General features: G+C 39.8%; 1 protein-coding gene across 3 annotated transcripts; it reads right to left on the bottom strand.

Moving 5' to 3' along the window:
- Positions 1-11,987: 11,987 nt before the first annotated feature.
- On the bottom strand, positions 11,988-46,108 carry LOC120302772. Of its 3 annotated transcripts, XM_039331696.1 has the most exons (3): positions 41,355-46,108; positions 40,218-40,354; positions 11,988-12,099 (listed from the first exon to the last, which is right to left on the bottom strand). In XM_039331696.1, exon 1 carries the CDS (start codon positions 44,003-44,005, stop codon positions 42,467-42,469), a length of 1,539 nt encoding a protein of 512 aa, XP_039187630.1. In that variant the 5' UTR covers positions 44,006-46,108; the 3' UTR covers positions 11,988-12,099; positions 40,218-40,354; positions 41,355-42,466. The 3 variants fall into 3 exon arrangements, with proteins under 3 accessions (XP_039187630.1, XP_039187631.1, XP_039187629.1); XM_039331697.1 differs by lacking the exon at positions 40,218-40,354 and having other exon boundaries at positions 12,042-12,099; positions 41,733-46,108; XM_039331695.1 differs by lacking the exon at positions 11,988-12,099 and having other exon boundaries at positions 38,622-40,354.
- Between the last annotated feature and the right edge of the window lie 25,981 nt (positions 46,109-72,089).

The raw sequence follows: 72,089 nt of genomic DNA on the forward strand, positions 1-72,089 counted from the left end.
CAGATGACCCTCATTTCCAACGCAGTCTCAGTCTGTCATGGAACCCGAAGAAGGATGTTTTCATCTTTAGAACCCCGGAGAAGGACAAAGCCTTCACAAGAAGAGGAGTGTTGTCCACAGTGAACAGCCTGTTCAACCCTCTGGGTTTCGTTGCACCCATAACAGTCCAAAGAAAGCTTCTTCTGCCTTCACTCTCCCAATACACCACAGACTGGGACAAGCCGCTTCCTCCAGAACACAAACAAGAGTGGGAGATGTGGTGCAGATCTCTGAGTTGCCTCCAAAACGTTCAGATACAGTGCGCGTATGTTCCCCTTCCACTTGGTATCGCGATGAAAAGGGAGCTGCACGTATTCTCAGATGCCTCAACCAAGGCAATTGCAGCCATAGGATACATCAAAGTCTACAGCGGGGAGAGATGCAATGTTGGATTCGTCATGGGAAAGGCGAAACTAGCACCACTCCAAAGTCACACCATACCCAGGTTAGAACTCTGCGGTGCCGTTCTTGCCGTAGAGATAGCAGACCTGATAACAAAAGCGATGGACCTGGAGTTACAATCCATCACCTTCTACACAGACAGCAAGGTGGTGTTGGGCTACATTCACAACCAAAGTAGATGCTTTTACATCTATGTAAGTAACAGAGTGGAAAGGATCAGAAAATCCTCAGATCCTGACCAGTGGCGATATGTACCAACAGATCAGAATCCAGCAGATCAGGCCACTCGGTCCATTTCTGCATCACAGTTGGAGGACTCAATTTGGTTAAGGGGTCCCGTGCTTTTAATGTATCCAGACGACCAGAAGTCAGTAATACCAGAACACTATGAGCTGCTAGACCCAGAGCAGGACGATGATGTGAGACCTCCGGCTATCAAGAAACCATTCAGACAGGGCAAAGAGATAAGTGACCAGATTGTCTGCCTGTCTACAGACATCGAGGAAACAGAAAAATCACCTGATCATCATCTAGACCCCGCTCGCTTCACACGATTCTCCAGATGGAGACCCCTCGTAGCAGGTATAGCAGTGATTGTCCATTTCCTGCACCGGGAGATGAGCTTTCCAGACAGCTGTCTCCAAGCCACAAGAGGGATCCTTCGAAGTGTGCAACGACATTCATACCCATTGGAATTTGAATGCTTGGAAAATAAAAGGGCCATCCCTAAATCCAGTTCATTACTAAAATTGAACCCATTTCTGAATAGTTACAATGTGCTTCGAGTAGGAGGACGTTTAGATAGGGCTGAGTTGGTCTCAGACTTCAAACACCCTATCATTCTGCCAGCCCATCAACATATTACATGCTTGTTGGTTCAACATTACCATGAAACCATCCATCATCAAGGCAGACACTTCACGGAAAGTGCCATAAGAGCAGCCAGCTTCTGGATTGTGAGAGCCAAAGGATGCATTGCCTCGGTCCTGTACAAATGTCTACATTGCCGAAAACAACGAGGACCATCGCGATACCAGTTGATGACCGACCTACCACCCGAGCACCTCGCCCCAGGTCCACCATTTACCAACGTAGGTCTAGATGTATTCGGACCCTGGTCAGTAACTGCTTGTCGGACCCGAGGTGGTCAGGCCAATAGCAAACGTTGAGCCGTGCTTTTCACATGTCTCAGCATTAGAGTGGTCCACTTCAAAGTCATAGAATCTATGGACACTTCTTGTTTCATAAACGCTCTGAGAAGATTCCAAGCCTAGAGAGGCCCAGTTAAGGTGTTTAGGTCCGATCACGGCACTAACTTGGTTGGGGCCTGCAAGAAACTACAGATTGCTGAAGGCATTCATCACGATTCTGACTTTGACAAGTACCTAAAGACCCAAGATTGTGTGTGGATTTTCAATCCCCCCCATGCATCTCACATGGGTGGAGTGTGGGAACGCATGATTGGTGTAGCCCGCAAAATCCTGGACTCTATGATGACCAAGACACCCACACTAACGCATGAGGTCCTCACTACCCTTCTGGCGGAAGTAGCAGCCATCAACAACGCTCGACCATTGGTCCCAGTCTCTGCAGATCCTGAAAATCCGAGCATCCTCACTCCAGCCACATTACTAACTCAGAAGACAGGCGATTGGCCAGCACCATCGGGGACCTTTATTCCCGAAGACAGATATAAGCAGCGATGGAGACAAGTTCAACTAATGGCCAACACCTTCTGGAAACGTTGGAAGCAAGAATACTTGTCTACCCTTCAGGATCGCCATAAGTGGAAGACCAAAGAGCCCAACCTACAAGAAGGGGACCTTGTCTTGCTGAAAGACAAGGAAACACAAAGGAATTATTGGCCTATGGGAGTTGTGCATAGGGCCCTACCCAGTTCCGATGGACTAGTTCGCCAGGTCGAGATCCAGGTCGTAAAGCCACATGAATCAGCTCGTGATTCAAAGACTCTCGCGAAAAGACTTTATAACAGGCCAATCACTGATCTAGTCCTACTGTTGACGAAGAACAAACTAGAAGATTGATCCTTCCAGCGCCAGCTGTTCCTGTGTTTGTTTTTCCAGGTTCTTCAGTTCCTGAGTATCCTGTGAATCCAGTTCCCTTCATTCCTGAGAAACTTTCAGTTCCAGTTTTTCTGTTCCAGATTTGGTCCCAGTTCCCTCCACAGGAAGAAGACCTTGTCTCGTTGGGAGACAAGACTGCATATCAGAACTATTGGCCCATAGGACTTATGCACCGGGCCCGCCCATTTGATGAACTAGTTTGCCCAGCTGAGGTCCAGATCATGAAGCCACATGAGTCAGGGCATGATTCAAAGACACTTATACCAGGCTGATCACCGTGGTCCTGTCGCTGATGAAGACTCAACCAGAAGATCAAACCTCAGATTATGTGTTATCTCATGCATTGTTCGATGTAACACTTGCTTATTCCTTTTAGCATAATCGTGCATGTTTTGTAGTACTTTATAGTTATGCATGTTTAATACCAAGTTTTTTACCTATTTAGCCACAAGTTAGTTACCTTTGAGTATTGTATGCATTAATGCTATGTTCTTTGTTATTTCAGTTAGTTAGTAGTGGAAATGTAAATTTCCAAGCGGGGAGTGTTCTGGACTTAGCATAGACCTACGTAATTCTAACTAGGGAGCATGTGTTAGTATGTTAGAATATCTGGCAGTTATTGGGTTAAATGCTGGGTATGTTGATGGGTCAGTGGGAGGAGTAAAAAAAGGGTCATTGGGAGACTTCCTGGACACAAGCCAGATGCAAGCCTTTGTTCATCCAGCCAGATGTGTTTCACCAACATGTGATTCTCAGCAGAAGAAGAAGGGAAAATTCAATATTAAATTACCTATAGGAATGAACAAATATGGAAAACCAGATGCACCTACAGCATAGTAAGTCTCTGCTTAGAATTCCTGGACAATAAATATTCGGTTTAATTCATTTCTATCATCTGTCTGTTTAGATTGAATTCAGTGGTACGAGTTCCGTCTGGGCAGAACATATCGTAGTTTGGCGAATAGTGCAGTGTGTGATCTTAATCAAGATAACTGTAATTCAGTTATCACCTACTTCCAAGAAATAATGATAATGGTATTTGCATCCCATCAAGCTGGCATATGTAATGTTCCTGCCTCTTATTTTCCTTACAACAAGGTGAGCTGCGCTGAAGATAACAATTAGCTCAGAGTCACTGAGACAGCTTTTATACCTGAGAAAAGATCAGAACTCACAATCTCCTAAGTTTCTTAATTGTGGGACTTCTCGCAGGAAGTTCAGAATAAAGATAATGGAGCACATTTCCATCTATCTATAATCAAGCTTTCTTCAATCAGTTCAGCTTTAAACTCACCATCTCCAGTGCCTCCAATGATCTACAAACTCATGAATGAAAGCAAATATATTTGTCCCAGGATAATGATGCAAAGTTAAATCTGCATTGGTCACCAGTATCAGAGATTTACTCTTCCGTGATTTCAAATTCATGACAGAATCTGAACTTCTCTCTACTGGAATACATGCTTTGGGCTATTCTATGAATTGTGTTTATATGGTGTCTTCCTATTGGTTGATTGGTGTGATGATGGCTGGTGATTGGCTGTTGCTTCTTTGTGCTGCCAAGCCCTCAGCTCCTAAGTACTTGGTAAGCTGCTGGTAAATCCACATTCCTGTTAACCAAGAAGAGGCCCATTTCCCAGGCTTCAACCATTTCCGTGGCTATTTTTGTACCTGCATGACCAACGATCTTACAGCTGTAAAATTAAACGTGAACGTGTGCCCTTCTTCATTGCAATGTGAGGCTACCAATGACTTTCCTTATCCAACAACTCAATTGTGTTCTTGCTTCCTCCCCATTTATCCTACATAGTCACAGGGGCAATCCATGTAGGAGATCCGGTAGATTACATTGGAAGTATCTCCCACCTCCAAGTGATCTTTACAATGCATGACATGTCCTCATATGATAGCCTCTGGACAGTCTAAGATATCCACTTGCAGATCTCAGAAGCTGTGTTCTACTGTTTCCAAAATGTTTTTGATGTATGGAGGGTGTGTCATATAATTGGTCTTTTACCTTCTTTTTTGTTTTCTCTCTTTTGCGTTATGCACAGGAATCTTGTAATAGATTAATAATAGTAATATAACTTTTATACCACTTTGGGTACTTCACTCTAGCCTGCCTTACCCTCTTCATCCACATGTTGACTGGGTTTCAAATGAAGTTAAGCCATGACATTCCCTCTGGTATAAATCCCATAATAAGATAAGGTAAGGTAAGGTAAGGTAAGGTAAGGTAAGGTAAGGTAGGGTAGGGTAGGGTAGGGTAGGATAGGATAACCTTTATTATCACTTTTTTCTGTGAAAACATTGGAACAAATTAAAAAATGTCCAATGCCTAATCTCAAAAAAATAAATATATAACCATACACATACATGCACACCCATATACATATGTGTATATACATAGATTAATTCTATATATGATTAACATATATAATATGTTAATTAATCACAGTCCATTTTGAATACAAAGTGGGGGAAAGAGTCTTGAGAGTTAACAAGGTTGATACTATATGGTACAAATCTATTACAGAATCTAGTTGTTCTGCTTCAGATAGCACAAAACAAAGAAACAAAGAAAATGGTCATGGAGAGGATGTGTAGCATCCACGTCAGTACTTCGCATACTGGTCAAGCAGCCCTCATATGCCATGTCCTGAATAGAAGGAAGTGAACATCCAATAATCTGTGCTGCTGTCTTCACTGCTTTCTGCACAGCCTTTCTATCCAAAACAGTAATACTTCCAAACCACACTGCAGTAAGGTATCCCTAACAAGGGATATTTAATTATTGTACACCAAGATGCTTCCAATGATGGTGCCTGGCTGAAGTTCCCCCTCCTTCTTTCTCACTGTCTTCAAAGCCATGTATATCTGCAACTGTTTCATTTTCCATTACACAAGCTATATTCAGAAGGGAAAGCAAGAGTCCATACCTTTATCCATCCTAGGTTGTGTCTTTTTCTTTCCCTTTCCCTTAATTCCATTGCAGAAGTTTTGCATTCCGTAGACTAGTATTCTGTACTATGAGCACAGTTTTTGTTTTGCTTGCAACCCTGGCAGCTCCCTATGCTCAGGGGAAAAGAAGCACTTGGTCTCTCATATAGAGACAAAGTCTAGAACTGATCAGAAGCAGCTTGAAAAGTGGGAGACTGCTCCCCTCCCATCTGAAATTCAAGGTTGCATTATACCATTGTTCTGTGAGCTGCATTGCCTGCTGGTTTGCTTCTGGGAGCAATTCTAAGTGTTGGTAATCACCGTTAACACCCTTCATGGTATGGCTCCAGGTTACCTGAGAAACTGCCCATCACAATGGGATTGGTCTGCTCTGCTCGGGCCCACAGAGGAGCCATGCTATGGGCCCCATCAGCCAGGGAAGAGTTTTATGACAATGTGGCCCGCCTTCAATACAAAGAAAAATGCCGATACAAAATACTAATGGGTGATTTTAATGCAAGAATAGGAAGAATAATACCTGGAGAAAAAGCAATTGGCCCATATGGAAGTGATGAATGAGATAACAGAGGGACAGACTAATAGATTTTGCTGAACTCATTTTACAAGAAAAAAGCTAGCAGGAAATGGACAAGGAAGAATCCATCTGGCATACAAGTGAAATTGACTACATCATGTCAAGCAATAAAACCATATTCTGCAATTGTACCATCATCAATCATTTGAATGTTGAAAGTGAATGGTATGAGCTAAAGTGAAGAAAGTGAATGGTATGAGCTAAAGTGAAGAAAGACTGTTGAAAAGAGTCTATGAAAATGATAAAGACATCATGAAAAACAAAAACTAAGAGTGATAACCTTTTAGAGGAGAACAGTGATTTTGAGATTAATCTATCAAATCACTTTGTCTATTGAAGATTTGTGTTGTGATTCCGTGCCAGCCTGTGATTCCGGTAATTGAGTCTGGGGCATTAGAGGAGGAGGAGGAGGAGGAGGAGCAGGAGGAGGAGGAGGAGGAGCAGGAGGAGGAGGAGGAGGAGGAGGAAGGGCCTGGAGAGCCATCAGAGTCGGAGGGAGGCTCTGATAAGCTGCAGGACTTACAAACTAATGAAGAGGCTGGTCCTTCCCCTCTTGATCAAGTAGAGAGCCAGCTATGCTGGGAAGCTGAGTCGGACTCAGAAGAAGCAGAGCTGGAAGACCTCAGAGATCCTCATAAACGTAGACAGGTCACACGAGTAGGACAGAGGGAGGCAATGGGGCAACTCCAGTGGAGAAAGACAAAGCAGTGAAAAGCCACGCCTTGGGGCTCCCTAAAAAAAGGGAATGTGTGGGCAGGGTTGGTTGCTGGAGGCAACCATTTGCAAAGAACTTCAGTGTCAAGAGATCATGGTCTGTTTATTTTGCCTGTGAGTTATTTCCTGTTTGACTCATGCTCCGTTTTGCTTTTGGACAAGATCTCCATTGGAAAAGTGTTTGGTTGCTTTTGTTTTCTGGGATAATTATTAGGTCTGCAACTCAAATATAAAGGATTTATTTTCCAGTCTACTGTTAAAAGAGGGGTTATCTTTGTGAAGTAACGTAAGTAGGCTGGGACAGAACAGTTTGCCTCCAGCCTCCCACTCCCTACTATTATGGAGCAGCTATATATGGAGAATGCCCAGCTCTCCCAGCAGCTGGCTTTGTTATGAGCTCAAGTGACCCAACTGCAAGCACATGCCCCTGCTGCTCCACAACCCAGGAAAAATGCCCAGTTGTGATGCCGGACATATTTGATGGCAATCCAGATATGTTTCCTGCTTTCCTGGGACAATGCCAGCTATTTATCAGCCTGAAAATGGCTGATTTCCCCATTGACCAGGATAAAGTGGGGTTTATGATGAACCTTCTCTCTGGTGCTGCACCTCGTTGGGGCACACCCCTGCTAGCCCAGCCTGGTCCATTGTTGGACAACTTTTGTGGGGATTTGTGATTACAGGCGTTTGATGTCTGACAACCCCATTAAGATGCAGACGGCTATCCTACACCTGAAAGCTCTGAGGCCGATGCCCTCTACAGGCCTATACCAGCAATTTTTGGCTGCTTAGCCAGGATTTAGCTTAGAATGAGGCTGCACTCATGGACGCTTTCCAGGATGGCTTGTCAGAGAAGATGCTGGATGAGCTGGCCCATGTTGATGTTCCCCCGGACCTCAATAGATTGATCCGTCTCTGTCTGTGGATCAGTGCTCGGCTGCAGCAGTGTAGGAGTCGGCGTGCCACCCCGAGAGACCTGTGCAGCCCCCATTGTCCCAGTGGGAGGAGCCTATGGAGCTAGTAAAGCCAAGCATTCCAAAGGAGTATCGGGACCTGGCAGAAGCTTTTAGTGAGTGGGAGTCAGATGTGCTCCTTCCTTACCGCCCACAGACTCTGCTATTGAATTGCTACTGGGAGCAATGCTTCCTAAGCCAAAAATGTACTCCATGACCCCAGGAGAGATGGAGGAATTCTTAGCCTTTGTGGACAAGAACTTAGCCAGGGATTTCATCCAGCCAGCTAAATCCAAGATGGCTGCACCAGTGCTCTAAGGAGAAAAAAAATGGGTCACTGAGATTATATGTGGATTTTGAGGGGATTGGTTGTGTGTGCATGGAAAATATGTACCCCTCCCCCTCATGAAAGATGTTGGGGCACCTGGCCAAGGGGAAGGTATTTACCAAGTTGGACTTCAAGAGGTGTATTGTCGTGTGAGGATCAAGAAGGGAGATAAGTGGAAGACTGCTTTCAACTGCTCCTTGGAATGCTACCAGTTCAGGGTGATGCCTTAGGATTGCAGAGGGCACTAGCAGTGTTCATGCAGCTAATTAGCAAGGTGCTGCATGATCATCTATACAAGGGGATACTAGTCTACCTCAATGACATTCTCATTTACTCAGAAACAATGGAAGAACACAGAAGTTGTTTAAAGTCAAACTCTATGCCAAACTACCCAAGTGTGACTTCCACAAGAAAAGCTTGGACTTGCATGAGATTTCCCTGATGCAAAAGCCAATTACAACAAGCAAAAAAGCAACAGTTAGACTAAACATTTTCCTTTTCTTCCACTTTCAGAACCCTTCAGTCTGATGCAAAAACAACCCGTATTATTTTCTTACACTATATACTCTAATCTCAACAGAATTTATTGGGACATTTTTGATAGACTTCTTAGCTATCAGATTTAGCTATCAGATGCACAAATCATCCCTTGGGAAATGTATCTTTTCCTCTGGGACATCCTTTTCTCTCGGTGCATGAGAATTCTGCTCCTCCTGACTATTTAATGGAGGAGAGAAGGGGAAGACGCAAACTGCAATTTGGACTGTCATCGGAATGTTATGCATGCCACATTCTAAAGCAGAGATCTTTAGACACACCTTTAAAGAAGAAAACAGCGGATTGGCAAATAAAAAATTATTCTTACATTCAAACATAATCTATAGAGTTGAGAGTTAATTTCGAAAAATTACGAAGTTGACAATAAACCCTGAGAACAGATTAGCATATTACATTTGATGATCTTTTGTTTAAAAGAAACAAACTATATCAGTAGTGCACACACAATTAAGACTTAATCAGACCTTCAACCACTGTTAACAAAAAACTTTTAAAAGCTTGCTCAAATTATTTAAATAAAAAACCTGAACCCTGTTTAAGACATTGCAGTTTTGTGTTCCTAAACTGTGCTGCTATCTCAGCTATTATTCCATGCCGTTCACTTTGTACTCACACCTGTTGGAAAGAATTCTAAGCCCAACATTTATCTATTGATACTATTATTTTTAAAGAAGTCAGTCAGAGACCCTTACCTAGTTGTTAATGTCTGAGGGTTAATACAGGTCCTAACTTTCACTGCTGGCATCTTTAAGAAAGATATGCAAAGAAGAGAGGAAATTGCTAAAGATGGCTGACTGTGCAATGATTAATAATAATAATAATAATAATAATAATAATAATAATAATAATAATAATAAAGTTGGAAGTGACCTTGGAGGTCATCTAGTCGAACCCCCTGCTCAGGCAAGAAACTCTATACCATTTGAGACAAATAGCTGTCCAGTCTCTCCTTAAAAACTTCCAGTGTTGGAGCATTCACCACTTCTGGAGGCAGGTTGTTCCACTGGTTAATTGTTCTAACTGTCAGGAAATTTCTCCCTAGTTCTAGGCTGCTTCTCTCCTTGATTAGTTTCCATCCATTGCTTCTTGTCCTGCCTTTAGGCACCTTGGAAAATAGCTTGACTTCCTCTTCTTTGTGGCAGCCCCTGAGATATTGGAACACTTCTATCATGTCTCCCCTCGTCCTTCTCTTCATTAAACTAGATATACCCAATTCCAGCAGCCTTTCCTTATATACTTTAGCCTCCAGTCCCCTAATCATCTTTGTTGCTCTTCTCTGTACTCTTTCTAGAGTCTCAACTTCTTTTTTACATCGTGGTGACCGAAACTGGATGCAGTATTCCAAGTGTGGCTTTACCAAGGCATTGTAAAGTGGTATTAATACTTCATGTGATCTTGATTCTATCCCTCTGTTAATGCAGCCCAGCACTGTGTTGGCCTTCTTGGCAGCTGCAGCACACTGCTGGCTCATATTTAAGTGATTGTCCACTAGGATTCTGAGGTCCCTCTCACAGTTACTACTATTGAGCCAGGTACCCCCTATACTATACCTATACATTTGGTTTTTCTTGCCTAAATGTAGAACCTTACTTTTTTCATTACTGAATTTCAATTTGTTAGATAGCACCCAGTGTTCATTTTGTTAGATAGCTCCCAGTGTTAGTTACACATCTGGAAACCTGATGCTGCTAACCAGATCCACCAGTGAATCATTAATATACAGAGGTGTGTGGCTATGCCTGCCTTTTCTGAAATCAACAATGATCTCTTTAGTTTTTTGTACATTTAAAATGAGGCTATTTTTGTTATACCAGTTCACCAAACCCTCCCTTACCCACTGCCATCTTGAATAAGATCCATGACTGTTGTATCATCCGCATACTTCACAATATGATGGCAGAAAACCTAGCACAACAGTCATGGATGAACAGGGTGACAACAGGACACAGCCCTGAGGAAAACCTGTGCTCAAGAAAATGGTGTTAGAAATATTAGTCCCAACTCGCAGATTCTGGGGCCTATAAATAAGAAAATAAAGAATCCAGTTGCACAAAGAAGTATTAAAACCTAAACAGCCCAGTTTATCTACTAGATTGTATGAAATGCCAAACTGAAGTTGACAAACAGTGTTCGCAGATAAGTGTTTCTTTCCTCTAAGTGCGCCAAGGTCAGATAGAGAAGAAATAGCATCCTCTGTAGACTGTAAGCAAATTGAAGCAAGTCAAATGCTGGAGGGAGGCTGGATACACTAATGTCCTTTATTAGCCTCTCAAAAACATTTCATAATGATGGATGTAAGGGCAACCAGACAGTTATCATTGAGACCCGTAATTGTAGACATTTTTTGGCACTAGCAAAATATTGGCCATCTTACAACATGATGGGGCCACTGCCTGCTGCAATGAAAGATTGAAAATAACTGTAAGAACACAAGCCTACTCATCTGCATATTCCCTAAGACATCCTACTACATCCTACATTCTACTAATAAAGAGTTGATTCGATATAATTCGGTACCTAGAATCATCAAAACTGATTCTGGAGCATTCTGTGGAACATATGAACTAACACGAAGCTAGGATGTCTTTTTACCAGAAAAGGAGATAATTCACACCTTATGAGAAAAGAAGAAAAAAAAAAACACCTTGCACATTGTGGTGAATTTTAAAAACAAGCAACAAGCCAAGTAAGCAGATGGGGTTCTGTTTTCGGTATCAAAGTGTGGTGTAAAGTACCTGAAGTCTGGTAAAAGAACTTTGCTTGTGTATTAAAATAAAAGATGCCAAAAGGATTTTGTGAAAAAGGTCGTTTGACAACTCACCGTGGCCAACTTGCTGCAGCCAACTCACCATGGGACAACTCGCCATGGGACAAGAGTTACACTAATATTGAAGAAATAGTTGAATAAAATCATTAAAGAAAGGATGCCAAAGGAGGGACAAAATAAAAGTTAAAATATATTTTTTATTATATTTTAAAAATAAATTAAATTGTTGAATTGTCCCGCAGCAAGTTGTCCCGTGGCAAGTTAGTTGCAGTGCGTTGTCCCATTCCGGCTACTCTTTGCTGCTCTGATCTCCCTTGTTAATCATATTCCTGGGTTGATTGTACAGCGTTCTATCTCCTTTTCTCTAAGCTTCCTCTTTGGCAAGACGTAGCTGCTTTAGCTTAGCTGTGAGCCATGGCTTATTGTTGTTATATATACACAAACTCTTGATAGGCACACACATTTCCTCACAAAAGCTAACATATGATGTCATGGTATCAATAAATTCATCAGTAAGTCTTTTGAAGCAGCTTCAAAAACACTCCAATCTGGGAGAACGGCTATTCTGAAATGTTTTTTAAGCTGCAGGATAAGGATAATAATAAAACGGTACAAGTCAAATAATGTGTTTAATAATATAATATTTAATAATAAACAGTGCTCTAGATAGGTAGTTTCAGTCTTCTTCGTCTACCTCCCCCTCTTTCTCTTCTGAATTTCTGTAGATATAAAAGGAATAAAATATTATATTACAATGTGCTTATATAATTGCATCTTCTAATCAGACTGTTTGACTTTTGTCAAGCTTTATTATTATAATAGATCCTTATTCTCAGATGCTTCAATCTAAAGCAGGCATGTCAAACTCGTGATGTCACGTAATGTTGCGTGATATATCACGACTTTTTCCCCATTGTTGGCAATGGGGTGGGCGCAGTTTCAGTGTGACAACATCCGGCCCGCAGGCCAGCAGTTTGATATGCCTGATCTAAAGTAATAAATGTATCTTGAGGTGCCATTATTTTTCTGAGAAGAGCAAGAGTTTTGTATTTCAGAACTGTTGAATTTCTGCCATGCTCAGTAGTTATCATGCAGAAAAGAGCAGAAGAGAGCAACTACATCAGGGATGTCAAACTGCTGGCCTGCGGGCCGGATACATCATAGCGAAACAGCGCCCACCCCATTGCTGGCAATGGCAAAAAAGTCGCAAAACGTCACGACATGTCACGTGACATTGAGAGTTTGACATCCCTGAACTACATATATAACACAGGATAAGAAGCAATTTCAACAACACTCTGGTAGCCAGCCGCTCTAAGAGAAGAGGGCTTGGAAACCAACCATTGAATCTTCTCACAACCGCTGCTTTCTATCTATGGTAGGGATAAGGAAGGAGAGAAGTGAAGCCCTAAGAAGAGCAGTAAAACAAACTTCCAGAGGCCTCGTTTGCCTTCCAACAAGAACTACAGTGCTCTGGCTTCTGAACTTTTTTGACATGCTTGAATGTAATTAATTGTTTATAGCATTAATAAATGTTGAAAGCTGCCTGGAATTACCTACATGGGTGGTTATATAAATTTGTTTAATAAATAAATGTAATGCATGACTATTTTTATGTCCCAGAAAACAAGTAGCTGTGCTAAATAAAAGTTATTGCAATAGGTAGGAGGAATAAAATGAGTGCAACTAAAAAAACAGAATATTGTTTATTCCTAATAAACCAGTGTTTGGAAGGATTCTTACCATGACATGCAAATGTAAATTTAGTTAGGAATAAAACATATTATAATCTCTGGATCTTATCTGGGAATTGATTATATAGATCAGGATGCATACCGTATTCTTGTATCAAAACCCCAGCACTGTAATAAGCAGAACACAATACTATTTTGTCTACTAAGATATTTTAAGGAGTCTTTTGAGTTTCTGTTTGTTTGCTTGTTTTTCACTTCCTATCCTTTCTCAACAGTCCTGGAATCTTTTCCACTAGTTTGCCAACTCAGCTTTATTGCTCATCTTACAGTACTTTTTGTCCTGAGTAGTACAGATAATTCTGTTGCCAAATACTAGTTTCTTTGTTAGAAAACAGCCATTGACTTTTAAATCTGCATTTCCAGATACTATTAAGCCAAGCTAATATGAAAACATCATTATATATTTTAGCATACATTAGAAAATATGATCCCCCAAACTGGATATATTAAGAAAATCTGGAATGTCAGGTGTACATATGCAAATTCTTTTTTTTTATTGAATTTTTTTAAAACTTTTACAAAAAAGTTCCCTTCCCCAAACCCTCCCAACCCACCCCAACCCTCCCCCAACCTTCCCAGAGCTGGATACAGGCTTAATTAAAATTTAAAAAAATAATAATTTTTAACCACAAATAAACCATATACAAATTTGGTTACAGTAATTAAACAAATTATAAAATACTTTAACACCAATATTTAAAAGGCAGAAAGAGAAAAAGAAAAGAAACAAGAAAAAGAAGAAAAAAGAAAAAAAATTAGAAAAAAAAGAATATCTAAAAAATATCTTAAACTTAAATAATATAAATTATTCAAAAGCTAAATAATATTTTTTATATCATACTTATATTGTATAAAATTTATCCATCTTTTCCATACCAAAAGGTACTTCTCTTGCGATTGATCTTTCAAGAAAGCCGAAATCTTTGCCATTTCCGCTAAGTAAGAAACTTTAAAAAAACATTCTTGCAAAGTAGGCAAAGATTCCTTCTTCCAATATTGCCCTACTAACAACCTAGCCGCTGTAATTAAATTTAACATTAATATAGTTTCTTTACTGTCACAATCAGAAACAATACCCAGCAAAAAAAAAATGTGGAGTAAATTTTATCCTTCTTTTAAAAATTCTTTGAATATTCCACCATATCTTAATCCAAAACGCTTTTATATTTTTGCATAACCACCAAATATGATAATAAGTAGCATCCAAGCAACCACATCTCCAACATTTAGGCTGCAAGTTTAGATACATACGAGACATTTTTTGTGGATCAAGGTGCCATCTGTAAAACATTTTATAAAAATTTTCCCGTAAATTTTGGGCTTGTGTAAATTTAACATTCCTCACCCAAATAATTTCCCAAGTATCTAATGAAACCGATTCACCAAAATTTTGTGCCCATTTAACCATACAATCTTTAACTAATTCTGCTTCTGAATCCAATTCCACTAACACCCCATAAATTCTTTTAATGTGAGTTCGTCTTTGGTCTTTTATTTGTTTTAACAAATTCTCATCCTCTCTGAGCAAGCCCACCTTGCAATCTATTTTCCACTTTTCCAATAATTGCCTATACTGAAACCATGAATAAATAATATTTTCTTGTATTAAATCTTCTATGGATTTTAATTGCCATTTTTTACCATCCCATCTAAGCAGTTGTGTATAAGAAATACTCTCCATCCTAACTCCTCTCCTTATCTCTTCTGTCGCATGCCATGGGATAGCCCATAGTGGGATTCTAGAATCACTTCTATAATATTTCTTCCAAACCCGAAGTAAAGAAATTCTTAAAATATGAGATTTAAAAACCCTATCAACTTTTTTATTAAAAATTAAATAGGCATGCCATCCAAAAAGTAGATCCCATCTCTCCAGGAGGAGAACATCTACATTTGTTAAGTTAACCCAATCACTAATTAATGTTAACACCACAGCATCATAATACAATTTCAAGTTCGGTACCTTGAATCCACCTCTCTCACGAATGTCTTGTATGATTTTAAGTTTTACTCTTGGTTTTTTACCTGCCCAAATAAATTTATTGATACCTTTCTGTCATTCATTTAGATTGTTCTCATTCTTTAAAATAGGTATCATTTGAAATAAAAAGAGAAACTTTGGCAAAACATTCATTTTAATCGCTGCAATTCTCCCCAATAGGGATAATTGCATCTTCTTCCAATTTTCCAAATCCTTTTGTATTTTAACCCACAGCCTTTCATAATTATTTTTATACAGTTTTGCATTGGAAGCAGATAAAGTAACCCCAAAATATTTTACCTTATTAACAACCTTGAAATCTGTCAACCTAACTAAAGTCTCCTTATCCAAATTAGTCATGTTTTTAAGCAATATCTTGGTCTTATTATTGTTAATTTTAAAACCCGAAACCTGTCCATACTAATATATCAATTGTAACAGCTCCATCACAGAATGACTTGGTTGGGACAAAGTAACAACCAAATCATCTGCAAAAGCCCTTAATTTATATTCTTTTTTGTTAACTTCTATTCCTTTTATTTTCTGTGATTCCCGAATTTTGATCAGCAAAATTTCCAAAGTTAAAACAAACAACAATGGTGACAATGGACAACCCCGTCTAGTCCCCTTCTCAATTGAAAACACCTCTGACAAACCTCCATTAACTATGAGTTGTGCTGTTTGTTTTTTATAAATAACACGAAGAGCTTGTAAAAATTTTTCTCCAAAATTCATTTCCTCAATTAATCTTAACATAAATTGCCAATTTAACTGATCAAAGGCTTTTTCAGCGTCTAAAAATATCAATCCTGCAGAAACTTGGTTATTTTTATCCAAATATTTTATTAAATTAATAATTTGTCTGACATTATTCTTCATATACCTTCCAGTTATAAAACCCGTTTGATCCATATGTATTAATTGATTTAATACCCTCATGAGTCTATTAGCTAAAATTTTCGCAAAAATCTTATAATCTACATTCAAGAGAGATATGGGTCTATAATTCTTTGGTAAAGTGAGATCTTGATCTTCTTTTGGAATTAAAGATATAAAAGCTCTACCCCATGACAAGGGGGTCTCTGAGCCCTGTAATATATTATTAAAAAGTTCCCTTAAAGGTTGTATCAACTCTTCAACCAAGGTTTTATAATAATTAGATGTCAATCCATCAGTACCTGGTGCTTTACCTAATTTTAATTCTTTAATTACTATCTCAATTTTCTCGATGGTAATCAAACCATTAATTTCTTGTTTCTGATCTTCTGTTAATTTAGGGAAATGAGCATCTTGTATATATTTATCTATATCTGAAGCCTGTACTTTCATTACCATATATAATTTTTTATAATAATCTAGAAAAGATTTCTTAATCAACTCCTTCTGATATACCAATTTACCATTATAATTTATTTTGTCTATGATTCTCAACCTCTGCTTCTTTCGCAATTGATAAGCCAACCATCTCCCTGGTTTATTAGCATTGCAAAATGTATTGTTTCATGTACAATAAGTTAGTTGCAGTTTGATCAGCCATCAACATATTAAATTGTGATTTAAGCAATTTTATAGATTCTTTAATCTTCTCATCTGTAGGATTCAAAATTAAAGTTTTTTCTTTTAATTTAATTTCATCTTCCAACTCCTTACATTTCTGCACCTGCTTCTGTCTATAAACCTTATTCATTTGTATCAGAATACCCCGCATGAAGGCTTTACTTGCATCCCAAACCATTGGCATTGAAGTTCCCTTATACATATTTAAAGCAAAATATTCCTTTAATTGTTCCTTTAATTTCTGAACATTCTTTTCTTGTCTAAATAAATTTTCATTCATCCTCCAAGGTCTCCTCTCCTCTTTTTCATTGACCAATTCCATCCAAACTGGACTATGGTCCGTCAATGTTCTAGGAAAAATCTTAACATTCTTTACCCTAAAATATAAGTCCGTTGTAATAAAAAAAATCAATTCTTGAAAAAGATTGATGTCTGTCCAAGAAAAAGGTGAAATCTCTCTCATCCAAATTATGTTCATGCCAATAGTCTCGCAACTCCCAATCCTCTTTCAAATCAAAAAAAGCCTTAGGTAATTTAGCATGTTTAAAAGAAGTAGAAAATCCTTTTTTATCTCTTTGTGTATCTAAGACACCATTCCAGTCTCCCATTAATATAACAGATCTATAGTCCAGCAAAATTAATTTTTGATGTAACAATCTATAAAATTGTTCCTGTTGTTGGTTTGGTGCATACAAACCTACTATAAGTACTTTCTTGCCATACAATCCCACTTCAATCATAACATATCTCCCTTGAGGATCGGAATCTACTAAACAAGCTGATAAATTTTTGCTTAACATAAATAACTACACCCCCTTTTTTCCCAAGAGCAAAGGATGCAAAATGAGGTCCCAATTGAGTATTAACTAGATATTTTTGATCCTTAGAAATAATATGTGTTTCCTGCAGACAAATAATATCATTGTTATGTTGCTTTAAATAATGAAATATTTTCTTTCTTTTTTGAGGGGAATTGAGGCCATTAGCATTCCATGTCAGGAGCTTTACCATCTCCCTTGATCAAAAGTCTAGAGAAGACTACTTGAAGATCTGCCATTGAAGAATGTACCACAGAACTCTTGGGTCTTGCTCCTCCCACAGGCTCGTAAAAAGACTCTTGTAGAACTTCTTTGACATCTTTCTTCTGTTGTTCCTTTTCCTTACGTCTGTGAGCTGCCCGGGTCATTCTTTGCTCTTTCATCCCTGCTTGTTGCAACCACTCAGCCTGTAGTTTTCCAGCTTCCATCAATACTACTTCTTCAGACTGCTGTTCTGCCTCCTTGCCACCCAAAACTTTCAACACCATAGGTGGTGATGAGCGTGCTCCCAGGACCGAAATATAAAACTCCTTTGCCTTAGAAACAGTATTAAGTCTATAACGGGTCCCCGCATGACTCACCACTATGCCAATCGGAATCTCCCATCTGAATGGCATCAACCTTTTTTTAAGTTCATCAGCTAAGAAGGCAAACTCTTTTCTTCTTAAAATTTTAGATGGAATCTCCTTTAAAATTATAACATCTTGTGCAGCAATCTGAAACTTTTTATTATAAAAAGCTTGTATAATTTCATTACACAGAGATCTTTTCCCAAAATAAATTACCACATCTCTTGGCAGGTTCCTTTGCTTTGCAACCCAGGAGTTAACTCTAAATATTTTTTCAATTTCCCTAGATATTGCCTCTTTTTCTCTGTCCAGAATCACAGCAAAGTCATTTGCTACAATCTCTCTCAGATCTTGTTGCATGTCTTCTCTCAACCCCGATTCTTAAAGCAACCTCCATCTCTCTATATTGAGACATAACAATATCATCTTGTGAAATTTCCATCTTTTTTTCCATGCCTTCAAATTTATCCTCCAAGATCTCCATCTTATCTGCCACTTCTTCCAATCGAGAATCCAGTTTCTCAACCACAGAGGCAAGTCCTTTTAACGCCACAACTATATCTTGCCTCAAAATAATGTTGTTCTCCACTAAAAGTTCTTTCACTTCCCCTCTAATTTGAGATACAGCATTTCCCATTATTTCTTGCATGTCTTTTACCGTTACTGATGGCAGAGGGGGAGAAGGTGGTGGTGTAGCTTTAGGTTGTTGTGCTGGTAAAATCGCAGGAGAGGAAGCCACCTTAGGTACTGCAGATGTTACTTTCCGCTTTAAAGCCATTTTCAAAAAGAAAAACTTTGTTTCTTCTTTCCTCCTTCTTAAAAAAAAATAGAAAAAATACAAAAAAATCCCTTAAAAAAACAACAAAAAAGAATTTAACAGAGAGGGAAAATAATCGTCCTAAAACACAAGTCCACCTTAAAAAAAAACCTTTAAAAACAATCAAATCCGTTCTGTTCCGTTCCACTCCCTTCAGAAAAAAAAGAAAAAACACTTTCCAATCGCCATTTTACTTTCCCTCTCAATACAAAGAAAAAGAAAGAAAAAAGGGAAACAAAAATCAATCTATAAACTTAAAGTCCAGATAAAATCAAAAAGAAATAAAATCCTTTATCCAGCTCTGTCCGCTTTTAAAATAACTCACCAGATTTCTTTAAGCGCGGAGGTGGGAGCGGCGTCTTACTTTGTCCCCAAGGGACAAAGACAGCTGAGAAGCGGAGATAACCTGAACTCTGTGGGAGCACTCTTTTCACCCCCAAAAGAAAACTTCCTTGGGGGTCTCAGAGGCTCTACCTCTATTCAGGTGATACTCCCCTCTCCCCCTTTGCCCGGGAGGGAGCTTTTGAGCCGCGGAACAGCTGATGCCTGCTGTTCTCTGCGGTTCTAACGCTTTCTCAGGAGGACGGCTACAAAGTAGCCGCCATCACCAGCGCTAATCCACCCGAAGTCCAGGTGTACATATGCAAATTCTTATGTTCCCTTCCTGAACTGCAATGTTGCTAACTAGAGTTTTCAGAAAGGACTTAAGTTTTCTCTGAGGAGATGTAGATAGATCTGACAAACGTAGGAAAACAACCTAAAATCACTGAAGCTCGAAGCTAATTTTTCAAATCCACTAAACATACCTTTCTTAGAACATTGTATAGTCCTACAATAATGAAGCCACATAAAAGAAAATTTAGAGGAAAAAAATCTCTATTATTTCTTTATATTTTTATCCATTTGACTTAAAGAGAAATATAGTAATTGTGTTTTAGAAATTTAAAACAGAGGAAAAGATTTACTAGTTTTAATGATTTATTTACAATTCATTTGTTTTTGGTTTGTAGCCATGGAGATTTTACAAGTAAATATAATACATAAGGTGACCAACTTTTTTACAATGAAAAGGAGGACACAAATAAATTGAAGAAAAAATATCGTAAATAAAAGAAACATTTTATTCATTGCAACAATAATACAGAATATACTATAATATGATAAATGCATAATAAAAAACATTTGTAACAATCCCAAACTCGTGGCACGGGTTCATCAAATTGTGACTGGAAATGGTCATTGGGACCAATACCCCTATATTAACCAGTGGCAGATCAATATTGCAGAAAGACCTCGATGTTAGCAAAGTGTCAGATAGAATGTGCTAAGATATATTTGGCAAGCCAAAAAGCGAAACCTCAAACAAAAGCTAAGATTTTCAGCCAGGAAGACAGGGAGAAAATTGCCAGACCCCCTCCCTATGTTCCTAGAAGAGAAGAAGGGAGAATAAATCAGCAAATTCCACCATCTCTAGTTGAAAGAAATGAAGTCCAATTTCAACCAGAAGCCGGTGAGGAAAGAAAAATAAAAACAGATGGAACCATTCAAGAGAAAGATAAGGACTTGGATAACTATGAAAGCAAAACAACAGTTTCTAGCCGAACTAGAAGTAAAACAGGGGTCAAAACAGAAGAAAATACAGCCCCTCTAAGAGAAGTTTTGGTCCTTGGACCAGACAACACCAATATTTCAATGCTCCAATATGTTCCCTTTACCACCACTGATTTACTTAATTGGAGATAGCAATTTGGACCATTTTCAGAAAAACCTCAAGAAATACTGAGGCTGTGAAACAGAGACCAGACTGGAATGCAAATAATGTCCAACACCAGACTTTGTTGCAAAGTTATTAGATGTTGTGTTTAGAAGCTTTGAGGGAAGCAGCCATCCGTCCAGTTAATTATGCTGCCGTAACTAATGTTTGGCAGTAAAAAAATGAGTCTCCAACTGCTTTTCTCAGCCGACTAATAGAAGCTTATAAAATAAATACAGGTCTTGATATGGAGCGGGTTCAAAATCGCCCACTCCTAATTGAAAGATTTATTACCCAGAGTGCCCCGGACATAAAACGAAAGTTACAATGGATAGAAGGGGCCTTAAGGAAGAATATAGGAGAGATTATGGAAATCGCTCAAAAGGTGTTCCGTAATCGTGACAAGGAGGAGGAACGTAAATCAGATCAGAAAGAGAAAAAGAAAATTGAAATGTTAGCAGTGGCATTGGGAGGAATGCGTATTGGACACAATCAGTGTGCCATCTGTAGACAGGAAGGACACTGGCAAAGGGAGTGCCCCCAGAGGAATAACCAACCCAGGGGACAATCTCACCAGTATGGAAGTGGAAGAGGAGGAACTTTCCAGAGAGGCAACAGGAAAAGCTTCAAAGGAAGAGGGCATCCAGTTTATCCCAATCAGACAGAGGAAAGAGAAGAAGCTTAGCTGACATGGAATGGGAAGACTGAAGAAGACAGGGTTCCATAGCCCACCCCCAGAGCCCATTGTTAAAATACAAGTGGGACGACAGGTTGTCCCGATGTTAGTTGACACAGGAGCCACCAGATCTGTCCTAAATAAATCTATTGGCAAGCAATCAAAGCAGACCATTCAAATTCAGGGAGTATCTGGAGAAACTCAAATCAGACCACTCCTGGAACCCCTAACATACCAAGTGGGACAAGGAGTCATTAAACATCAGTTTCTATATGCTCCCGAATATCCCATTCCGTTATTAGGCAGAGATTTACTTACCAAATTGAAAGCGACCATATCTTTTGACCATGGAAAACAATTAATGCAAGTGCGCCACCCAGTGGAAGAAATATGGCGCTTGATGATATTGACAGAGATATAAACAGGAAATTCTAATTGGCCACAATGTTTAAAAATTCTAGCAGCAGTTATACTGTTACTGCAGGAGGCAAACAAGTTAACCTTTTCAGCTCCGGTGGTTGTTTATACTAGTCATGCCTTGCAGACAATCATTGACAATAAGGGACATTTATGGATCAGCAATCAAAGAATGCATAAGATACAGGCTCTTTTATTAGAAAACCCACAAGTTACACTGCAACAATGCTCAACTCTCAATCCAGCAACTTTAATGCCAATTCCTGATTCAACTATGCCTGTACATGACTGCATGCAAACAATAGAACTACAATATTCTTGCAGACCTGACCTTACAGACCAACCCTTGCATAATCCAGACTTTCAATGGTTTACTGATGGATCCAGCTTTATGGATCAAGGATTTAGATACTCTGGTTATGCAATTGTTTCTCAAACTGCTACTGTAGAGTCAGCACAGTTGCCTAGTCAAGCAAGTGCACAATTTGAAGAATTGTATGCCCTAACTTGAGCATTAGAAATAGCTGCAGGAATTACTTTAAATGTATATACAGATAGTAAATATGCATTTTTGACTATCCACGCACATGCAGCAATCTACAAAGAGAAAGGATATTTGGACTCCACAGGCAAGACTATCCAATATGCAACTTTAACTAAAAGACTTATCAAGGCAGCCTTATTGCCATCTAAAGTTGCAATCATCCATTGTCCTGGACATCAAAAATACTCAAGCCTTATTACTCAGGGCAATAGGAAGGCAGACAAAGAAGCCAAAAGAGCTGCATTATAAGGTCCCCCTCTACAGTCAGACGTCACAAGGTTCATGTATTTAGACACTTACTTAGAACAACTTGATCCTACATATACAAAAGAGGAAAGCCAAAAATTGCAACAGGATGTACAAGCCAAACTAGTTAAAGGCTGGTACACCCTACCCGATGGACACATTGCTGTCCCTTTGGTGCTTGCCCACCCACTTATTTTTCAGGCACACAAGCAACATCATTTGGGAAAAACTGCATTATTACAGCAACTTGAACGATTTTTCTATCTTCCCTTTGCTTCTTCACTAACAGCACAAGTATGTTCTCAATGTTCCATTTGTGCCCAAACCAATGCACGCCAAGGACCAGTAATGCCACCTGGTAGACAACCAATTGCTTATTTTCCAATGGACTATGTCATTGTTGATTTTACTAATATGCCTAGAAGTAAGAAATATGTAGCCTTGTTACTTATAATTGATACCTATTCAGGATGAATTGAGGCATTTCCAACTGCAAATAAGAAAGCTATACATGTTGCCAGAATATTTCTTAAAGAAATTATTCCTAGATTTGGTTGCCCTTCTAGGATTTCATCAGGTAATGGCCCTGAGTTTGTACACCAAATCAATCAGGCTTTAGCCCAAGCATTAGGAATTAAGTGGAGATTTCATTGTGCTTTTCACCCTCAATCGGCTGGTAGAGTGGAACATGCTAATCGGACAATTAAAACACTTATTACCAAATTTTGTTTGGAAACTCATCTACATTGACCAGATGTTTTGCCTATGGTTTTGTATGCAATCAGACTGGCCCCCTGCACTAAATTACAACTTAGTCCTTATGATCTCATGTTTGGCCGTCCTCCTTGCCTATTTAAACCTGACAGTCAAGGCTGGCTGGATTTGGCTCATAAGGGGGGAGTAGATCAACAGAAATTGTTACATCAGCTACAGCTTCATAATTTAGCTGTTTCAAAATTGCGCCATTATATGATGGAACAACAACCCCCTCCAATGGTCACAGCAACACATGGGAGATAGAGTGTGGGTAAAGCACTGGAAATCAGATCCCTTGAGCCCAGGATGGAAAGGACTGTATACCGTTGTCATGTGTTCTCCTTTGGCAGTGAAAACCTTGGAAGGAAAGTCCTGGATCCACTGGAGTAGATTGAAAGCAGCTGCACCTGCAGATCCAGTAACTTACAAGGTGGACAAGACTGACAAGCCTTTGGTGTTGAAATTTACAAGAAATACAGCAACGGGTTCCCAACACACAGTGTGATCAACAACATTGCTGAGACACCCCGGAAGCTGTCTCTCTATGCATGGTGGAAGATATGAGGATTCTACAGCTCGTAATATTTGTTAGTTATTTAATATGCACACACATTCCTACACAAATCCGTGCAATGGCTACACGAGAGGTCATAATGCAGAAACCCTCTAATAAAAAATTATTGAGTAGCACACGCAAAAAAAGAACAAAAACACAGGAAAACCAAGGTTGTCAAACTGCATCAAGATTACAAAACAAGGAAACCAGATAACCAAGACTTTGATTTATCATACAGTAAAACCAGAAGGGTGCCAAGATAGTTCCCCTGACTCTTGTACATACAATAGAACTACATATAAACTTTGTAGAAAAGGGGTCCAATATCAGTGTTATAACCCAAAGTCTGATCCTGATCATTGGGCCTTACAAATCAAAACACATAGAACAAGAAGTAGCTATAAAGAGGGACTTCCGGTGGATTAGCGCTGGCGATGGCGGCTACTTTGTAGCCGTCCTCCTGAGAAAGTGTTAGAACCGCTGAGAACAGCAGGCATCAGCTGTTCCGCGGTTCAAAACCTCCTTCCCGGGCAAAGGGAGGGAGGGGAGTATCACCTGAATAGTGGTAGAGCCTCTTAGACCCCCCAAGGCATTTTCTTTTGGGGGTGAAAAGAGTGCTCCCACGGAGTTCAGGTTGTCTCTACTTCTCAGCTGTCTTTGTCTCCTGGGACAAAGCAAGACGCCGCTCCCACCTCCGCGCTTAAAGAGATCGGGTGAGTTATTTTAAAAGCAGACACAGCTGAATAGAGGATTTTATTTTATTTTTTTTGGTTTTATTTGGACTTTAAGTTTAAAGATTGATTTTTATTCCCTTTTTTTCTTTTTCTTTTATTGAGAGGGAAAGTAAAATGGCGATCGGCAGGTTTTTTTTTTTAAGGGAGTGGAATGGAATGGAACGGATTTGATTGCCTTTAAAGGTTTTTTGAAGGTGGATTTGTGTACTAGGAGGATTATTTTCCCTCTTTGTTAAACTTTTTTTTGCTATTTTTTAAAGGGATTTTTCTTTTGTATTTTTGCCATTTTTTTTTAAGGAGGAAAGAAGAAACAAAACTTTTCTTTTTGAAGATGGCTTCAAAATGGCAAGTAACTTCTACAGTATCTAAGGTGGCTTCTTCTCCTGCAATTTTATCAGCGCAACAACCTAAAGCTACACCACCACCTTCTCCCCCTCTGCAATCAATAACGGTAAAAGATATGCAAGATATAATGGGAAATGCTATATCTCAAATTAGAGGTGAAGTGAAGGTGCTTTTAGTGGAGAATAATACTATTTTGAGGCAAGATATAGTTTTGGCTTTAAAAGGACTTGATATAAACACTGAAAATAAATAAATAAAATAGACTTGCTTCTCTGGTTGAAAAGTTGGATTCTCGAGTTGAAGATGTTGCAGATAAGGTGGAGGTTCTGGAGGTATGGAAAAAAAAGATGGAAATGTCACAAGATGATATTGTTATGTCCCAATATAGAGAAATGGAATTCGCTTTAAGAATCAGAGGTCTGAGGGAGGACATGCAACAAGACCTAAGAGAGATTGTAGTAAATGATCTTGCTGTGATTTGGGGCAAAGAAAAAGAGGAAATATCTAGAGAAATTGAAAAAATATTTAGAGTTAACTCTTGGGTTGCAAAGCAAAGAAATTTGACACGAGATGTAATTATTTACTTTGGGAAAAGATCTCTGCGTAATGAAATTATACAAGCCTTTTATAATAAGAGGTTTCAGATTGCTGCAAGATGTTATAATTCTAAAGGAGATCCCATCTAAAATTTTAAGAAGAAGAAAAGAGTTTGCTTTCTTAGCTGATGAACTTAAAAAAAGGTTGATGCCATTCAGATGGGATATCCCGACTGGTATAGTGGTGAGTCATCCGGGGACACGTTATAGACTTAATACTGTTTCTAAAGCAAAGGAGTTTTATATTTCGGTCCTGGGAGCACGCTCATCACCACCTATGATGTTGAAAGTTTTGGATGGCAAGGAGGCAGAACAGCAGTCTGAAGAAGTAGTATTGATGGAAGCTGGAAAACCACAGGCTGGGTGGTTGCAACAAGCAGAGATGAAAGAGCAAAGAATGACCCGGGCAGCTCATAGACATAAGGAAAATGAATAACAGAAGAAAGATGCTAAAGAAGTCTTACAAGAATCTGTTTCTGAGCCTGTGGGAGGAGCAAGACCCAAGAGATCTTCGGTACATTCTTCAATGGCAGATCTTCAAGCAGTCTTCTCCAGGCTTTTGGTTAAGGGAGATGGTAAAGCTCCTGACATGGAATGCTAATGGCCTCAATTCCCCTCAGAAGAGAAAGAAAATATTTCACTATTTAAAGCAACATAACAATGATATTATTTGCTTGCAGGAAACGCATATTATCTTTAAGGACCAAAAATATTTAGTTAATGCTCGATTGGGATCTCACTTTGTATCCTTTGCTCTTGGGAAAAAAGGGGGGTGTAGTTATTTATGTTAAGCAAAATTTATCAGCTTGTTTAGTAGATTCCAATCCTCAAGGGAGATATGTTATGTGACATGGTTCCGAAAGAAAGCAGATTTTCAAAGAATGTTGAGGCTTTTTCCTCTAAAAGAATCTTTTATTATTCTGCATAGCTTCGGCAAAGTTAAGCCAGAAACTGAATCCTCCCTCCCCCAAGCATCTGTAACAAAGCATAGCTCATTCCTTCATTTTACAATCATCAATCACATTCTCCAATTAATGTGAAGTGTGAGGTGCCCCTCCCATTGCAGCTGAGCTGACCTTGGCCACACTGTGCCCAGACATTGTTATGGTTAACTTGCATACTTTCCCATCCCTTAAACTACTACTATCTGCCTTAACTCTAGAAATGCTATACGGGCTAAATAAAACAGGTTTGCTTCTTCATATATGGCAAGCAAGAACATCCAATGTTAGCAGTCTTGACATCATGATTGAAGTGGGGTTGTATGGTAAGAAAGTACTTATAGTAGGCTTGTATGCACCAAATCAACAACAGGAACAATTTTATAGATTGTTACATCAAAAACTGATCTTATTGGATTATAGATCTGTTATATTAATGGGAGACTGGAATGGTGTTTTAGATACACATAGAGACAAAAAAGGACTTTCTATTTCTTTCAAACAGGCTAAACTACCTAAGGCTTTTTTTGATTTGAAAGAGGACTGGGAGTTGCGAGACTATTGGCGAGAACATAATTTGGAAGAGAGAGACTTTACCTTTTTTTCGGACAGACATCAATCTTTTTCAAGAATTGACTTTTTTTTATTACAACAGATTTATATTTTAGGGTAAAGAATGTTAAGATTTTTCCAAGGACATTGACGGATCAGTGTGGATGGAATTGGTCAATGAAAAAGAGGAGAGCAGATCTTGGAGGATGAATGAAAACTTATTTAGACAAGAAAAGAATGTTCAGAAACTTAAAGAGCAATTAAAGGAATACTTTGTTTTAAATATGCATAAGGGAACTTCAATGTCAATGGTTTGGGATGCAGGTAAAGCTTATATGCGTGGGGTTTTGATACAAATGAATAAGGTTTATAGACAGAAGCAGGTGCAGAAACGTAGGGAGCTGGAAGATGAGATTAAATTAAAAGAAAAAGCTTTAGTTTTGAATCCTACAGATGAGAAGATTAAGGAATCTATAAAATTGCTTAAATCACAATTTAATATGCTGGTGGCTGATCAAACTGCAACCAATTTATTGTATATGAAACATAATACATTTTGCAATGCTAATAAACCAGGGAGATGGTTGGCTTACCAATTGCAAAAGAAACAGAAGTTGAGAATTATAGATAAAATAAATTATAATGGTAAATTGGTATATCAGAAGGAGTTGATTAAGAAATCTTTCTTAGATTACTATAAAAAAATATATATGGGTAGGAAAGTACAGGCTTTAGATATAGATAAATATTTACAAGATGCTCATTCCCTAAATTAACAGAAGATCAGAAACAAGAAATTAATGGTTTGATTACTACAGAGGAAATTGAGATAGTAATTAAAGAACTAAAATTAGGTAAAGCACCAGGCACTGATGGATTGACATCTATTTATTATAAGACCTTGATAGAAGAGTTGACAGAACCTTTAAGGGAACTTTTTAATAATATATTACAGGGCTCAGAGACACCCTTGTCTTGGGGTAGAGCTTTTATATCTTTGATTCCAAAAGAAGACCAAGATCTTACTCTACCAAAGAATTACAGACCTATATCACTTTTGAATGTAGATTATAAGATCTTTTCAAAAATACTAGCCAATAGACTTATGAGTGTGTTGAATCAATTAATACATATGGATCAAACAGGTTTCATAACTGGAAGGTATATGAATAATGATGTCAGACAAATTATTAATTTAATAGAATATTTGGATAAAAACAACCAAGTTTCTGCAGGATTGATATTTTTAGATGCCGAAAAAGCTTTTGATCAGTTAAATTGGCAATTTATGTTAAGATTAATTGAGGAAATGAACTTCGGAGAAAAAATTTTACAGGCTCTTCGTGCTATTTATCAAAAACAAATGGCACAACTTATAGTTAATGGAGGTGTATCAGAGGTATTTTTAATTGAAAACGTGAGTAGACAGGGTTGTCCATTGTCGCCATTGTTGTTTGTTTTAACCTTGGAAATTTTGCTGATCAAAATTCGGGAATCACAGAAAATAAAAGGAATAGAAGTTAACAAAAAAGAATATAAATTAAGGGCTTTTGCAGATGATTTGGTTGTCACTTTATCCCAACCAACTTACTCTGTAATGGAGTTGTTACAATTGATACATCATTATGGACAGGTTTCGGGTTTTAAAATTAACAATAATAAGACTAAAATATTGCCTAAAAACATGACCAACTTGGACAAGGAGACCCTGATTAGGTTGACAGATTTCGAGGTTGTTAACAAGGTAAAATATCTGGGGGTTATTTTATCTGCTTCCAATGCAAAACTGTATAAAAATAATTATGAAAGGCTGTGTGTTAAAATACAAAAGGATTTGGATAATTGGAAAAAGCTGCAATTATCCCTATTGGGGAGAATTGCAGCGATTAAAATGAATGTCTTGCCAAAGTTTCTTTTTTAATTTCAAATGATACCTATTTTAAAGAAAGAAGCAAATGTAGATGAATGGCAGAAAGGTATCAATAAATTCATCTGGGCAGGGAAAAAAACAAGAGTAAAACTTAAAATCATACAAGATATTCGAGAGAGAGGTGGACTCAAGGTACCGAATCTGAAATTGTATTATGATGCTGTGGCGTTAACATTAATTAGTGATTGGACTTCCGGTGGTTTAGTGTCAGTGATGGCGGCTACTTTGTAGCCATCCTCTTGGGAAAGCGTGAGAACCACGGAGAACAGCAGGCACCAGCTGGTCCGCGGCTCAAAACCTCCCTCCCGGGCGAAGGGGGGGGGAGGGGAGTATCACCTGAATAGAGGTAGAGCCTCTTGAACCCCCCAGGAATTTTTCCTTGAGGGGTGAAAAGAGAGCTCCCTCGGAGTTCGGGTTGCCTCCGCCTCCCAGCTGTCTTTGTTCCCTCGGGAACAAAGCAAAACGCCGCTACCACCTCCGCGCTTAAAGGGATCGGGTGAGTTATTTTTAAAAGCGGACAGAGTTGGATAAAGGATTTTCCCTATTGGATTTTATCTGGACTTTAGTTTGAAAGGTTGATCTTTATTTCTTTTCTTTTTTTCTCTTTTTTTTGTTTTTTTTGTTTTTGTAGAGAGTGAAAGTAAAATGGCGATCGGAAAGTTTTTTTTTTAAAAAAAAAAAACCTGAGTGAAACGGAATGTAATGGACTAGATGGTTCTTTTTTCTTTAAATTTTTTCCTAAGGTGGATTTGTGTTTTGGGAAGATTTTTTTTCTCCCTTTTTTTTGTTAAACTCTCCTTTGTTATTTTTTTTCCTTTTAAGGGATTTTTTATTTTTTTTCTTCAAAGAAGGAGGAAAGAAGAAACAAGCTTTTTGAAAATGGCTTCAAAGAGGCAAGCAACTTCTACAGTACCTAAGGTGGCTTCTTCTCCTGCAATCTTACTGGCACAACAACCTAAAGCTACACCACCACCCTCTCCTCCTTTGCCAGTAATAACGGTACAAGATATGAAAGATATAATGGGAAATGCTGTAGCTCAAATCAGAGGGGAAATGAAGGAGCTTTTAGAGCAGAATAATACTATTTTGAGGCAAGATATAGTTATGGCCTTAACAGGACTTGCTTCTGTGGTTGAGAAGTTGGATTCTAGAGTGGAAGAGGTGGCAGAGAAGGTGGATATTTTGGAAGACAAATTTGAAGGCATGGAAAAAAGATGGAAATTTCACAAGATGACATTGTTATGTCTCAGTACAGAGAGATGGAGTATGCTTTAAGAATTAGAGGCCTGAAAGAGGACATGCAGCAAGACTTGAGAGAGATTGTGGTAAATGACTTTGCTGTTATTTTGAATAGAGAGAAAGAGGAAATACTTAAAGAAGTTGAAAAAATATTTAGAGTTAACTCTTGGGTTGCCAAGCAAAGAAATTTACCAAGAGATGTGGTGATTTATTTTGGAAAGAGATCTCTGCGTAATGAAATTATACAAGCTTTTTACAATAAGAGGTTTCAGATTGCTGCTCAGGATGTCATCATTTTAAAAGAGATCCCATCCAAAATTCTAAGAAGGAGAAAAGAGTTTGCTTTCTTAGCTAATGAACTTAAAAAAAGATTGATGCCATTCAGATGGGAGATTCCGATGGGTATTGTTGTGAGCCATGCGGGAACGTGTTATAGACTCAACACAGTTTCTAAAGCAAAGGAGTTTTATAAGTCGGTCCTGGGAGCAGGCTCACTACCACCTATGATGCAGAAAGTTTCGGATGTTAAAGAGGTACAACAGCAGTCTGAAGAAGTAGTATTGATGGATGCTGGAAAGTTACAGGTGGAGTGTCTGCAACAAGCAGTGATCAAAGAGCAAAGAATGACCCGCGCAGCACAAAGACGTAAGGAAAAGGAACAACAGAAGAAAGAAGTTAAAGAAGCTCTTCAAGAAGTTGCTTCAGTGCCTGTGGGAGGAGCAAGACCCAAGAGTTCTGCAGTACATTCCTCAATGGCAGATCTTCAAGCAGTCTTCTCCAGGCTTTTGGTCAAGGGTGATGGTAAAGCTCCTGACATGGAATGCTAAAGGCCTTAATTCCCCTCAAAAGAGAAAGAAAATTTTTCATTATTTAAAGCAACATAATAATGATATTATTTGCTTACAGGAAACACATATTATATCTAAAGATCAAAAATATTTAGTTAATGCTCGTTTGGGATCTCATTTTGTATCTTTTGCTCCTGGGAAAAAAGGGGGAGTAGTTATTTATGTTAAGCAAAACTTATCAGCCTGTTTGGTAGAATCTGATCCTCAAGGGACATATGTTATGATTGAAGTTGGTTTGTATGGCAAAAAAGTACTTATAGTGGGACTGTATGCACCAAATCAACAACAGGAACAATTTTACAAATTGTTACACCAATCTGGAAGGTATATGAAGAATAATGTTAGATTATAAATCTGTTATATTGATGGGAGACTGGAATGGTGTTTTAGATACACAAAGAGACAAAAAAGGATCTTCTATTTCTTTTAAACAGGCTAAACTACCTAAAGCTTTTTTTTGATTTGAAAGAGGACTGGGAGCTGCGAGATTATTGGCGTGAACACAACCAGGAGGAGAGAGATTTCACTTTCTTTTCGGATAGACATCAATCTTTTTCAAGAATTGACTTTTTTTTTATTACAACGGATTTATACTTTAGGGTAAAGAATGTTAAATTTTTTCCTAGGACATTGACGGATCATAGTCCAGTTTGGATGGAATTGGTTGGTGAAAAAGAGGAAAGGAGATCATGGAGGATGAATGAAAATTTATTTAGACAAGAAAAGAATGTTCAAAAATTAAAGGAGCAATTAAAGGACTATTTTGTTTTAAATATGCATAAGGGAACTTCAATGTCAATGGTTTGGGATGCAGTTAAAGCCTTCATGCGGGGGATTCTGATACAAATGAATAATGTTTATAGACAGAAGCAGATTCAGAAGTGCAAGGAGTTGGAAGATGAGATTAAACTAAAAGAAAAAGCTCTGATCTTAAATCCTACAGATGAGAAGGTTAAGGAATCTATAAAATTGCATAAATCACAATTTAATATGTTGATGGCTGATCAAACTGCAACTAATTTATTGTATATGAAACAAAACACATTCTGCAATGCTAATAAACCAGGGAGATGGTTGGCTTACCAATTGAGAAAGAAGCATAGACAGAGAACTATAGACAAAATAAATTATAATGGTAAATTGGTATATCAGAAGGAGTTGATTAAAAAATCTTTTTTAGATTATTATCAAAAATTATATATGAGTACTAAAGTACAGGTTTCAGATATAATTATTTAAATGAAGCCAACTTTCCTAAATTAACAGAAGATCAGAAACAAGAAATTAATGGTTTGATTACTAGTGAGGAAATTGAGACAGTGATCAAAGAATTAAAATTAGGTAAAGCACCGGGTACGGATGGTTTGACATCTATTTATTATAAAACTTTGGTACAAGAAATGATTCAACCTTTAAGTGAGCTTTTTAACAATATACTACAGGGTTCAGAGATCCCCCCGTCATGGGGTAGAGCTTTTATATCTTTGATTCCAAAAGAAGATCAAGATCTTACTCTACCAAAGAATTATAGACCTATATCTCTCTTAAATGTAGATTACAAGATTTTTTCAAAAATTTTAGCTAATTGGCTTATGAGGGTTTTGCATCATGTTATACATACGGATCAAACGGGTTTTATAACTGGAAGGTATATGAAGAATAATGTTAGACAGATTATTACTTTATTAGAATATTTAGATAAAAATAATCAAGTTTCTGCAGGATTGATATTTTTAGATGCTGAAAAAGCTTTTGACTAGGTGAACTGGCAATTTATGTTAAGATTAATTGCGAAGATGAATTTTGGAGAAAAATTTTTACAAGCTCTTGGTGTTATTTATCAAAAACAAACAACACAACTTATAGTTAATGGGGGTTTGTCAGAGATGTTTACAATAGAGAAGGGGACCAGACAGGGTTGTCCATTGTCACCATTGCTCTTGGTTTTAACTTTGGAAATATTGTTGATTAAAATTCGAGAATCACAGCAAATAAAAGGAATAGAAGTTAATAAAAAAGAATATAAATTAAGGGCTTTCGCAGATGATTTGGTGGTTACCTTATCTCAACCTACTTATTCTGTAACAGAGTTATTACAATTGATACATCAGTATGGACAGGTTTCGGGTTTTAAAATTAATAATAATAAGACTAAAATATTGCCTAAAAATATGACTAATCTGGACAAGCAGATTTTGGTTAAGCTGACAGACTTTGAGGTTGTTAATAAGGTAAAATATTTGGGGGTTATTTTATCTGTTTCTAATGCAAAATTGTATAAAAATAATTATGAAAGGCTGTGGGTCAATATACAAAGAGATTTGAAAAATTGGGAGAAGTTGCAATTATCTCTTTTGGGAAGAATTGCGGCGATTAAAATGAATGTTTTGCCAAAGTTTCTTTTTTATTTCAAATGATACCTATTTTAAAGAATGAGGTTAATTTAGATGAATGGCAGAAAGGTATTAACAAATTTATTTGGGCAGGGAAAAAACCAAGAGTAAAACTTAAAATTATACAAGATATCCGTGAGAGAGGTGGACTCAAGGTACCGAATTTGAAATTGTATTATGATGCTGTGGTTTTAACATTAATAAGTGATTGGGTTAATTTAACAAATGTAGAAATACTCTTCTTGGAGGGTTGGGATTTACTTTTTGGATGGCATGCCTATTTAATTTTCAATAAAAAGGTTGATAGGGTCTTTAAATCTCACATTATAAGGATTTCTTTATTTCGGGTTTGGAGGAAATATTATAGAAGTGATTTTAAAATTCCACTATGGGCTATACCATGGCATGCGATAGAAGGAATAAGGAGAGGAGTCAAGATGGATAGTGTTTCTTATGCACAATTACTTAGATGGGATGGTAAAAATTGGCAATTAAAATCTTTGGAAGATCTAACACAAGAAAATATTATTTATTCATGGTTTTAGTATAGACAAATAGTGGAGAGGTGGAAGATAGATCGTAATGTGGGTTTGCTTAGAGAAGATGAGAATTTGTTAAAACAAATAAAAGATCAAAGACAAACTCATATTAAGAGAATCTATGGGGTGTTAGTAGAATTGGATTCAGAAGCAGAATTAGTTAAAGAATGTATGGTTAAATGGGCACAAAATTTTGATGAACCGGTTCTATTAGATACCTGGGAAATTATTTGGGTGAGAATGTTAAATTTACACAAGCCCAAAACTTAAGGGAGAATTTTTATAAAATGTTTTATAGATGGTACCTTGACCCACAAAAAATGTATGTATCTAAACTTGCAGCCTAAATGTTGGAGATGTGGATGTTTGGATGCTACTTATTATCATATTTGGTGGTCATGTAAAAATATAAAAGCTTTTCGGATTAAGATATAGTGGAATATTCAAAGAATTTTTAGAAGGAGGGTAAAATTTACCCCACAATTGTTTTTGTTAGGTATTGTTTCTGATTGTGATACTAAAGAGACTATATTGATGTTAAATTTAATTACAGCGGCAAGGTTGTTAGTAGGGCAATGTTGGAAGAAGGAATCTTTGCCTACTTTGCAAGAGTGGTTTTTTAAAATTTCTTATTTGGCGGAAATGGCAAAGATTTCGGCTTTCTTGAAAGACCAATCGCAAGAGAAATATTTTTTGGTATGGAAAAAATAGATAGACTTTATACAATATAAGTTGGATATAAAAAAATATTATTTAGCTTTTCAATAATTTATATTTAAAATTTAAAATATTTTATAGATCTTATTTTTTATTTTTTTATTATTTTATTTTTCTTTATCTCTTTCCTTTTTCTGTCTTCTTATTTTTCTAGTATTTTCTTGTATTTTTGTTTTTTCATATATATATTATTGTTAACTATCTTACAATTTAATTAATGTATTTAATGTATTTAGATTTATTTATGGTTTATATTTTTTTTAAGACTTTTTGAAAAAAAATTCAATTAAGCCTATATTCAACTCTGGGAAGGTTGGGGGAGGGTATGGGAGGGTTGGGGGGGGGTTGGGGAAGGGTTCTATTGTTTTGTAAAAACAAATTGTAAGGAGAGGAGTTAAGATGGATAGTATTTCTTATGCACGATTACTTCGATGGGATGGTAAAAATTGGCAATTAAAACGTATGGATGAGATAGCACAAGAAAATATTGTTTACTCATGGTTTCAGTATCTTTGCCTACTTTGCAAGAGTGGTTTTTTAAAGTTTCCTACTTAGCGGAAATGGCAAAGATTTCGGCTTTCTTGAAAGAGCAATCGCAAGAGAAGTACTTTTTGGTGTGGAAAAGATGGATAAATTTCATACAATATAAGTACAATATAAAAAAATACTATTTAGTTTTTGAATAATTTATATTTAAAGTTTAAGATATTATTTAGAAGTATAATTAGAAGTATAATTATTATTACTTTTTTTTAATTTTTTATCTTTTTTATCTTTCTCTTTTTCTTTTTGTTTCTTTTCTTTTCCTCTTTCTGTTTTCTATATATATTGGTGTTAAAGTATTTTATAATTTGTTTAATGATTGTAATCAAATTTGTTTATGGTTTATTTGTGTTTAAAAATTTTTCTTTTAAGTTTTAATTAAGCCTGCATTCAGCTCTGGGAAGATTGGGGGAGGGTATTGGGGTGGGTTGGGAGGGTTTGGGGAAGGGAATCTTATTGTAAAATTTTAAAAATTTTCAATAAAAAAAAAGAAGTAGCTATAAAAACCAGGCACTCTTAGGGATTTCCCAATGGAAATCCAACCCACACTCCAGTTTTAGCGTCACCTTTGATGTTTGCAAAGCAGCTAATTATTGGACTCCAATATATGGTTGTGGAGGGATCAGTCATATTCACAGATAAGTACTTGTGCCCACCAGATGGATGTGCGGTCAAATGTAAGTGGTGGTCATGTATTAAGTGACATACCCAAGACCCAAAGGAGATAGACCACATCTTGTTTGAAAAGAATGAAACAAAAGCAGATTCCTGTGGAACGGATAACTGTAATTTGGTGACTCTCACAGTCAAGAATGGCAGTTGGTTCTTGGAACAAATAGATGGGAAAGAAAGAAATGGATGTTTGGGATAAGAATAGATACAAAAGGCTATGACCCAATGTCAGGAATAGAAGTCAAAATTATAACTGCAACCAAAAGACCAGAACAAAAATCATTATTTTGGTCATATTATGAGGAAATGGAGAACCTACATATTTCTGAAGTACCTAGACATGTAACCAATACCTTTGTTAAGTTAGCAGAAGACACTGCCCATACTTTAGGCGTGTCTAACTGTTTTGTGTGTGGTGGAACAAACATGGGAGAAAGATGGCCATGGGAGGCACAAGAGTTAATTTATACCAAGGTATTAAGAAATGTCTAAAAATAATAATTTAACCTATACAAGTGGGAAAGATGGTGATTGGGCTCTCACTTCCAACTTGGTAGGACATGTATGTTACTCAAGAAACAAAACAGAATCTTGCATAGCAGTAGGTAACCTCCTATGCACAGGGACATGGGGAAACACTAAATGGTGGTCTGGAACCAACAACACCACTGCTATGGATCGTTATGCCCTTACTAACATACCTGGGATGCCATATCTAAAAGATCCCACAAATACCAGTCTCCATTGGTTAGCCCCAGGTGGAATGTACTGGATTTGAGGAAAAATGGCATACGGATAACTACCTAAGAACTGGTGTGGATCTTGTGTATTGGGAATAATTCGACCCGGATTTTTCCTGTTACCATTTAAAAACTAAGCAAATTCTTGGAGTCCCTATATATGATGAAGTTGGCAATATAAAACAAAAAAGGGAACCAAGTGCATAGACCCAATGCGCAGGAATCTTTTGGCAAAAAAATGAATGGCCACCTTGCCGCATCATCCTAGTCCAGTGGTTCTTAACGTTTGTGTGACGGCAACCCCCGTCACACAAACGTGCCGCGCATGCGCAGCACGCATACGTGGCGGGGCCCCATGCGCGGCGCCGCCCCCTGAGGGGGAAAATGGCGGATCGCCTTCTTTGGCGACCCCCGTAAAATGGTCGATCGACCCCAAATGGGGTCGCGACCCATAGGTTGAGAACCGCTGTCCTAGTCTATCACCCGGCTACTTGGGCTGAGGATGGAATGTATGGATACCATACCCCTATTTATATGATCAACAGGATCATTAGGTTACAAGCAGTGGTAGAGTTAATCACCAATGAGACTGTGAAGGGACTAACTGAATTGGCCAAAGAAAATGTGAAATCCAGAACATTGTTGTTGTTAATTGCGAAGTCGTGTCCGACCCATCGCGATCCCATGGACAACTTTCCTCCAGGTCTTCCTGTCCTCTACCATCTTCTGGAGTCCATTTAAATTCACACCTACTGCTTCAGTGACTCCATCCAGCCATCTCATTCTCTGTCGTCCCCTTCTTCTATTGCCCTCAATCTTTCCCAGCATTAGGCCCTTCTCCAGTGAGTCCTTCCTTCTCATTAGGTGGCCAAAGTATTTGAGTTTCAACTTCAGGATCTGGCCTTCTAAAGAGCAGTCGGGGTTGATCTCTTCTAGGACTGACCGGTTTGAACGCCTTGCAGTCCAAGGGACTCACAGGAGTCTTCTCCAGCACCATAGTTCAAAGGCCTCAATTCTTTGGCGCTCAGCCTTTCTTATGGTCCAACTTTCACAGCCATACATTGCAACTGGGAAAACCATGGCCTGGACTATACGCACTTTTGTTGGAAGGGTGATGTCTCTGCTTTTTAGTATGCTGTCTAGATTTGTCATAGCTTTCCTCCCCAGGAGCAAGCGTCTTTTAATTTCTTGGCTGCAGTCCCCATCTGAGGTGATCTTGGAGCCCAGAAAAATAAAATCTGTCACTACCTCCATTTCTTCCCCATCTATTTGCCAGGAATTGAGAGGGCCAGATGCCATGATTTTTGTTTTCTTAATGTTGAGTTTCAAGCCAACTTTTGCACTCTCCTTCTTCACCCGCATCAAGAGGCTCTTTAGTTCCTCTTCACTTTCTGCCATTAGAGTGGTATCATCTGCATATCTTAGGTTGTTGATATTTCTCCCGGCAATTTTAATTCCAACTTTTGATTCATCTAGCCCTGCCTTTCTCATGATGTGCTCTGCATATAAGTTAAATAGGCAGGGCGACAGTATATAGCCTTGCCGGACTCCTTTTCCAATTTTGAACCAATCAGTGGTTCCGTGTCCAGTTCTCACTGTTGCTTCTTGACCCACATATAGGTTTCTCAAGAGACAAATAAGATGGTCTGGTATTTCCATCTCTTTAAGAACTTTCCACAATTTGTTGTGATCCACACAATCAAAGGCTTTTGCATAGTCAATGAAGCAGAAGTAGACGTTTTTCTGGAACTCCCTAGCTTTCTCCATGATTCAGCGTATGTTGGCAATTTGATCTCTAGTTCCTCTACCTCTTCGAAATCCTGCCTGTACTTTTGGTAGTTCTCGATCCACATACTGCTGGAGTCTAGCTTGTAGGATTTTAAGCATAACTCAGCACCTCCTGGTTTCTAGTCTGGTACTAGAAACTGGATCTCTATCAATTACAACAGTTTCTAAAATGTTAATTTAATTTTATCCTCACTTTTGAATTGCTAAAATATGAGGAAAATGTAGCTATCTTTGAAAAATAAAATACATTATTGCAGAGGATAAACCCTTTAATATGTAGTCTAAAATATCTAATATATTTAAAATTAAAAACTTCAACGAAATACCTTAAGTGTTCTTCCAAAGTTTTGGACTCTGCTCAGTTACTCAGTTGTGTTGTAAACAGCACTCTAAGGATTTCTAATAAAATCATTTCAACAAAAATTCAGAAGGCTCACTGTGGTGCTCAAACTTTTAAACAGGAAAACAAAATTAGTAATAGTTCTGTGATACATGTAGTAACTTACGTTATTTCCACAGGAGGAGGTTGAGGGGTTTCTCGAGATTTGACAAATAAAGAAGAGCAGAAATTACAGAGTTTGTTGTATAACAATAAGGTTTAAGATTATTATTTTTTTGCAACTTGCATGGTTTCTTCTTCATGTACAGCTCTTCTACATGAAGGTCATAAACAAATCTATTTTCAAGACAATATTACATACATTGACTCTGCATTGGTGTATGCCCATGTTCAGAGAAGACAATCTCAGCCAGAAAAGCTAATTCATACTATAAACAAAGTATATGAATACAACATCCAAATTGTGGGGTGTTTTTCAGTGAAAGAAGAAAGTAAGCATTTCTGTAGAATGCCACATTTACCTCTATTAAAAAATATTTGGATGGCTGCCCAAACAAAATTCTTGGTGGCTCATAACAATAAAACCATAACATGAGAACAAACACCAGGCTTTTCAGTCATCCCCTTGGGATGTACCACCATCAATTTCAGACATTCATTCTCCATCCCTGCGCCCGGGTAAAAGCCCAGGAATTGACAGCCTTCCAAAAGCCTAAAAGAGGGGAGGCTTGTGGAATCCTTTGGGGGAGAGTATTCCATAAGGTAGGCACAGCCACAGGTGAAGGCACAGTTCCGAACTCCCTCTAGAAAGACTGCAAGACTCCAGGGAAGTGACCTGGAGCACACCTGCCCTATCTGATCTGGTAGGATGGGCAGATACTGTCAGGGGAAGCGATCCCACAAATATCCTGATCCCTGCCATGTAGGGATTTAAAGGTGACAACCACATTTTGAATTACACCCAGAAGGAAACTGGGAGACAGTACAGCTCATACAACAGAGGTGTAACATGGGCAAACCTAGAAACATCCAATCCAGCATTTGCTGTTGCTTTTTGGACCAGTTGTAGCTTCTGAGTTGCCTTCATGGGCACTTCAAGTGATCTTCAAGAATTTAGTAATGAAAAATATAAAGTTCTCTAAGTTGCAGAATGGGACGATTCTCCCTCTAGTCATGCGGGGAATTCACTGGAGAATGCAATTACATTTGGAAGAGTGAGCAGTAAAAGGAACCCAGGCTGTCAAAGAACATGGTGGCCGTACTCCATCAAAGCTGACATCAACCAAAGCAGACAGAAACTCAAATAGTGCAAGATAGGAAGATGTGGCAAGACCTTTTCCATAGAATCACCAAGAGTTGGACATGAATGAATGCATCATCACCATCATCATCTCCATCATCATCATCATCATGCTTTGTCAGTTTCTTTCTTGTAATATGTAATATGCCAAAGAGGAAAAAAGGAAAGAAAAATACCTGATGTTGGCACGATTAAATATATCTTCCTCTTCTGAGGATTCTTCATTGTATAATTTATCGCTGCTGCTTTTTTTCATCACTGCTTGATAAGTTTCCTGAAGCCAAAGAGGCTTCTCAAAAGAAGATGCTGAAGTCTAAGCATGAGGAAAGGATGTGAAAAATGATCATAAAACTTCAGTCTGAGATTTTAATTTTCAGTTTGCATTATCATTTTATTTATATCTCAAATTCAAATTCCAGATCCTGGAATGAAGGTTATTCCGTCAGATTTTCCTTTCAGGTTTTGTGAATTCAACCATTGTGATTTATTCCATAAATACTTTTCTGGTCATGGGAACTATGTCATAAAAATGTCTACCAAAAATGGTTCAAACACTGCTTTCTTTTAAATACCATAGTATATATTCGGGTATTTCAAACTGTCAGTCATCTCTAGAAATCACAGGTGTAGGACAGGCTGGGCTCAAGACTGTTGGCTGTGACAACTGCCTTCTTCTCCCTCTGCAGAGAGAAGCGAGAGTGGTTCTGAATTACTTCTGTGCGGGCAGAAAATCAGGGTGTCTTCTGTTCCTGAAGACAACTGATTGGCTTACAGGATCCAGAAGAAATGATGAGAGGCAGAGGAAACTGGCAAGGTCAGGAGGAACATCTGGGAAACTGCCATCTTTATCCACACTACTGTCAACATGGAGAGATTATCCTGCCTGGCTTAGATGACTTTAAAACACAGTGAGTGGCTTTAAAACAGGAACATCTACATTTAGAAGGAGCACAACAAATGGCTCTAGACATCAGTTACCAAGTAAAAGCCAACCTATGTCAAACACTGCAGTCCAGTCCTAAAGCCTATTTACTTAGAAGTAAGTCTCACTAAGTTTAATATACTCCCAAAATAAAAGGATTATATTTTTTATTTATTTAAATAAATTTATGTAACTGTCCATCTTACAGATAAGTGATTCTAGGCAGCTTGCACAATTAAAAAAAATCCACCATCCAGTCATACTTTAATTTGTATTATTGTTATTAAGACTTGGTAATTGAAGCTTGCCTAAGCCACATCTCTAATATTTATGGGAGTGTGAAGCCATGTTTTTTAGATCCAATAAGAAAATTGAAGGGGCGTTGTCTTACCTGAACGCCTTTTCTCAGCAGGATGATGTAGAATCCACCGGATGGGTTATTACAGCCTTCCTGCTCAGCAGACTAAGTCAGAACTTTGCCCACGCCCCTCCTTTGGGTGTGACTCCCAGTTTTGACGAGGCGAAGCAGCTCTGATGAATTCACGTAATGGCTCCATTTGTTGTACACCTGCCTAGACTATCTTCATGGGAGGGTGTGGATTCTACATCATTCTGCTGAGAAAAGGCATTCAGGTAAGACAACGCCCCTTCTCCAGCAGGATGGCTGTAGAATCCACCGGATGGGACATACCAAAGCCCTCATGTCTCCTCGGGAGGGAGAGTCTAGGCTCGTGAACCTTGAGAAGAAACAACCTGTTGAAGTACACACCTGCCAAATGCCGCATCAGCCGCCGCAAAGGCATCTACACAGTAATGTCTGACAAACGCCAAAGGAGAAGACCACGTTGTAGCTCTGCAAATCTCCTCCAACGAAGCCTGCATGGACCACATGGCCGACGCAGCAGCACTGCATGTTGAGTGAGCCGTAACGTGCGGAGGAACGGGAATTGACTGAGAAGAATAGGCTCAAGTTATACAAGCCCTGATCCACCTACCTATGGTCAAGGAAGAAACTTTCTTCCCCATGGCCAAAGGTTGAACGGATACAAATAGAGCCTCCGACTTATGGAAGGATGAAGTGCGCTTCACATAGTAACGCAGAGCCCTGCATACGTCTAACTTATGCCACTGACGTTCCAACCTGTGCGCAGGATTGGGACAGAAATTGGGGAGGATTAGCTCCTGAGATCTGTGAAAGATAGTGTTAACCTTTGGAATGAATGAGGGGTCCAGTCTAAGGACCACCCTGTCCTTGAAGAAGGTGCATAAATCCTCCCTGACTGACAGCGCAGCTAATTCCGAGATCCTTCTAGCTGAGGTAATAACCACTAGAAATGCTACCTTTAAAGACAAGAAGTGGAGAGAACATGAACTGAGAGGTTCAAACGGAGACGATGTCAAGGTCTGCAGCACCTTGGTTAAATCCCAAGAAGGATAGCAATGTACTACCAGAGGTCTGGTGTTGACCACTCCCTTTAGAAAGGCACTGATTGCCGGATGTTGCTACAAGGGGCTGGAATTGTCGCAGGAAAGGACCGTTGAAAGGGCCGCTAGTTGCCTGCGGATAGTACTGGATGACAAACCCTTATTCAGACCTTCTAACAAATAGTCTAGGATATTTGGAATAGTGATCGAGAGTGGTTCTAACTTATGTATAAAACACCACTTGCAGAATCCTCTCCATGTGGCGTCATAGATCCTGTTCATCGAAGGGCGTCTCGATGCTTGTATCATCAAGATCACCCCGGACGAATAAGACTGCCTGGCTATACCTTCCCGTTCAAATGCCAAGCGGCTAGTTGTAGCCACTGCGGGTCGGGATGTAGAAGGTTGCCCTGGCTGAGGACCACTCGGTCTGGAGGGATCCTCCACAGAGGTGATATTGAGAGATCCACAAGGTCGGCAAACCACGGACGCCGTGGCCAATGTGGAGCAATCAAGATTACCTCTGCTCCTTCCAGGATCAGCTTGCGTATGGTCGCCGGTATCAGAGGAAGTGGTGGGAAGGCGTACAAAAGCTGCGCCGGCTACCGACATCGAAGGGCATCTGTTCCCCGTGTCGGAAACCTGGAGAAGAACCTGGGAAGCTGTGTGTTTGTCGGGGTGGCAAATAGGTCCAGGTGCGGCTACCCGAATCTCCGTGAGATCTCCTCGAACAGAGCCAGATCCAGTTGCCATTCCGCATGGTCCACCTTGGCTCTGCTCAGAGAGTCTGCTTGACGATTTGCCTCCCCTGAAATATGTTCCGCCCTGATGGAACCCAAGTTTGACTCCACCCAAAGACCCAGAGCCGATGCTTCGCGCATAAGTTCCCAGGACCGGGTCCCTCCTTCTTTGTTGACGTGGGCCTTTGCTGCCACGTTGTCGGTCAAGATGAGGACATGCTTCCCTTTTACTAGAGGAGAGAATTGGAGGAGGGTTAGGTGTATGGCCCGAAGTTCGAGCCAATTGATATTGTGGGCGAGATCCAAGCGGGTTCACTGTCCCTGGGCCAGATGGGTCCCCAGGTGAGCTCCCCAACCGAACAGACTTGCGTCTGTTGTGAAAGTGACCCGAGTCGGCTCTCTGAATATGGTTCCCTTGGTCATCGCAGAGTAGAGACCAAAGTAGAGACCGTAATGTGTGATGTGGGACTGTGACCTTCCTGTTGGAAGCACTGAGGTTCTGTCTTTGATAAGGAAGGAGGAACCACTGTAGGAGCCTGGAGTGGAGCCTGGCCCACGGAACGATGCCCATGCAAGATATCATCTTCCCTAGGAGTTTTGACAGCTGTGCCAGAGACACCCTCCTGTCCTTCCGAATCAGTTTCCTGATGCTGGTTCGACGCTCCAGAGAAAGATATACCTTGCAGAGTGATGAGTCTATTATTGCCCCCAGGTGTTGGAGTCTCCTTATGGGAGTGGTGTGGCTCTTTTTGAAGTTCACGGAGAATCCGTGATTCTGAATGGTGAGTATTGTGGTCTGAATGTCTAACTGTGCTGTCTGGAGAGAACTGGACTGGACTAGGATATCGTCCAGGTAACATTGTACGCGCACCGGCATCAGCCTGAGATGGGCCACTATGACTGCTAATATTTTTGTGAAGACCCTTGGAGCTGAGGATAGACCGAAGGGTAAGGCCCTGTATTGGTAATGTCGGTGCGCATAGCAAAACCTGAGAAACTTGCGATATTGCGGGTGAATCGGAATATATAGGTATGCCTCCGTGAGGTTTATTGAAGAGAGGAAGTCTCTCTTCCTGATGCTGGCTAGTATGGACCTCAGAGATTACATCTTGAACCTTCTGTAGGTTAAGAAATAATTCAGTCCCTTTAGATCCAGTATTGCCCTCCACCCTGCTGAGGCCTTTGGAACCACGAAGAGAATGGAGCAAAACCCCTTCCCTTCCTGGTCCCTTGGTACTGGTTCTATGGCTTGAATTGATACCAGATGCGAAATGGCTGAGGCTACCAAGTTTGCCTTGGTAGTGTTCCGGGAGAGAGGGCACCTGATGAAGTGGTCTGGTGGGGGAGAATAGAACTCTAGGGTAAGATCGTACTTGATGGTCTCTAATACCCAGGCGTCGGAGGTGGTCAGTTCCCAGACGTCGCTGAACCTTTCCAGCCGACCCCCAATGGGAGAGTCCTGCCTGGCATCACTTGGACCGCCTGTAAGGATGGCCTCTAGATACCCTGAATGGACGCTTAGACTGGAATTGGCCTTTGGCTCCAGTATTTTGGCGATCCTGGGAATGATCCTGTCTGGAGTAGAAGGATCGCAAGCCTCTTGAACAGTCCCAGGATTGCCCTGGCCAAAAGGGCTGTCTCCACTCCCAGGAGCTGCTGGGACAGAAACTTTGTCTACGGAACTCCTGTGGGGCTCTCCTGTTCAGTTTTTTTGAAGGGTGGACTAAGATCTTGCATTTGTCCTTACCCTTGCTAACATGTGGATCCAAGATAGATCCAAACAAGAGTGTCTCACTGTATTTAGATGTGAACAGGTGCCATTTAGCCTTCAAGTCTGTCTTCCAATGTTTCAGCCATAGGAGCCTAGAGAGGCAACCGTGGCAGCTATAGATTTTGCAGAATATTTAGTTGAGTGTAAGGAAGCGTCTGCCATGTATTGGGAAGCGGCCAATATTTTGGCCAAAGTTTGATGTGTTCTAACCTGATCTGGAGGGACGCTGGCCTGTAGCTCGTGAAGCCACATGATGCAAGCCCTGGTGAAGAAGGAGGAAGAAGTTGCCACCTCGGCCGCCCAGGCCGAGGCCAGGTGTGCCTGACGGAGAGAGAGCTCAAATTTCTTGTCTTCAGCTTTCAGGGCCTCTGTCATGTCCCCTGGAATAGCAGATGTAGAAAACAGTGAGATCAGAGGACTATCAACAGTGGGTACCTCCAACAGTGAGGCAAATGAAGGAGAAACATTAAACAGCTTCTTTTCTACGCTGTTAGGAACAGGTGGAGCTGCCAGCGAGGACCATTGATCTTCCACAGAGGTGCGGAAAACCTCTGGGCAAGGAATGTACTTGTCCTCCTCTACCTTCCTCGCGAACAGAGGATTGGCCTCCTGACTGGTAGAAGGTTTTTCCTCCTGTACAAAAGTTAGATTAACGGTGGTAATTGCTTTGATTGGGAGAGATTTAAGAAGAGAGGGGTCAAAGAGACCTGAAGTTGGGGTCTGCTCAGGAGTAGCCTCTTCATCTTCCGACAAGGGCATGTCAGCTATGTCAAGGTCCACCGACTCCGCCTCTCCCAGCTGTGAGGAGGTTTCTTAAACATCTGTGGCGGAAACAGTGGCCCTCCCTTTTTGGGATAGAGGTTGGAAGGTCAGTTGACCTTTGGAGGATATAAACTGAGTGAATGTATTTTGCATAAAGGACTGAAATTGAGCAGACCAGATATCCTCCTGAGACCTGGCACTAGGGCCCGCCACAGCCGGAACATGATCTGGTGATGATGCAGATGATGAGGAGCAAGGGGAACCAACCTGCTCAGTTTCCCCCTGAGGAGACCAAGACCTTAGAATTTTCTGAGAAGAAACAAAGGTAGGTTCAGGTCTAGGGGTCTCCAATGGGACGGGGGGAACTATGTCAGCCTCATTGGATCTAAGTCTTTGGGCCCTAGAGAATTGTTTTTTTTTTAATTGAAATTTTTTTATTTTTTTTAAAACATACAATCATTTATAAAAATACAATAAAATTTTAGAATAGAAAACCCCCTCCCTTACCCTCCCTCCCACCCCCACCCCCCTCCCTTCACTTCCCAGAGCAGAATACAGGGTTAAAAAAAAGAGAAAATTATAATAATTAAGAAAAAAGAGAAAAAAAAGAGAGAAAAAAATATCATAATTAACCTTTAACTCCATAACCTATAAAATTCTCTATAATATTTGATATTCATTCATAAAATAAATAAAACTTTTTAATTCCATACTTTTTCTGAATATAATCTATCCACCTTCCCCATACAGTAATATATCTTTCTTGTGTATGATCCTTTAAATAAGCAGAAATTTTTGCCATTTCTGCAAAACTAGATACTTTAAATATCCATTCTTCTAAAGTAGGCAAAGAATCTTTCTTCCAATATAAACCTACTAGTAACCTTGCTGCAGTTAATAAATTCAACATCAAAGTAGTTTCTTTTTCATTTAAGTCAACAAAAATACCAAGTAAAAATAGTTGAGGAGTAAACTTTATCTTTTTTCTAAAAATCTTTTGAATGTTCCACCAAATCATAATCCAAAAAGCCTTTACTTTTTTACAATTCCACCAAATATGAAAGTATGTCGCATCATTATTGCCACATCTCCAACATTTGGGCTGTATGTTGGAATACATACAAGATAATTTTTTAGGATCTAAATGCCATCTATAAAACATTTTATAAAAATTTTCTCTCAAATTTTGAGCTTGTGTAAATTTAACATTTCTTATCCAAATTATCTCCCATAAATCCAATGAGATCGGCTCCTGTATATTCTGAGCCCATTTAATCATACAATCTTTAACCAATTCTGTTTCCGAATCTAACTCTAATAAAACATTATATATTCTTTTTATATGAGCCGGACCTTGGTTTTTAATCTGAATAACCAATTGTCTATCTTCTAGTGTTATTCCCTCTTTCTTGTCTACAGTCCATCTATCCATTATTTGTAAATATTGAAACCATGACTGTAGAATATTTTGCTGCCTTAATACATCTAGGGATTTCAAATGCCAATTCGAACCAGAACAAATTAACAATTCTTTGTATGAAATTTTATCAAAATTTGTCCCCTTAGAGGTTCCCTCAATTGCATGTCTGGGAATCCCCCAGATAGGTATTTTATAATTTAATCTATAATAATACTTCTTCCAAACACGAAGTAAGGCATTCCTCAAAATATGTGATTTAAAAGTCCGATCAACTTTCTTATTAAAAATTAAGTATGCATGCCAACCGTATATTAAATCCCAACCTTCCAAAAAGAGAATATCCATATTTGTTAAGTTAAGCCAATCACTTAACCAAGTTAGGGCGGCTGCATCATAATATAATTTCAAATTAGGTGCCTTAAGTCCCCCTCTTTCTTGAGCATCCTGTAATATCTTAAATTTAACCCTTGGTTTCTTCCCGGCCCATATAAAATTATTGATACCCTTTTGCCATTCCTCCAAATTTGCCTCTTTTTTAAGAATAGGTATCATCTGAAACAAAAAAAGAAACTTTGGTAGAACATTCATTTTTACAGCTGAAATTCTCCCCAACAGTGACAATTGCAATTTTTTCCAATCTCTTAAATCCTTTTGGACTTTTGCCCATAGTGGTTCGTAGTTATTCTTATACAATTTTCCATTTGAAGCAGTTAGATATACTCCCAAGTATTTAACCTTTTTTACCATCTGAAAACCTGTGGCTTTAATCAAACTTTCCCTTTCTTTAACTGACATATTCTTAGATAATATCTTAGTCTTATAATTATTAACTTTAAAACCAGAAACATTCCCATACTGTGTTATAAGTTCTAATAAACCATCAATCGCCTGATTCGGCTGTTCCAAAATTAAAACCAAATCATGCCCGCAATTTATACTCATTCTTCCTTATCTTTACACCCTTAATTAACTTCGATTCCCGAATCTGAATCAATAAAATTTCCAATGTTAAAACAAATAACAATGGGGATAATGGACATCTTTGTCTTGTCCCTTTTTGAATATTAAAATTCTCAGTCAATCCCCCATTTACAACAATTTGTGCAGATTGCTGCTGATATATAGCTTTAAGTGGATGTAAAAAATTGTCCCCAAAATTCATTTTCTCTACCAAAGAAAATAAAAATTGCCAGTCCAATTGATCAAAAGCTTTTTCAGCGTCCAAAAAGATAAAAGCCACAGGAATCTGATTATTCTTATCCAAGTACTCAATTAAGTTAATAATTTGTCTAACATTATGTTTCATATATCTCCCTGTTATAAATCCTGCTTGATCACTATGAATCAAGTCTTTCATAACCTGCATTAATCTATTTGCCAAAATTTTTGTAAAGATCTTATAATCAACATTCAATAATGAAATTGGCCTATAATTCTTAGGCTCTGTAAGATCCTGATCTTCCTTTGGAATCAGTGATATAAAGGCTCTTTTCTAAGAAGGAGGAACTTGCATACCCAACAAAATACTATTAAAGAGTTCCTTTAATGGCTCTATCATTTCTTCAGATAAGATCTTATAATACCTAGAAGTCAGTCCATCTGTTCCAGGAGACTTTCCAACCTTTAACTGCTTAATAGCTAAACCAATTTCCTCCACAGTAATTAAACTATTCATCCCATTTTGTTGTTCCTCTGAAAGTCTAGGAAAATGTACTGATTGTAAATATTTATCTATATCCAAACCCCTTATATTATCACTTGAATATAATTTTGTGTAAAAGTCCAAAAAGCTTTTTCTAATCAAATCTTGCTGAAAAACCTCAGTACCTTTATATTTTACTTTCTCTATAATTCTAGCTTTCTGTTTCTTTCGTAACTGATAAGCCAACCACCTCCCAGGCTTATTCGCATTGCAAAAAGTATTATGTCTCATGTACGACAGATTGGTAGCCACCTGATCTGCCATCAACATGTTAAATTGTTCCTTAAGCATCTTTATAGATACCTTTAAATTATTATCAGTAGGGTTAAGAACCAACTCTTGTTCTTTTGATTTAATCTCTTCTTCTATTTCTCTACGTCTTTGTGACCCTTTTTCCCTAAAAACTTTATTCAATTGAATCAAAATTCCCCTCATATATGCTTTACTAGCGTCCCACACCATAGACATCGATGTTCCCTTATTCATATTTATAGTAAAAAAATCCTTTAAATGTTCTTTACACTTTTGTACGAACTCCTCCTGATTAAATAAGTTCTCATTCAATCTCCAGGATCTTCTATTCCCGTCTTCTGAATATAACTCCATCCACACAGGACTATGATCTGACAATGTTCTAGGAAAAATTTTCACCTTCCTCACTCTAGGGAGGAAGTCACTAGTAATCAGAAAAAAATCAATCCTTGAAAATGACTGGTGTCTATCAGAATAAAAGGTAAAGTCTCTATCACTTGTATTCCTTTCTCGCCAAATATCAATAAGCTCCAGTTCTTCCTTCAAATCAAAGAAAGTCATAGGTAGTTTAGTTTGAATAAAAGTTTTAGAGGAACTTCTTTTGTCTATAGTTGGGTCTAAAACCCCATTCCAGTCACCCATCAAAATTACCGATTTATAATCCAACTGAGATATCTTGCCATGCAGCAACTTATAAAATTGTTTCTGTTGTTGATTGGGAGCATATAGTCCAACAATAAGAACCTTTCGGCCTTGTAATAATAATTCCACAAAAAGATATCTTCCTTCAGAATCAGCCTCAATTAGTTTAGCTGAAAAAGTTTTCTTCACATAAATTACCACTCCCCCTTTTTTCCCAGGGGCTGGAGCAGTAAAATGTGTGCCCAGACGGGAATTCATCAAGAATTTAGAATCCTTTAAAGTTATATGAGTCTCCTGCAAACATATCAAATCATTATTATGTTGTTTCAAATAATGGAAAATCTTTCTTCGTTTCTGGGGCACGTTTAAGCCATTAACATTCCAGGTCAGGAACCTGACCATCTCCACCGGCCTGGAGCCTCTGGAGCATGGCCTGCAGATCTGCTGTCGAAGATCTTTTTGGTCTTGCCCCTCCCACAGGCTCTGTAACAACCAAACTTTCACCACTCTTCTGCAACTGCTCTTTTTCTTTACGTTTATGGGCAGCTCGTGTCATCCTTTGCTCTTTTATGTCAGAATTCGGTGCAGCTTGTTCTATAACCATCATTGATGAGGCTCCTGCCATAAGAGACTCTTCCGTCATCCTTATTTGTGGAGGTGGTGACAATCTTGCTTTTAAGATAGACTGATAAAAATCTCTTGCTTTGGAAACAGTAGTTAATCTGTGACGTATCCCTTCATAATTTACTATTATTCCTCTTGGAATCTCCCATCTGAACTGAATTTGACGACGTTTCAACTCATCAGACAAGAAAGTAAAATCTTTTCTGGCTCTTAAAATTTTTGGAGGTATCTCTTTTAAAATTATCACGTCTTGATCAGCAATTTGAAACTTTTGTTTGTAAAAGGCCTGTATAATTTCATTATGGATAGATCTTCTAGAAAAATAAATAACCACATCTCTTGGTAGATTTCTCTGTATAGCAACCCGTGAATTAACTCTAAAAAATTTTTCTATCTCATTCTCAATTATTTCAGGCCGCCAGCCAATATTAGGAGCAATATCTTTCACAATAAGCATCTTTAAGTCTTCCTGAGGGTTATCCCTCAGGCCTCTGATACGCAACGCGTGTTCCATCTCCCTATATTGTGAAATGATTTGTTCATCCTGTGTAATTTCTATCTTGTTCTCTACCTCCTGCATTCTAAATTCCATCCTTGATGCATTTTCAGTAATCTTTTCCATCTGATCATCAATCCTTTCTATGTGCAGGGCTAAGCCCTGAAAGGCCAGAAGGATATGGTCTCTTACTTGTTTATTCTTTTTCTCCAATAATTCTTCTGTATTAGCCCTCTCTGCAATTATAAGATCTTTTACCTCCTCCTTAATATCCAAGCATGCTGTTTTAAAGCATCTTGTAAATCATTAAGAGAAATTGCAGGAGGAGGAGGAGAAGGTGGAGGTGATTTTGGTTTCTGAGATGCAGGCTGAGGCATTGGAGAAGAAATAGGAACCTTAGGGGCGGAAGGCAGACGTTTTGAAGCCATTTTCTTAAGTTCCAAGAAGAAAGATTCTTATTGAAAAAAAAAGGGCACAGTTCTTTTAAGTATTCTTAAAAAAAAGAGAGAAAAAAAAATAGAGAAAAAAAGAGGAAAGAATAAAAGCCAAATTCTTACTTCTGTATTTAAAGAGTTAATCTGTATCCAGGTTTTACTCTGTAATGCAAATCAGGCAAGAAAGACAATCGCCATTTTACTTTTCACTTTCCCTTTCTTCTAAAGGGAAAGTGAACAAAAGAAAAGGAAGAGGAAACTTGCTGAAGTTAAAGGCACCATCAAACTTGAGCACAGTCTCTCCTGGTCTGCTCCGTCTGCTTTCAAATACTCACAAGCAGCTGGAAAAAAAAGCAGATGTGGAAGCGGCAACTTGCTTCATCCCAAAAGCTTCGGAATGAAGTCTCCCTGGAACGCGGAGTTGCTCAGGCTCCGAGGGAGCTCTACCCTCCGATCCCCAAAATAACAGGGATCCAGGGGAGCTCTTACCTCTACCTGAGAGCTCTCCTCCTCCCTTTTTCCCAGGGAGGAGACTCAAGCTGCGGGACAGCTGATTGTCAAAATCCCGCGGCTTTTACACACACCAGGAACGGGCGGCTTTGTAAAACGCCGCCATTCATCATCGCTGGAACCACCGGAAGTCGGCCCTAGAGAATTGTTTTTCCAATGCCAAATGTCTCCTTGAGGCCTCTCGCTCAGCTGTTTTTGAGGGCTCCTTCTGGGAAATATGTTTTGTCTTAGCTTTTTTCTCCCCCCCCCCCGATTCAATGGATCTGCGCTTTTGTTGTTGTTGTGGGGAGGGCATTGTGGAGCCCTGTGGAGCTGAATGCGAGACGCTGTCTGCCATTGCGCACCAGATATACCGAGTAAGAAATACCTGGAGGTGGGGGGAAAATTCAAGCACGCAGACCACTTGACAGAGATGGAAGTAAGACAATCCTCACTCTGTACAACACAATGGCTGGACAATCAGGTGCTTCGCCAAAGGAGAAAATCTGTCAGGCCAGTGACAAATGCCATTTCCCTGGAGCAGTTGGGAGTAAAAGGGTTTTTTCCAGTCGCTCCTTCACCAGGAAAAGGTATTGCTAAAGTAGCAATTCCAGAGATGAATTGCTGACAGAAACAAATACCAACTCAGTAATTTCAGACTGGCTGAGATTGTACTCTCCCCCCCCCCAATGTGGGGCTGACGAGTCAGACCACTGAGGTATTTTGGATATTCTTCCTGCGAGGGCTGTCTATATTCCCTTCACTCAGTAGGAGAACTTGGGAATCTCCGTGCAGGTAGACCCACCCAAAATGGTGGATGCCTGTAAGCATACCCAAAATGGCATCCGGAGAAGGAACATCCTCAAAATAACAGCCGTCAGTGAAAGACACACGGTCAAAATGGCGGCCGCGCTCCCTAAAGGAGGCTTCCCATTATTAGGCAATAATGGTAATGAGAAAAAACAAATATAGATAAACAACTAGAACTGGCCAAGGAGAACTGGCCAAGGAGAACCCTAGAAGCAACTTGCAGATTCGCTTCTCCTTGCAAGGGTGGAAAGCGTATGCCGCGCAGGCTCCCACGATCAATTCTGGCCGCCGAAAAGCTCTCCGCCTCCCAGCTGAGCAGCCACCGGCTGCTGCTGCTGCCGCTCCAAGGCTCGCTCTCTCGATGTAGGAAACGGTTTGAATCAGTCGGTGGGCCGAAGCTCGAAGCATGAAGCTTGAGTCAGATCGATGCGGTGAACAGAGCGGTCTCGGAACAATCAGAATGACTCAGCAGGAGGCCTGGAGCTCACTGCCAAAAGGCCAGGTGCCGGCCGCCTCCCTATTATGCTAATTTTGTCAATTTGCTAGCGATTTGAATGTTGCCAATTGAATTCAGCCAAATAAATTTGAATTGAAGTCTAATCTATTTTTGACACCTAATCTGACTATGGAGCCTGAACATTTATGTGCTGCCGAGCTCAAGACTAAGTCAAAACTGGGAGTCACACCCAAAGGAGGGGTGTGGCCAAAGTTCTGACCTAGTCTGCTGAGCAGGAATGCTGTAATAACCCATCCAGTGGATTCTACAGCCATCCTGCTGGAGAATAGCCAGATCACCAGTGGTTGCTTCTGCATTTACATATCTGTTTTTCAGGTATAGCTTTCTTCTTTCTATCCAGAAATGTCCTTAAAGAAACAAAGAGAAAAATAGTGAGTTCGTAGCCTAGATAAAACTCTTTTGACAATGTTCAAACCAAATATGGCATACATTTCTGTATTGAAGGAGTATACAAACTGTTATTATATATATGGCTGTTTCTCAAAATGGACTCAAAAGGCCTTTTCAATCACAAGACACGAACAAGCAATATGCAGGCAATAGAACACTTGTTTGCCTCTTATGCTGAAACACACACCTGCGATTGTCTCCAGAACTTTAAGAGCACATTTTGCAGGTAACAACGCATTTCTTTGGGGTTTTAATTTAATTTACGCTTCGTTAGCATGCATGTCATCCCGGCAATTTCAAGTTTAATATTTGTTGAGCAGTGAAAATAATTTGAAGTTGCTAAGAGAAAAGTTTTAGGAAACAAAGGATATGGGTCCAATAGAGGAATATAGCAGGAAGCCAATGCTAAAAATACAAATTCAGTCATCAAAAAAATTGAGATTCTTTAGTGATGTTCTCACTGTTTGCAACTTTTAGATGCAGTATCTTGTGAACTAAAATTTGCTTTTTAAGAGTGAAACTCATAGGTGCATTGGTACCTAATCTTGAGATTGATCCTCATAAAGAGGATTTTCAGAGTAGAGAGTTGCAAATAACTAAGGATCTCAAGGAAAGAGTTACTGGTTTTCCTGAGGGGTTCCTTCCGTTCTTTTAGCACAGTGGTTCTCAACCTTTTTAATGCCGCGACCCCCAACCGGTCGTAAGTCAAGGACTACTCAACTGGTGCAGCACCATTTGCAGAATGGGACTTGGGTGGGCTCAGCAGGGCAGAGAGCCTGGACAATTCCTATTGGCTTTTGAAAGCCAATAGAATTAGACTCTATTCAAGAGAGTCTATTCTATTGGCTTTCAAAAGCCAATAGAATAAAAGGGAGTAGCACAGCTAAGGAAAAGGGGGAAAAATGGCGGACTGCGTTGTTTGGCGACCCCCGTGAAATGGTCGTTCGACCCCAAATGGGGTCCCGACCCACAGGTTGAGAACCACTGTTTTAGCAGATCGATGAGAATAGATCTGTTTAATCTGAAAAGAGATGTGATTGTGAGGGATAAATGTAAAAGATTTTTCACAATGAGGAAAAGAATCAGTGACTGACACAGAGGACTATGTTTTTTTTTTTCTCTGCTTCTCAATAAGAAACTCTTCCTTTTCTCCAGCTTCTCTTTGTAAAAAGGTGTGGGGTCTCCAATATGGTCTTGGTAAGCCTCATAAGAAGATTTTATGGACCAAATCAAGCCCACCAGCCGGATGTTCCCTATCAGAATTGGAAGTGCAATGAATCCAAGGTTAATATACCCGTTTGTTTACCCTATTTGCCCCCCTCATCAATCATTATACAAAAATCAGTCCCATCTTTTCTTGTGATGTTGCTATCTCACTGCCACATCTACTGCAGCTCTTTGAGGTTGAACATATCCTATTAAATCCTGGCTGCAGTAATGTGGTTCTCCTGAGTTACCGTTCAAGGGACTGCTAGCTCTTCACTAAAGCAGTATATTGAGAGTGTGGAGAAGTTTATCTTTTCATTACTGGACTTTGAGATATAGTAGATTAATAAACTGATGTAAGGGTCTCTAGAAAAATATTTTAGCTTACCTCAATCAAACAAATTATTACAATAATAACCGTCATCACCGTTATCCCTGAAACAGCCAAAGGCCAATTGATGCCATTCCCGTATTGTGAAATTCCCTGCTTTGGTATCTGCAAGGTTAAACAAAAAGAAATAAAGTGGAAGATGGGCCTTTTCGTATTTAAACACCTAATCCATCCTGACTAATGATATAGAGGGCAGCTCTTTCTCATTGGTATGCATCAGACAGTTTTATAATATCTTCGTTCTCAGATAATGCTAAGTTAGAATTTGAATATTTTAGCCCATATGTAATAAGATTTGAGCAACAACTATAATCTAAACCTATAGCTTGAAGTTAGTTTACTAAAGCATACCATGTTTTAATTATTATTATTATCTTGAGCTAAGAATCCTGGTTTATCATTGGTTTATATTTTGCCATACCCGAGGCCTTTTCACCATGTCATGGTGAAATCAAGGCAAGACAAAGACAAGTTTCAGAAATCTTGTTCCCCTCTATGCAGTCTTGTAACTTTCCCTGGCAACTTTTTCATCATCCATCTTGTCTGCCGAATACCAGACAGATGGAAGAATCTGAAGTTTGTGTGCCAAATCATCTATTAGACCCACAAAACCTAAAAATACCCATTGGATTAAAAAAAATATAGTTATGTCAGAAAAAAACCTCATGGGCATAGCCTTATAAATGCATGCTCATAATAAAACCACTTTGGAATGATAAAATTACAATAAAAATGAAAAACATACATTATATAAAAATAAGTTTATAAAACATTAATAAAAATCTTCATAAATCATTGATAAATGCTTAATTTAGTAGTTCTATAAATATAGATGGGGAAAAGAATTATTGCTGCTAGGACATGGGAGATACCATATGTCTAAGTTTAAAAAATATTTTTTAAAAAGTAGCCAGGAATTAAGTAAACAAATGATGATTACTCTCTTTATGTGGAATACTGTGTATGGATTAGAAAAATTAAAACAAATCTTATTTAGTATTATGTGAGTATAGATAATATGTACTATATACTATTGTCCAAATTCATTTTTATTTTCTTTTTAAAAAACGTTTGCAAAATTTAGCATCAAAAAAAATCTTTAGATATTTCTTATTATATTTATTTTCTTCCTTTAAAATTTAATTCAAGGAGAAATTAAGTTGATAAATCAGACCAGAAACAATGATATATCATCATCACCATCATCGTCATCATTATCTGAGTGCAGGAAACATTTGATTATAGCATTGTTCAGTATATCATTTTTTTTAATGACCAGTTATCACCTTCACAAAAGAAATACTGTGGATTCTTGCATTTCTAATCCATATAAAAGCTCTTTTCCCCAGAAAAAAAAGTACATTTGGGCCCATCTACCTTTTAAAAGCAATAACAGTTCTACCAATCTAGTTTTCTTAAAACCAATTCATTATATTTGAAATCTCTGATTTAATTCTGATAAATCTCATTTTGTTTTTCTTTGTTTTCACATTTCACTTTCTTTAGCTTTGTGCTATACACCACCCTCCCAGATGCTAATCACAATTTGTAAGAACCTTACATATATACACATGTTGCTTATCTTTGTATACAGACATGGGAATCAGGCAGAGATGTGTTCTTTGCACCTGCACATTACTACTATAAATAGTCTAACAAGGCTTTTACTCTAATAACAGTAATTGTCTTTACAGAAATAAATGTACAATTAATTTATATTAATTTCGCCTTCTGGAAAAAGAGACACATCTAGGTAACCAAATCTTGTAATACTCCTATTAGGACACCTCTTCGGACTATTTATCTAGGTTGCTGTTTCCTCATCAGAAGATGACTCCACTTTTCTGTAGCTTGCTGTAGCTTGCTTTACCCAACAAGAAGGAGGATTTTAACACAGCAGGTGTTTTTTCCTCTTATTGAAGAATTTCATGAGAAGGCTTCTTCTAGAGATGAGAAAACCACAAGAGTTCTGGATAGTCAGTATTCTGCGGTCCACTTTGATTAAATGGATGCCCAGAATGGAGGTCGGGGTGGCAGCTGCGTGGCTCCAGAGGTCCATTCTGGATGTTGGAGGCCTCCTTCAGGCCTTGGCCGTCCAAAATGGAGGTGGTGGTGGCTGCATGGCTCTGGAGGTCCGTCTGGGTGTTAGAGGCCTCCTCCAGAGGCCAACAGCTTCTGGGACCCATGGTCTAGTGTTCAGAGAATGGATGCCTGACTTCCCACAAGATCAGGGCATCCAGGAGCTTCCAGGCTCTGTGCAAAAAGTGTTTGCATACCAACAGGAGGTTTGAAACCATGAAACTTAATTGCCCCAAACTTCCCTCCGGCATGCAAATGATTTTCTGTGATGAGCCTGGAAGCCTTTAGAGGACATTCACCGAGGCTGCCCGCCACTCCAGAAGTGGCCGGCAGCCTAATGAGTCAGAGAAGCAGAGCAGGGCATGCTCGTCCTGATCTCCCTCTTCTCTTGAAAGAGAAGACAAAGAAACAGGCTAGAGAGGAGACAGATCTTCACAAGATAAGTGACCCAGTGCAGCAGGATGGGGGGGGAAGCAATTATGGGGACCCCAGGGGAGTGAGAATGTGGTATTTCAGTGGGTTGGGGAAGGCTTGGGTGGTCTGAAACAGGTGGCCTGTTCCATCACTAGCCCCCCCCATGGCTTTCCTCACCCTGAGATACCTCATATTCACTAAGTGAGCAATGCATTTGCTCATGCATTAAATTAGCGAATTCATGGGCGAAAACGGAGTGATTGCATTCGAGATACGAGATTCACTCCAACAAATCCTCAGTTACAAATGGAATAGGAAGGCTCCATTACATTTGTAATTTGAGGACTACCTATATTTGCACCTTAGATTCAAAGATATCACCCTGAAGCACAGTTATTATGGTTGAGAAAAAAATCAGATAACGAATCAGAAGTGGTTTCTTCTGATATTCTCAATAAGTTTCATTAGATAACATTTTCTCAGGCAACAGTTCATTCAACGTTTCAAACTCATCAGTAGAAATTCTGGAGTTGCTTCCTCCAATTATCAAGTGTCTGAGAAGGTTTTCCTTTCTTGAATCCTGAGATTCAAGTTCCTTCTCCAAAACATTCTCTGTGATTTTTCTCTTTTGCCTGCTCACTGATTACACTGTGGTTTCCATGTCTGCATCTTGCTGATGTGTTGCCAGAATAAAGACGACTTTACCAGCCTCTTCCTCACCACCATCATCCGCTCCAGTAGAAGAAGTCAAAGGAGACAGCTTAGTTGGAAGACATAAAATGGAGTGTTTCTGTATGGAATATCTGGTGCTTCAGGAAGCCTGTTAAGGGAAGAAATCTGCTGAGGCTCTAGTAGGGCTTCAAGCTTCCCTGTTTTTTCAACATGGAATGTGAAGCAAGTTTTCCTTGCTCTGCTACACCTCTTCCAGTACTTTTTGCAAATCATCACATTTTTGTTAGGAACCTAGGAAATAACTCTTCTTCGCTTGGATTTTTTTCAAGCTACTGATCTTCCTGAACTGTTTTGTGATGGCTCTTTCCAGAGGGCTTTTTGTCCCCAGGTTAATTTCACCAGAAGCTTCTGAAATTTCAGTAGCTACTTTCTTTTGGATCTCAATCTGACATTTTCCCCCTAAATCATCTATTATTTTTGGTTTGGAAGTTGCCTGCGGCCACCTGTTAACTTTCAAAAGGACTAGTTGCCCTGCATGCTTCAAACATTTTTCAACCATTGTATATGGAACAGGTTTTATTTGCTCTCCTGCAAGTTTTCCAATGGTTTCCTGCAAATCATCACATTTTTGTTAGGAACCTAAGAAATAACTCTTCTTCCCTTGGATTTTTTTCAAGCTGATGATCTTCCTGAACAGTTTTGTGATGGCTCTTTCCAGAGGGCTTTTAGTCCCAGGCTAATTTCACCAGAAGCTTCTGAAATTTCAGTGCTCAGTACTGTTCTGGTTTTCCATTGGCTGGATACTAACAAGCTCAAAACCTATCCAGAGTGCCCATTAACAAAAACTCCCTACCAACATTTTATCACTAACCTTCTTTTGCTTTTCTTGCATAAATTAGTTATTTTTGGAATAACTTTGATTTTTATTAACACATTTTAAACTTGAGCTAATCTTTATTTCTGTTTTGTTTTGCTGAGGAGTTAATGCTATCACACCCAGCAGTAGCTTGTAACTCCAGAGCCCGTTAAAAAGGCCAGTTCAAAGAAACTGTGAATACCTGCTGAGTTATACCTTCCTTCCTTCCTTCCTTCCTTCCTTCCTTCCTTCCTTCCTTCCTTCCTTCCTTCCTTCCTTTTTACAGCTTTGTAAATCTTTAGTTCAGAGTAGTCAGGATGACTGGTTGAAGCTCAGCGTTGACTGGCTGGATGCCCTTCTTTACATTATGTGGAGTTTGCAACAGATATTTTTTTCTTTGCGCCTTAGAGAGAAATCTGCTGCTACCTAGGATTGAACCTCCAAATGAGAGGTGAGCATCTTCACCACTAGGCCACTAGTGAGTTATACATGTAGGGTATTATTTCTTTACTTGAAGGTAGATCCATCTATAGATTCTAATTCACTGAATACATGAATCATATTTATATAAACTGGTTGTGCTTCATAGCTGCTGTACTAAGAGAGGCCTCTCGAAATTCCCTGCCCAATCTATAGGTAAACAAATTGGGTTTGACCAATATCTGGTTTAATTTGTCCAGGAGTAAAAAAGTTTGGAACTCAGAGTAGTCACGTTCCAGAGGACACATTAGTTTGCATAAAGAAGCAATGCAATTTCTTTCTTTCCTTTTTTTTATGTTGAAATAAATTCTTCACGAAAATTTTGTATAAATCAAATATTTTATATCATTTTTTAATATTTTATAGGCAAATTATGTTTTTTTTCCAAAAAATGATTTTTCTCTTTTGAAGAACATCTGCTTAATTCCTTAGCTGGAATTTAAAAAGTCCACAATTTCCTATATGGGCACTCCTTCACCGTTTTCACGGATCATAAGCCTCTCTTAGGTCTCTTCACTGCAGACAAGCAGAGCCCGCAGATCCTTTCTCCTAGGATGCTGCGATGGTCAATATTCATGGCTGCCTATTCGTATAGGCTAGTCCATAAGCCAGGCAAAGAAATGGGCCATGCTGATGCACTCATCTGACTGCCTTTGCCTCACACAGACCCCAACACTGCGCCTGCAGCTCGCATCCTGGCAATCCAGGATCTCCCTGAGACTCCCCTTCATGTAGGAGATGTGGCTGTTGAAACTGTCACACTCAGTCGTGTTCTGAACTGGGTTTTAAGGGGGTGGCCTGATAGCAGACCAGGCCCAGAATTTCATAGCTTCACTAGCTCATAAAGGCTGCGTGCTATGGGGAAGCAGGTGATAGTCCCACCCACATTAAGAGCCAGAGTTTTAGAATCTCTGCATGAGGGTCATCCAGGCATAGTTAGGATGAAGGCATTTGCTAGGAGTTCCTTGTGGTGGCCAGGTCTGGATAAGGACATAGAAGCTCAAGTAAAGGGCTGCCAAGTCTATCAGGAGACCCGACCTGAAATGCCTCAAGCACCAGTGCATCGCTGGGAGACCACACAAACTCCTTGGTCTCGCATGCACATAGACTTTGCTGGACCCTTCCAAGGATTGGTGTTCCTCATTGTGGTGGACAGTTACTCTAAATGGCTAGAGGTAGCACCTGTCCCATCTATGACTACTGCCAGGACCATCCAGGAACTGCGCAGAATCTTTGCCACGCATGGCCTGCCAGAGTGATTGTGTCCGATAACGGGGCACAGTTCACAGCAGCTGAGTTCCAGGGGCTGAGGTAGCGTGTTGGATCATGTTAGTCCTCAGAAAGAACTAGAAGTGCCCCCAGCACTTGCAAGAAAAGGAAGTCCAAGTCCTCCAAATAGGAGGCGGCAAGTAAGCTTAAGGCCAAGGCTATTTCTGTCAAGAAATCCTCTAGGGCGGCTGAGAAGGAGGCCAGCAAGAGGCTCCAGGCCTTAGAGAAACAATACTCCGAGGCACAAAGCAACAGAGTGTAGCTGCGTCTGGGCTAAAGACCTCCTCTGTTTACAACTTGTTGCTATTAAGGTGATCTTGCCACCTCTAAAGAACCTCACCTGTGGTGGCTGTTACCATTAAGTTGGTCTTGCCACCACTAAGTGGATTACATACGTGCTGCCATTACCATTAATTTGGCTTATTACCACTAAGTAAATTACACGTGTGCTGGCCGCTACCATTAAGTTGGTCTTCGCTAAGTGGACTGGATGTGGGCTGGCCATGGCCATTGAGTTCGCCTTGCCGCCCCTATGTGGACTGCATGTGTGCTGGTCATTACCATTGATTTGGTCTTGCCACCACTGTGAAGTTTACCAGAGCACTAACCGTGCCATTACTGGTTCTGCTACCATCAAGAGCAGTGCAGTGTGCTGGACGGACCATTAAGTTGGCCTTGTAGCCACTATTAGACTTCCATGTAGTGGCTATTTCCATTAGGTTGGTTCACAGCCACTATCAGGATCATGAGTGCTCCAGCTATTGCAGCCATCACCACTACTCAGTCCTTGGCCTCTTACTGTGGAGATCCCTCTCAGCTCACCACTGAGATATATCTCTTATTTGCAATGGCAGACAACATTACACCTCTGACTTCTCAAAGTGCCTCCAGCATTCCTCCCGGGCACAAAAAAGTCCAAGTCATCCAAACAGGAGGCTGCCGGGAAGCTCAAGGCCAAACTATCTCAGGCAAAAAATGGTCCTCTACAGCTGTGGGAAGGAAATCAGGAGGAGATACCAGCCTTTAGAGCAGTGGTTCTCAACCTTTCTAATGCTGTGACCCCATAATACAGCTCCCCATGTTGTGGTGACCCCAGGGGCGTGGCCACCGAGTGGGGTGTGGCCACCGAGTGGGCGTGGCCGCCGAGTGGGTGTGGCTACCGAGTGGGCGTGGCCGCCAAGTGGCCACCGCGGGTCCCATCGCCGCAGCAGATGCACAGCTGCCCTTCCTCTTCCTTGACGCAATCTTTCGCCCGCCCCAGTGACTCCCTCCCCTTTCTGGGGTCCAGGCATACCCTCCGGAGCCCCGGTGTTTACCGACTGCAGGAAGCGCAGGGTGCCCACGTAATCCTGCTCGGTTGAGGACACAGAGGCGAAGACGCAGCTGGCGGTCCGTATCCTTTGCCGGTTCCAAAGGGAGAGCACTGGTGCCGGGGGCCACTGCCCCCGCCGCCGCTGCCACCGACGACTCAGATACCGACTGCACTTCCATGGCTCCTGCCTGCCTCAGCTTCCAGATCATCCCGACCCCACTTTCCTCACTCCGTGGCCGGCTTTAGGCGCCCTCCATCCCTGAGGTGCATGCCAAACGCACCACAAGGATCGAGTCTCTCGAGCTCGACCTACCAGCAGGAGCGCCGCGCTGGGACATGGCGAGGAGGCGGCGTCGGCGGCTAGGAGCAGAGCACAAACAGCGCTGAATGGAGAGAAGTGTTTCTCTCCATTCAGCGCTGTTTGCGCTCTGCTCCTCATAGCCGCCGCCGCCTCACCATGTCCCAGCGTGGCGCTCCTGCTGGTAGGTCGAGCTCGAGAGACTCGATCCTTGTGGTGCGTTTGGCGTGCGCCTCGGGGATGGAGGGCGCCTAAAGCCGAGCGGGGAGTGGAGCGTGCGCCAGCAGGAGCGCCGCGCTGGGACATGGCGAGGAGGCGGCATCGGTGGCTACGAGGAGCAGAGTGCAAACAGCCCTGAATGGACAGAAGCGAGTGGTGAGTGGAGCGCACGAAGGGACTTGACCAGGGCAGCGGGCAGAGGGGAGGGTCGGCTCCGGAGGCGGAGGTGGCACTCAGAAGTGAGGGAGGGGGTGGTGGCGAGACGAGCCCAAAACAGTAGTCTGGAGAGCGCAGCAGGTGACGAGGGGAGAGGGCGGAACAAAGAGAGAAGCGGCTGGGCAGCAGGAAAAATGAGGGGATTTCTACGATACGATGCAAAAAAAAAAAACCTTGCCTTGGCACAATGGGAAATAGTGAGAAATTGATGCACAAAAGTAATTTGGGGCTCATGTTGCTTTGCGATCCTTGACGCTTAGAGAGATAAGTATGCAAGAATTTTTGATTCGTTTATTTAACTTTAACAAAACGAACTACAAACTTAAACTCCACTGAAATAATGAGAGAGTACCCGTATACGCCGGAAAATACGGTACATCTATTCCTCTGCCAAGCAGAGGAAGCTCAGTGGCAGGCCAGAGAGGAAACTTACTGTTTTTAGTTGTTTTCTCTCTTGCTTTCCGCTGCTTGCTCTCTCTCGCTTGTCCTCTGTATTGCTTTCCTCCACGTGCTCTGACACCGAAACTTCCTAACTTTAAATAGAAAAAAGCTGCGCATGCGCAAGGAGGAGGGAGGCAGGAACGGCACTTTCTATATAGCCAAATAAGGAAGTAGAACAGTTAGAAAAGGGGAAAAAAATGGCGGACAGTGGGGTTTGGCGACCCCCGTGAAATGGTCGATCGACCCCAAATGGGGTCGCGACCCATAGGTTGGGAACTGCTGCTTTAGAGCAACAAATCTCCAAAGCGGAAAAGCAATGTGGAAAGCAGCAGCAGGACAGGTTTCCCCTGTTCCCATGGAGGCATTGGTTTTTGGCCCACAACATGCTCCTTCAACCTCGACTGTCTCAAGCGACTGGTCTCCAGAAAGGGAAAGCAGGTCAGTCTATTTTTTTTCCCCAAGGTAGAACAGGTGGAGATGGCCCCTTCCAGCGAAGGGCCTGGTCTTCAGATTTCTGCGCCTGTGACGAGGGCTAGGCCTACTACAAAAACACAGGTTGCTAGGCATTTGAATACTGTTTAATTATTGCATCAAGGGTTGGACTCCATTCAATTCAGTGCTCCTTGCCTCAAATCAACTTAGCCTCTTTCCCTTTGTTGGGTCTTTTCAGGCCTCAGGGCTTTGGGCCTATAAAAAGAAGCAAGCATAACAACCACTATATTGGGTTCGCACAAGACCCCAGCCTAGCGTTCGCTACCTCCTTATCCTGACAGGGGAAAGTATACTGGCCGTACCATTAAGTTGGTCTTACCGCCACTAACTAGGACTAGTGTGCTGGCCGTTGCCATTAAGTTGGTCTTACCATCATTTAATAAGGGCCTATCAGTCAACACTATTCGTAGACAGGTGTCGGCCCTTTCAACGGTTCTTTCCTGTGACAACGTAACCTCTCTGGCGCAACATCCAGCGATTAGCGCCTTTTTGAAGAGTGCGGCCAATACTAAGCCTCCTGTTTTACACAGGTATCCATCTTGGAACTTGCCTAAAGTTCTTCAAGCCTTGACATCAGCACCACTTGAGCCTCTTGACTCATGTTCTCTTTATCACCTATCGTTAAAGGTAGCCTTTCTAGTGGCTATTACTTCAGCAAGAAGAATTTCGGAACTAGAAGCACTGTCAGTGAGGAGGGATCTCTGTACCTTCTTCAAGACCAGACCAGACCCTGCATTCGTTCCAAAGGTGAACAGCATCTTCCACAGATCTCAGGAACTGATTCTTCCTGATTTCTGCCCAAAACCCAGACATAGACTAGAACATAGATGGCACAAGCTGGATGTACGTAGAGCGTTGTGTTTCTACGTAAAGCGCACTTCGTCTTTCCGTAAGACAGAAGCATTATTTGTTTCCTTCCAACCATCAACCATGGGAAAGAAGGTGTCATCATCTACCATAGGTAGGTGGATCAGAGCCTGCATAGCCCAAGCCTACATCTCTCAGGCACTTCCAGTGCCCCCACACGTGACTGCCCATTCAACACGCAGCGCAGCCACATCTGCTGCGTGGTCCACACAAGCATCGGTGGAAGAGATTTGCAGGGCCGCAACTTGAACTTCTCCCTCTGTATTCATTAGGCATTACCGTTTAGACTCCTTTGCCGCAGCAGATGCTGCCTTTGGTAGAAGAGTGCTACAGCAAGTTGTACCCGCTCAGGATTCAGGGGCCTAGACACTCCCTCCCAGGGGGACATGAGGGCTTTGGTATGTCCCATCCACTGGACTCTACAGCCATCCTGCTGGAGAAGGGGCGTTGTCTTACCTGAACGCCTTTTCTCAGCAGGATGATGTAGAGTCCAAGCCCCCCCAGGTATTAGGTCTTTCACTAATTGGGCTCTCTTTTTCAGACCTAACAAAGAACAGAAAGATGTTTTAATATAACAAAGAACTCTTCTTCAGCTAAGAGTGTCTCCTTCCCAGGAAATGTCTTGGAGGAAAAAAGTTCTAAGTTAAAGAACAATCCTTGACAGTTTGTACTACATCCCCGTCTTTGGAGAAGTTTCACTAGTTGGAGACTCCTTTTCAGACCTGACAAAGAATAGAAAGACGTTTTAGTAGAAGTTAAAAAGAACTCTTCTGCAGCTAAGCTTGTCTCCTTCCCAGGATGGGAAGGATAATGGCTCATTTGTTTTCACATTTCTTAAAACAGAAGGAAGTTTTAGACTAGTTTTCCTCAACCTCAGCAACTTTAAGGTGTTAACTGGAAGCATTGCTGGCCAGGCAATTCTGGAAGTTGACACCCACACAGCTTAAAGGCTTTGTGATTGACGAACATTGCTGTAGATAAACTGTCCTCTGGAAAATGGCTATCATGAGCTGCAGTCTATTGGAGAATTTGTTTTTCTCCTGAACAAATTAAACCAAATATCACTGCATTCCAATTTGCTTGCATATAGCTAAGGCTAGGAATTTCAAGAGGTCTCTTAAGCAACAATGAAACACAATCATTTAAATAAATTTGATATAGATATTCAATAGCAGTAGCACTAGGACTTATATACTGCTTCAGAGTGCACTACAGTCCTTTTAGAACCTATAATAGTAGTAGTAGTAGTAGTAATAATAATAATGGGACCTTGGAGGTCATCTAGTCCAACCCCCTGCTCAGGCAGGAAACCCTATACCATTTCAGACAAATGTCTGTCCAGTTTCTTCTTTAAAATTTCCAGTGTTGGAGCATTCACCACTTCTGGGGGCAGGCTGTTCCATTGGTTAATTGTTGTAACTGTCAGGAAGTTTCTCCTTAGTTCTTAGTTCTGCCTTCAGGCGCCTTGGAAAATAGCTTGACTCCCTCTTCTTTGTGGCAGCCCCTGGGATATTGGAATACTGCTATCATGTCCCCCCTCATCCTTCTCTTCATTAAACTAGACATAGTCAATTCCAGCAGCCTTTCCTTATATACTTTAGCCTCCAGTACCCTAATCATCTTTGTTGCTCTTCTCTGTACTCTTTCTAGAGTCTCAATGTATTTTTTATATTGTGGTGACCAAAACTGGATGCAGCTATTCCAAGTGTGTCCTTACGAAGGCATTGTAAAGTGGTATTAATACGTCACGTGATCTTGATTCTATCCCTCTGGCAATGGAGCCTAGCATTGTGTTGGCCTTCTTCGCAGCTGCAGTACACTGCTGGCTCATATTTAAGTGATTGTCCACTAGGACTCTGAGGTCCCTCTCATAGTTACTATTATTGAGCAAGGTACCCCCTATACTATACCTGTACACTTGGTTTTTCTTGCCTAAATGTAGAACCTTACTTTTTTCACCATTGAATTTCATTTTGTTAGATAGTGCCCAGTGTTCAAGTCTGTCCAGATCCTCCTGTATCTTAAGCCTATTTTCTGGAGTGTTGGCTATTCCTGCCAGCTTCGTGTCGTCTGCAAATTTGATGACTTCTCCATCTATCCCCTCGTCCAAATCGTTGATGAAGATGTTGAAGAGTACTAGGCCAAAACAGAGCCCTGGGGCACCCACTACACACTTCCCTCCATGTAGATGTGGTTCCATTGAGGACCACACGCTGAGTACGACTGGTCAGCCAGCTACAGATCCATCTGGTGGTGATGCTGTCCAACCCACATTTTTCTATCTTATCAAGTAGTAGTTGTGATCTACCCTATCAAATGCCTTACTGGATGAAAACAAGCTCCAAACTCTTGCCGTCCCACTTAGTTATTTATAATCCCTCAATATTTTTTTCAAGCTCTTTTTGATTTTCTATTATCTTCCTACCTTGAACTGCTTGAACAGTTGGAAAAGCCAAGTAGGAGTAATCAAGAAGCAGCGTTGTGACAGGACTGTCTTAGGACTCCTTTGATCTTTGCTATGTATAGTTGCTCTCTTTTGCTCTGTTCTGCATAGTAACTACACAGCATAGCAGAAATTCAACAACTCTGAAATACTGAAATTCTTGCTCTTCTCAGAAAAGAATAAGGATTCTGGATCTATTATAATAATAAGAGCTTGACAAAAGTTGAACAGACCAATGAGAAGACTATGTAGTTTTATAAGCTCATTGTAATATCATCTTTTATTACTTTTCTATCTATAGAGGTTCAGGAGAGGAAGAGGGGGAGAAAGATGAAGAAGACTGATCATACTTTTGTGACGGAGTTATATATTATCTAGAGCACTGTACAAATACTATTAAATATATCACATTATTTGACCTTTTTATTCTTATCCTGAGGCTTAAAAATATTTCAGAATACCTATTCTCCCATCTGAAACAACTGCAATTGTATGTTGGGCTAAGGTTCTTATTACTCATAGCCTTAGTTGCTAGCAATGATAAAATTGGTAGGATCCTGGTGCCAGAAGGAGAGGAAGTGAGGGGGGGGGGAGATGAAGAAGATTGATCATACTTTTGCGAATACAGTTGTATATTACCTAGAGCACTGAAGAACTTTCTATTGTTGTTTATAATAAATATTATTAAAAACATTATTTGATAATGGTGGCCTACTGGTGAAGATGCTCGTTTACCACCCAGAAGGTTGAGAGTTCAATTCTAGGTAGCAGCAGATGGTAATACAGCAACTGTATTAAATGCTGAAAGGGGAAGGCAGCCATTTCATCTAATTCAGGTCATGAAGGGGTCTGAGGGTACTAGGACAATCCAAATAGATCTGTATTCCAGTGGTAGGATTCAAATATGTGAACAACCGGTTCTCTGTGTGGATGCTGCTTCTGGATGTCTATATTCTGGGCCTGGGCAACAAAAAATTAGCTACCAGTTCTGCCGAAGTGGTGCAAACTGGCTGAATCCCACTACTGCCTGTATCCAAAGATCTAGTCTTCCTAAGATTTTGCTACTTATTTTCCTGGCAAAGACTAAAAGAACTTTTGGATAGAAAGACTTGGCTGTAATTTGAGTTCCTTGAATTTAACAATTTTTAAAGGATAACAGAGGCTTTGGCTGCCAAATTCATTCCCTCTTGGAAGTTGGGGGGGGGGGCATCAGTTTGTCTAGTTTTTGGGTGATTGGCTGTTATTATATCTTCAGCTTCTCAGTATGAAAAGGGGGTTTGGGAGTGCAATGGGTGATTAAGAGGTTGGATGGAAAGATGGTGTAGTTTGTGTCTAAAGATACCAGTGAGGTTATGGATTTACTTAAGGATTAGATGGGATTCCTGTTACAGAGTTCCCTATGTATAGGAATCTCCCTGACCCCGCATATGATGTCATATGCAGACTGACAGTAGAGTTCCCCAATCTTATTGTTCTGGAGGACTTCATCCTGCCATCCATGTATCAGACGTGGGCTGGGAGTTCATAGTCATTCTAACAACAATGCACTTGATCCCTTATTACAAACTCAAACTACAGCAGAAGCATATGATGGACCCAGTCTTTGCCCCACAGCAATCTCTTGTTTTGAACAAATAATTCCCTGTTAATCCCATTTTTTTTCTGCAGTAAATTTACACCCTTTCTGCTGGAATTCTAGACATATTCAAAAAGTCCGCTCTTGGTGCATAATGAAACGACTTGGGTTTCAGATGGAAGGGGTTTTTCTCTGAAACTCTGAGATATGGTATAAGTTGGTGATTATAGTTTTAGGTTAGATCATACCTATGCAGACTCACTGTGTGCAGGCCCCAGTGTATTTTATGGGTTACTGAGCTCTAAAGGATGCAGCAGCAGAAGAGGTATTTCTGCTGATTATACTTAATTGTATTTCTCTGTTCATGGCCACCTAAATGAAGCTGTTCTGTCCCAGTGTCTAGACACTGAACGGGAAGGGGAGTCTAGATAGTGAAGAACAGGTTTGGCTCAAAACCACCAAGACGGAGATGCTAAAGATTTTGAGCCCACACAATTTTGTGTTTCATAGGTAACATTTTAGGTCAGTCCAGGAGATTGTTTTGAAAATTTAGAGGGAAAGACAACTGCTGGAAAAAGAATGAAATTGTATGCAGAAAGAACCCATTATTGTAGTCTGGCACTTTTCTTAAACTATACAGTAAGCATCAAGATGTTGGAATGTTTTTAAAGTGCACTGTATTAAAAATCTGTGAGGATTGAAAAATTCAGCTTTTGCAAAATATCAAGGTTTTCCTTCCCTCTCTTCTCAGGTAACTGAATTGTCATTTTTACAGCTGGACCTTTTAGGAGAAGAGGAAACCTTGTGCAATGTTAACATGGATGGAAAATAGCAGATTATTGACCAAAAATCTGTTTCCTTCTTGCTGACCTGGAAAGGTATCCTATTTGGCATGGAAACTGATTCTTCATGTTTTTAGAGCATTTGGGTGGTGAACCTGCCAAAGGCACGTTATCAATCAGAAGACAGCATCCTTCGAAGAAAAGACTATTTGCCTATTTATAATTAGTGTTGATTGAAAAGTCAGTATTTATTTTTCTGATTTTTATATTTTTCTAAAAAAAGACTTGCTAATAGAAAAGAACCATTTGGCTTTGTATATATTTTTTCATGGACAGCAAATATTTTCAATAAAATGGATACTAGCTTTCTATCATAAATATCCAGTAAGGTGGCTATTCCTCCCCCAGCCCCAAATCAATGTGATAGGAATAGAGGAAACTATTGAAAAGAAAGGAAGAAGCAAGCGATGCAAATCGTGCCAAATACTATTGTTGAAAAGTAGTATTTGTTAGTCTTGGTAAAAGTAGATATTACGCTTGATAACATCAATTTGCCTGAAAATCCCTATTTGGTGACATCTTTTCCCCCTTTCCGATTAGTTTTTCCTTTCCCCTCTCCAATTTTTCCCTTACCTTTCTCTCTAGTGCAGTTCCCCATCCACCAATACAGTGCTAGGCTGCATTAACAGAGAGGTAGAATCAAGATCATGTGAAGTGTTAAAATACCACTTTACAATGCCTTGTAAGGCCACACTTGGAATACTGCCTCCAGTTTTGGTCACCACGATGTAAAAAAGGTGTTGAGACTCTAGAAAGAGTACAGAGAAGAGCAACAAAGATGATTAGGGGTCTGGAGGCTAAAACATATAAGGAACGGTTCCCGGATTTGGGTATGTTTAGTTTAATGAAGAGAAGGATGAGGGGGTGACATGATAGCACTGTTCCAATATCTCAGGGGCTGCCACAAAGATGAGGGAGTCAAACTATTTTCCAAAGTACCTGAAGGCAGGACAAGAAGCAGTGGATGGAAACTCACCAAAGAGAGAAGCAACCTAGAACTAAGGAGAAACTTCCTGACAGTTAGAACAATTAACCAATGGAACAATCTGCCTCCAGAAGCAGTGAGTGCTCCAACACTGGAAGATTTTAAGAAGAGACTGGACAGCCATTTGTCTGAAATGGTATAGAGTTTCCTGCCTGAGCAGGGGGTTGGACTAGATGACCTCCAAGGTCCCTTCCAACTTTATTATTATTATTATTGTTGTTGTTGTTCCAACTTATTGTCCTCTTTCTTGTCAGAAGAAAGAAATGTATGTGGGTTCTAGGGTCTCTATGCTAGTTTGTATGTGTGAGAGAAATTTCTGTATATTGTCGGGAGATATAGAGGGAGATCAGTCAATGTTATAAGTGGAGGAATCCCATTGTACAGGCAAATAATTTAAATTAGTTATTAAGTTAAGTCCTTAATTATTTATTTTTGTGGTGGCTCTTCCTTTTCTTCAAAGGTAGATTCTGGGAAGCGTGTGCATATCAATAGCAACCATAGTAAAAAAGCACATGACAATTTAATCCTCCAAAGCCACCAGCAATCATTTACTTTTTAGGATATTTGATACCAATATGTACCGTTTGCCATGATGCTTAAATGCATATACCATCATTTGTTCATTCCTCCCCACAAATATTCCTAATATTTATTACCCCTAAGTGTTATAAATATGAAGCTTTTCAGTTTAACTGGTCCTTCAGAAAAAGCCTTCCTGTGGGAATCATGCTGATCCTATTGGTGCCTCTTAAGAGGTTCAATGCACCTATAGAACTTTGCCCAACCTCCTGCCGTTGTACCTTAGAAAGTCTCAGCTGCAACAAGACTACTAATCCTCCTAGTTTCCACCACGTGTCTATTCCAGAGCCATCTGGTCATCCCTATGATTTTGTCTTGCTGTGAGTACCTAAGTCATAGAGGCAACTACCACACCCCTATAATGGGAAGGATAAGGCCATTCTAAGCAAGAGAAAATTTTGTTACAAATGATATGAAGATGGAGCATAACATTCTCAGGTACGCTAAACGTGTTTCATGTTTTGATTTGGGTTTTGTGCCATATATAGATTGGATCATAGATAAGCTTTATACATTGCACAATGTGCATTGTGTTTCATTTGGCTCTTCAGGTTATGTGAAGTCAATCATCCTAGCCGGTAAATCTAAAGATATAAGTAGATACTTATCTACTTATATCTAAAGATATAAGTAGATACTTATAAGTAGATATATATAGTATATATATATATATACTATATCTGTGTGTATATATATATATATATATATACACACACACACATACATACATACTATGTATTACATGTGATAATGAGTGTTTTATATATATATATATATACTATGTATTACATGTGAACTGTCTGGTTTAATGAGTGTTTTGCTATCCCCTTTGCTTATCATCTAGTCAAAAGTGAAATCCAGAGATCAGGATAATTTTTTAATTATTCATAGAATTTAAAGGCCACCTTCCTCTAAATGGTGGTGTTACTTTAGGCCAGTCACTTTCTCTCAGCCATTAATGACTGGAAAATACACAAAAACAGAACAGGTAGCAATCAACTTGAATTGTTTTGTA

The sequence above is a fragment of the Crotalus tigris genome, unplaced genomic scaffold (assembly GCF_016545835.1).
Source record: "Crotalus tigris isolate CLP2741 ecotype Arizona unplaced genomic scaffold, ASM1654583v1 scf7180000024437.13266115, whole genome shotgun sequence".
In the NCBI taxonomy this organism is placed as follows: Eukaryota; Metazoa; Chordata; class Lepidosauria; order Squamata; family Viperidae; genus Crotalus; species Crotalus tigris.

Bases quoted from the DNA above. Each gene is read 5' to 3' on its own strand.
- LOC120302772 (XM_039331696.1), bottom strand. From the start codon at position 44,005: ATGCCGGTGCGCGTACAATGTTACCTGGACGATATCCTAGTCCAGTCC.